The sequence below is a fragment of the Amblyomma americanum genome, chromosome 1, assembly GCF_052857255.1.
Source record: "Amblyomma americanum isolate KBUSLIRL-KWMA chromosome 1, ASM5285725v1, whole genome shotgun sequence".
Lineage (NCBI taxonomy): Eukaryota > Metazoa > Arthropoda > Arachnida > Ixodida > Ixodidae > Amblyomma > Amblyomma americanum.
In genome coordinates, this window is record NC_135497.1 from 560,405,191 (window position 1) to 560,477,279 (window position 72,089).

The following is a 72,089-nucleotide window of genomic DNA, read 5'->3' on the forward strand; positions in this document are numbered from 1 at the left end:
CGTCGATGTTGACCAATGATGCGGCTCCACTCACGGGATGCCCCACCACCCAACAACGCAATAGCTGCGACTCGGAGACAGGGAATCCTAACCCGGGGCAGCTGCCTCGGGCTCCTCCACTACCTTTAGGGGTCCGGTTCGGACTTGCGAATCGCTGCCCAGCTACTAACCGTGAAGTGTTTTTCGCGGTTTTTCAGACTCCGGAAGTATGTGTGGTGGATCCAGCCAATGGAATTAGACTCCCGGGGACCCACCTGTGCTTCCAACCAACCAGCCTTGCACTTATTTCCTCCCCTAGCTTGCTCCACACCTACTGAGGAGGGAGTGTTCGGGGCCGGGCTGACCGGGCCACAAGCCAAGAACCTGGTCGAGGGTGAGATAACCCAGGCCTGCTCCATCGCTACTCCACAACATCGACGGTTTTCGCATCGGTCGTACTAGGGTCCCCCGTACCTCGGCGTCCCGTGCTCTAGCCTCACGGCCCCGCGGTCAGCCATCCCTGGCTGCTTCCCCGAGGACATCGCTTCCAAGGAGCCCTTCTGCTGGAAACCCCCGCGCGGACCTGCCTCTCCGTGACCAGAAACCGACGCGCCAGCCGGTAGCCACGCACGCCCCCGCGTGCAGAGGCCTTTTGATTTTCGAGCACTTTTCGAGCCCAATTCCGTGAGTCCAACCTGATTATGAAACCAGGCCTGCCTCCGCACAGGCATCGGACCTCACGTGCGCGACTGGCCCACTCAGTCGCTTGGGAGTCGCTGCCACTCCCATGGGGTTTTGCATCCCCAGAGGACGGGCCCCGGCAAGCCCATCCCCACCGCTGGCGTTGCACCGGAACAAAGCCTAGTAGCCGAAACTACACCGGCCCGTATCCGGTGGCAGGGGGGGGGGGGGGGGGGGCACGAGCAGGCCGCACAGTCGGATTTCTCCCCCTCACACATACTACAGAGACACTTTCATTGGGATCGGCCATGAGCTGTTCACATTCACTACACTCAAGAGGAGGAGACATGGTAAAACACTTGGCAGCAGCGGAGGCAACAGTAGCAGCGTGGAATTTACAGCGGGTTAACGAGAAAGAATGTATCACCAACCTGTAACGATACTGTAGACGTGATCAAGCAGTGTCCACCATGGCCCCTGCTGCCGCCAAAATGTCGTCTTCGGCCTTGCGCAGCGTTTATATCCAGCGAAGGAAGAGCTGCATTCGTCAAAAACAGCGCTGGGTCCTTTTGCGGTGGCGATCGGCGACTTGCATCCAAAACGTAGCATACGTCGGCAGCATCTCGGTGTGAAGGCTTTCTGGTGATCCCTTGACGCTGGGCTATCGCTGAGACTAGATTCCCTCGATAGTACACGTGGCTAGAAAAAGCGCGAACGAACGCGCAAGCCTTGCAACAGTGCGTCCGCCGCTCGCCACTGCCACTGCCGAACTTAGGAGGGCGTTGCCAATTATCGCTGACGCTCGAAGCAGCGCACGGTTGTTGGAGCAGCTTGACGGCGGCCAATGTGTCCTGTAAAGATACAGTAGACGTTTCATATTTGAACAGCGAAATAAAATAACGGGACACAACGAATAAAAGACACCACAGGAGCTGACTTGCAACTAGATTTTTATTCACGTCAAACCCATCTTAAACACAAGTACACCAAACACAAACGAGAGGGAAAAACAAAAGAAAACAACAAAAAAGCTAATCATCATGCTCACAACGGTGACAATCGGCACGAGCGCAAAGCTACATACCTTGGCCGGATAAGAACATAATCTCTTTATCAGTTAGTGTGACAGAAGGATCACTAATGCAACTATCTGATTCCAAGCGGATGTGAAAAGCCTCCAAAATCTCACACGTTAGGCTGAATCAGTACCAACTCGCCTAGTTCCTTAATGGACAGTAGACCTGATCAAGCAGTGTTCACCACGGCCCCTGCTGCCGCCAAAATTACACGTTCGATCCGCACGCTTTGCGCTGAGAGCGGTGCAGAAAAAAATAAACGTAATATTAACACCCCTCCCCCCCATCCCCATATGGCCCATCGCCTGGATGGTGAGAAAAAGGAAACTAGATTAAGGTTTGCAAACAGAAAGAAATTAAAGTAAGTGCAGTAAAGTCCGGGTGGTTATATGTCGCAGCAAGGCTTCAGCCATACGGCATGAACTACTTAGGCTGTAGACGACGTCGGGATGGTAGACCGTTGCTTTGGGGGAGGACCTCGTAATTGAGAGGGCCGAAGCGGCACACCAGTTTGTAGGATATAAAGTAGCGTCGTAAGAGCTTCCACTGAAAGCCGCCGCGGTGGCTGAGTGGTTATAGTACTTGGATGATGACCCAAAAGACGCGGGCTCGATCCCAGCCGCGGCGGTCGCATATCGATGGAGGCGAAATGCCAGAAACCGGTGTGTTGTGCGATGTCAATTAACTTTAAAGAACCCAAGGTGGTCGACATTATCCGGAGCCCTCACAACGGCGTCCCTCTTAGTCACTTTGGGACGTTAAACCCCATAAACCAACCAAACAGCTTCTAGCTGAGGCCATGCCCTCGCATGGGCGTCCATTCCCAAAACCGATCTCCGAGTTGGTAGCATGCGTCGCGGTATCGCTGATTATAGCGTCGTGAGTTCAACTGTTGCTGCTGGGTGGCTGGAGTTCTTGGGAGCTGGCTGAGTTTCTTTAGCAAGCTGCAGGAATGTATATCTTGACCACAGCGCCAGATCGCGGTCACATCCACTTCCTATTTTTTAGGCGGTGCGTGCTTCAGATCAGCGCTAGGTGAAAATGTGGAATCACGCGTAAATGAAGCAGATCACCGATCACAAGAAACAGCGGCGGGCTTCGAAGAACGTCTTCACCACAGCCCAGATCGCTGTCATTTCCACTTCCTCTTTTAGGGCGGCGCGTGCTTCCATTCAGCGCTAGGCGAAGATTCGGAATTGCGCGTGAATCAGGGAGATCACAGATTACTAGAAACATCCGCAGGCTTCGACGAACGTCTTGACCATAGCCCCAGATCGCTGATATTTTCACTTCCTCTTTCTAGGGCGGCGCGTGCTTCAAATCAGCGCTAGGCGAACATGAGGAATCGCGCGTGAATGAAGGAGATCACAGATCAGAAGAAAAAGCGGTGGGTTTCGACGAACGTCTTGACCACAGCTCAAGCTGGCTGTCATTTCCACTTCCTGTCTTTGAGGCGGCGCGTGCTTCAAATCAGCTCTAGGCAAGGATGCGGAATCACGCATGAATGACGAAGATCACAGATCACCAGAAAAAGCGGTGGGTTTCGAACGTCTTGACCACAGCTCAAGCTGGCTGTCATTTCCACTTCCTGTCTTTGAGGTGGCGCGTGCTTCAAATCAGCTCTAGGCAAAGATGCGGAATCATGCGTGAATGACGGAGATCACAGATCACAAGAAAAAGCGGCGGGCTTCGAGGAACGTCTTGACTACATCTCAAGATCGCTGTCATTTCCACTTCCTCTCTTTGAGGCGGCGTGTGCATCAAATCAGCTCTAGGCAAGGATGCGGAATCACGCGTGAATGAAGGAGATCACAGATCACAAGAAACATCAGCGGGCTTTGAGAAACGTCTTGTCCAAGCTCCAGATCGCTGTCATTTCCACTTCCTCTTTCTAGGGCGACGCATGCTTCTAATGAGCGCAAGGCGAAGATGAAGAATCACGGGTGAATGAAGGAGATCACAGATCACAAGAAACATCGGCGGGCTTCGACGAGCGTCTTGACCACAGATCAAAATCGCTGTGACTTCGACTTACTGTCTTTGAGGCGGCGTGTGCTTAAAAATCAGCGCTAGGAAAAGATACGGAATAACATGTAATTGAGGGAGATCACAGGTCACAAGAAACATCGGTGGGCTTCGACGAACGTCTTGACCACAGCTCCAGATCGCTGTCATTTCCACTTCCTTTTTTTTAAGGCGACGCGCGCTTCAAATCAGCGCTAGGCGAAGATTCGGAATCGTGCGTGAATCAGGGAGATCACAGATCACAAGAAACATCAGCGGGCTTCGACGAACGTCTTGACCACAGCTCCAGATCGCTGTCATTTCAACTTCCTCTTTTTAAGGCGGCGCGTGCTTCAAATCAGCGCTAGGCGAAGATTCGGAATCGTGCGTGAATCAGGGAGATCACAGATCACAAGACACATCAGCGGGCTTCGACGAACGTCTTGACCACAGCTCCAGATCGCTGTCATTTCAACTTCCTCTTTTTAAGGCGGCGCGTGCTTCAAATCAGCGCTAGGCGAAGATTCGGAATCGTGCGTGAATCAGGGAGATCACAGATCACAAGAAACATCACCGGGCTTCGACGAACGTCTTGACCACAGCTCCAGATCGCTGTCATTTCCACTTCCTCTTTTTAAGGCGCCGCGTGCTTAAAATCAGCGCTAGGCGAAGATTCGGAATCGTTCGTGAATCAGGGAGATCACAGATCACTAGAAACATCAGCGGGCTTCGACGAACGTCTTGACCACCGCTCCAGATCGCTGTCATTTCCACTTCCTCTTTTTAAGGCGCCGCGTGCTTCAAATCAGCGCTAGGCGAAGATTCGGAATCGTGCGTGAATCAGGGAGATCACAGATCACTAGAAACATCAGCGGGCTTCGACGAACGTCTTGACCACCACTCCAGATCGCTGTCATTTCCAGTTCCTTTTTTAAGGCGTCGCGCGCTTCAAATCAGCGCTAGGCGAAGATTCGGAATCGTGCACGAATCAGGGAGATCACAGATCACAAGAAACATCACCGGGCTTCGACGAACGTTTTGACCACAGCTCCAGATCGCTGTCATTTCCACTTCCTCTTTTTAAGGCGCCGCGTGCTTCAAATCAGCACTAGGCGAAGATTCGGAATCGCGCGTTGATCACTAGAAACATCAGCGGGCTTCGACGAACGCCTTGACCACAATTCTAGATCGCTGTCATTTCCACTTCCTTTTTTTAGGGCGGCGCGTGCTTCAAATCAGCGCTAGGCGAAGATTCGGGATCGCGCGTGAATCAGGGAGATCACAGATCACAAGAAACATCAGCGAGCTTCGACGAACGTCTTGACCACAGCTCCAGATCGCTGTCATTTCAACTTCCTCTTTTTAAGGCGCCGCGTGCTTCAAATCAGCACTAGGCGAAGATTCGGAATCGTGCACGAATCAGGGAGATCACAGATCACAAGAAACATCAGCGAGCTTCGACGAAAGTCTTGACCACAGCTCCAGATCGCTGTCATTTCAACTTCCTCTTTTTAAGGCGCCGCGTGCTTCAAATCAGCACTAGGCGAAGATTCGGAATCGCGCATGAATCAGGGAGATCACAGATCACAAGAAACATTAGCGAGCTTCGACGAGCGTCTTGAGCACAGCTCCAGATCGCTGTCATTTCAACTTCCTCTTTTTAAGGCGCCGCGTGCTTCAAATCAGCACTAGGCGAAGATTCGGAATCGCGCGTAGATCACTAGAAACATCAGCGGGCTTCGACGAACGCCTTGACCACAATTCCAGATCGCTGTCATTTCGACTTCCCTTTTTTAGGGCGGCGCGTGCTTCAAATCAGCGCTAGGCGAAGATTCGGAATCGCGCGTGAATCAGGGAGATCACAGATCACAAGAAACATCAGCGAGCTTCGACGAACGTCTTGACCACAACTCCAGATCGCTGTCATTTCAACTTCCTCTTTTTAAGGCGCCGCGTGCTTCAAATCAGCACTAGGCGAAGATTCGGAATCGCGCGTAGATCACTAGAAACATCAGCGGGCTTCGACGAACGCCTTGACCACAATTCCAGATCGCTGTCATTTCCACTTCCTTTTTTTAGGGCGGCGCGTGCTTCAAATCCGCGCTAGGCGAAGATTCGGAATCGCGCGTGAATCAGGGAGATCACAGATCACAAGAAACATCAGCGAGCTTCGACGAACGTCTAGACCACAGCTCCAGATCGCTGTCATTTCAACTTCCTCTTTTTAAGGCGCCGCGTGCTTCAAATCAGCACTAGGCGAAGATTCGGAATCGTGCACGAATCAGGGAGATCAAAGATCACAAGAAACATCAGCGAGCTTTGACGAACGTCTTGACCACAGCTCCAGATCGCTGTCATTTCAACTTCCTCTTTTTAAGGCGCCGCGTGCTTCAAATCAGCACTAGGCGAAGATTCGGAATCGCGCATGAATCAGGGAGATCACAGATCACAAGAAACATTAGCGAGCTTCGACGAACGTCTTGACCACAGCTCCAGATCGCTGTCATTTCAACTTCCTCTTTTTAAGGCGCCACGTGCTTCAAATCAGCACTAGGCGAAGATTCGGAATCGCGCGTAGATCACTAGAAACATCAGCGGGCTTCGACGAACGCCTTGACCACAATTCCAGATCGCTGTCATTTCGACTTCCTTTTTTAGGGCGGCGCGTGCTTCAAATCAGCGCTAGGAGAAGATTCGGAATCGCGCGTGAATCAGGGAGATCACAGATCTCAAGAAACATCAGCGAGCTTCGACGAACGTCTTGACCACAACTCCAGATCGCTGTCATTTCAACTTCCTCTTTTTAAGGCGCCGCGTGCTTCAAATCAGCACTAGGCGAAGATTCGGAATCGCGCGTAGATCACTAGAAACATCAGCGGGCTTCGACGAACGCCTTGACCACAATTCCAGATCGCTGTCATTTACACTTCCTTTTTTTAGGGCGGCGCGTGCTTCAAATCAGCGCTAGGCGAAGATTCGGAATCGCGCGTGAATCAGGGAGATTACAGATCACAAGAAACATCAGCGAGCTTCGACGAACGTCTTGACCGCAGCTCCAGATCGCTGTCATTTCAACTTCCTCTTTTTAAGGCGCCGCGTGCTTCAAATCAGTACTAGGCGAAGATTCGGAATCGCGCGTGAATCAGGGAGATCACAGATCACAAGAAACATCTGCGAGCTTCGACGAACGTCTTGACCACAGCTCCAGATCGCTGTCATGTCAACTTCCTCTTTTTAAGGCGCCGCGTGCTTAAAATCAGCAGTAGGCGAAGATTCGGAATCGCGCGTAGATCACTAGAAACATCAGCGGGCTTCGACGAACGCCTTGACCACAATTCCAGATCGCTGTCATTTCCACTTCCTTTTTTTAGGGCGGCGCGAGCTTCAAATCAGCGCTAGGCGAAGATTCGGAATCGCGCGTGAATCAAAAGATCACAGATCACAAGAAACATCAGCGAGCTTCGACGAACGTCTTGACCACAGCTCCAGATCGCTGTCATTTCAACTTCCTCTTTTTAAGGCGCCACGTGCTTCAAATCAGCACTAGGCGAAGATTCGGAATCGCGCGTAGATCACTAGAAACATCAGCGGGCTTCGACGAACGCCTTGACCACAATTCCAGATCGCTGTCATTTCGACTTCCTTTTTTTAGGGCGGCGCGTGCTTCAAATCAGCGCTAGGCGAAGATTCGGAATCGCGCGTGAATCAGGGAGATCACAGATCACAAGAAACATCAGCGAGCTTCGACGAACGTCTTGACCACAGCTCCAGATCGCTGTCATTTCAACTTCCTCTTTTTAAGGCGCCGCGTGCTTCAAATCAGCACTAGGCGAAGATTCGGAATCGCGCATGAATCAGGGAGATCACAGATCACAAGAAACATTAGCGAGCTTCGACGAACGTCTTGACCACAGCTCCAGATCGCTGTCATTTCAACTTCCTCTTTTTAAGGCGCCACGTGCTTCAAATCAGCACTAGGCGAAGATTCGGAATCGCGCGTAGATCACTAGAAACATCAGCGGGCTTCGACGAAAGCCTTGACCACAATTCCAGAGCGCTGTCATTTCGACTTCCTTTTTTAGGGCGGCGCGTGCTTCAAATCAGCGCTAGGCGAAGATTCGGAATCGTGCGTGAATCAGGGAGATCACAGATCACAAGAAACATCAGCGAGCTTCGACGAACGTCTTGACCACAACTCCAGATCGCTGTCATTTCAACTTCCTCTTTTTAAGGCGCCGCGTGCTTCAAATCAGCACTAGGCGAAGATTCGGAATCGCGCGTAGATCACTAGAAACATCAGCGGGCTTCGACGAACGCCTTGACCACAATTCCAGATCGCTGTCATTTACACTTCCTTTTTTTAGGGCGGCGCGTGCTTCAAATCAGCGCTAGGTGAAGATTCGGAATCGCGCGTGAATCAGGGAGATCACAGATCACAAGAAACATCAGCGAGCTTCGACGAACGTCTTGACCGCAGCTCCAGATCGCTGTCATTTCAACTTCCTCTTTTTAAGGCGCCGCGTGCTTCAAATCAGTACTAGGCGAAGATTCGGAATCGCGCGTGAATCAGGGAGATCACAGATCACAAGAAACATCAGCGAGCTTCGACGAACCTCTTGACCACAGCTCCAGATCGCTGTCATGTCAACTTCCTCTTTTTAAGGCGCCGCGTGCTTCAAATCAGCAGCAGGCGAAGATTCGGAATCGCGCGTAGATCACTAGAAACATCAGCGGGCTTCGACGAACGCCTTGACCACAATTCCAGATCGCTGTCATTTCCACTTCCTTTTTTTAGGGCGGCGCGAGCTTCAAATCAGCGCTAGGCGAAGATTCGGAATCGCGCGTGAATCAGGGAGATCACAGATCACAAGAAACATCAGCGAGCTTCGACGAACGTCTTGACCACAGCTCCAGATCGCTGTCATTTCAACTTCCTCTTTTTAAGGCGCCACGTGCTTCAAATCAGCACTAGGCGAAGATTCGGAATCGCGCGTAGATCACTAGAAACATCAGCGGGCTTCGACGAACGCCTTGACCACAATTCCAGATCGCTGTCATTTCGACTTCCTTTTTTTAGGGCGGCGCGTGCTTCAAATCAGCGCTAGGCGAAGATTCGGAATCGCACGTGAATCAGGGAGATCACAGATCACAAGAAACATCAGCGAGCTTCGACGAACGTCTTGACCACAACTCCAGATCGCTGTCATTTCAACTTCCTCTTTTTAAGGCGCCGCGTGCTTCAAATCAGCACTAGGCGAAGATTCGGAATCGCGCGTAGATCACTAGAAACATCAGCGGGCTTCGACGAACGCCTTGACCACAATTCCAGATCGCTGTCATTTACACTTCCTTTTTTTAGGGCGGCGCGTGCTTCAAATCAGCGCTAGGCGACGATTCGGAATCGCGCGTGAATCAGGGAGATCACAGATCACAAGAAACATCAGCGAGCTTCGACGAACGTCTTGACCACAGCTCCAGATCGCTGTCATTTCAACTTCCTCTTTTTAAGGCTCCGCGTGCTTCAAATCAGCACTAGGCGAAGATTCGGAATCGCGCGTGAATCAGGGAGATCACAGATCACAAGAAACATCAGCGAGCTTCGACGAACGTCTTGACCACAGCTCCAGATCGCTGTCATTTCAACTTCCTCTTTTTAAGGCGCCGCGTGCTTCAAATCAGCACTAGGCGAAGATTCGGAATCGCGCGTAGATCACTAGAAACATCAGCGGGCTTCGACGAACGCCTTGACCACAATTGAAGATCGCTGTCATTTCCACTTCCTTTTTTTAGGGCGGCGCGTGCTTCAAATCAGCTCTAGGCGAAGATTCGGAATCGTGCGTGAATCAGGGAGGACATAGATCACTAGAAACACCAGCGAGCTTCGACGAACGTCTTGACCACAGCTCCAGATCGCTGTCATTTCAACTTCCTCTTTTTAAGGCGCCGCGTGCTTCAAATCAGCACTAGGCGAAGATTCGGAATCGTGCACGAATCAGGGAGATCACAGATCACAAGAAACATCACCGGGCTTCGACGAACATCAGCCGCCAAACCACGTGACGTGACGTCACGACAGCCGGAGGAAAAGCTGGGCCCCAACTCGCGCGGTCGCGCGCGGCCGCAGCCACCACCTGACTCCCGCTCCTCCCGCTAGGGGCGCTGCGCCGGCGCGTGAGGCTAGCAGTAAGATAGCATTTGAGGAACGATTGAGAAGGATGGAGGAAAAGCGGTGGGCTAGGAAAGTTTTTAGATACCTGTATATAAAGAATGTTGACACGAAATGGAGAAAGCGAACTAGAAAATTGACAAGCAAATATCTGGACAGCAGTAAGGGGGCAAATCAGCAATTATCGGTTAAGAAAAAGGTTAAAGGAACAGAGAGAGCTTTGTGGAAAACAGGGATGCTGACGAAATCGGCACTAGAAACATACCGGACCTTTAAACAGGAAATTGTCAAAGAAAATATCTATGATAATTGTAGGGGAAGTTCTTTGTTGTTTGAGGCCAGGACTGGAGTTTTGCGGACTAAGAAGTATAGAGTCAGGTACCAGGAAATAGACACTTTGTGCATTGCGTGCGGAGAGGAGGAGGAAACGGCTGAACACTTGATACTTTTCTGTAAAGGGCTTCACCCTACAGTGGAAGGCAGCGGAGCTGACTTACCCAAGGCATTGGGGTTTAGGGATAGTGAAGGGAAAGTGGATTTTAAGAGGTTAGAAGTAACCAAGCGAAGGTTATCTGATTGGTGGCTAAAAGCAAGACAGGAGTAAAATTTCACAAGACATGGCTAGGTGGCTTGAGCCACCGCCCGATGTAAAGGGTTCAGCCGTATCCATCCATCCATCCATCCACTTAAAGGTTAAAGGAACAGAGAGAGCTTTGTGGAAAACAGGGATGCTGAAGAAATCGGCACTAGAAACATACCGGACCTTTAAACAGGAAATTGTCAAAGAAAATATCTATGATAATTGTAGGGGAAGTTCTTTGTTGTTTGAGGCCAGGACTGGAGTTTTGCGGACTAAGAAGTATAGAGTCAGGTACCAGGAGATTGGCACTTTGTGCGTTGCGTGCGGAGAGGAGGAGGAAACGGCTGAACACTTGATACTTTTCTGTAAAGGGCTTCACCCTACAGTGGAAGGCAGCGGGGCTGACTTACCCAAGGCATTGGGGTTTAGGGATAGTGAAGGGAAAGTGGATTTTAAGAGGTTAGAAGTAACCAAGCGAAGGTTATCTGATTGGTGGCTAAAAGCAAGACAGGAGTAAAATTTCACAAGACATGGCTAGGTGGCTTGAGCCACCGCCCGATGTAAAGGGTTCAGCCGTATCCATCCATCCATCCATCCATCCACTTCACGGAGGAAAAGCTGGGCCCCAACTGGCGCGGTCGCGCGCGGCCGCAGCCACCACCTGACTCTCGCTCCTCCCGCTAGGGGCGCTGCGCTATGATTGACGTCACGGCATATGTATAAAAGAGCTGCGCTCCTTCGCAGGGACAGTCTTATACCCCTGTCACACGGGCATTTCGAGGGCCCTCGAACCGATAGTCTATCGACTCAAAAGCGATCGAGCGCTGCTACGCGGGCAGTTTCAATGGCGATCGAGTCAATAGCCTATCGAGTCAACGGAGCAGCACGGAACTCCATCGAGATATGCAACGCATTCTTGGCTTAACCAAGCTAAGCGTGGCCATTTTTTCTGCGCGCTTTCAACCGAACACGAGGTAATTACTTTTTACGACCACCGTAGTATCCGGAATGGCTCTTCGAATGCCCTCTCATGTTCTTTTCCACTTCAGAGGGCGTCAAATGTCTGGTTCCGTTATACTGCGTCTATTAACGGAATGTCAGTTGCTTCCTTACGCTCCAGCATCCCCCTGGTGTTCTCCGTGTCGTCTTTTTTTTCTCCATGCGGGTGTTTCTTTATGGCTGCTTGTTCCAGTCATTTCCTTGTTGAACGAAACGTTAGCAGTCCTCATCACAGCCTTGTGCGTAGGCAGACGCAAAAGAGGTCCTGATGGCCCAACCAGCTGCCAGTCATTATCATACACCGAACACGCCAAAGCTTTGCTGAAGCAGAGCTGCGCGTCACTAAGCGCCTTCATCTGCATGGGAACCCGTGAATGCTTACTTGTGTGTTTATTATTACCGATCCGCGTATGCGGCATCGTTTTCTCGTTGTACAAGAATTTTCAGCTCAGCACAAAGTAATAGTTTTCTCCGTAGCTATTATAACATTATTTGGTCTGTTAGGTGCGTGTGAAGACGAAGTTTATTTGCTTTCGGAACCGGTGTCTCAAAGCTCAGGAGCAGCATAGAAATCTTCGCAGCTGATAAAAACCTAAAAGCGGCCTATACCAGTTCTAGCTCGGTACCACACAGTCTGTTTTGTTTGCAGTTTTAGATAGAAATTAACTAATCATATACGCATTAACTGCAAGTTTGTTCCAACGATGTGTCGCGCCAGATGACCTCCAGTAAAGCATTATTTTGATCGCTGCAAAATAATGCGTTACTGCAGGTCATCTGGTACTGCTATACTTACATATTTGATGCTAGATTGGGGGACTGGGGGGTCGGCTGGCTTCATATTTCATCCGACCGTAACAGTATACAGCCGCGGTTGGCAGCCGCTGCTTTTGTCGCTGCGTTGCTTACTCATTAAAATGCGAATAACGGACTTCTCTGATGTGAAGTTATTTCACTAGAGCCTGCTTTACAGCTGGGGCTGAATATTTAAACTTATGTTACGCGCCGGACTTATGCGCCTTTTTGCTGGTTTAGTAGGTTTATAGGGGTTGAACGTCCCAAGAGCCATTCGACAGGCCTATGGACTTTTCTCTGTTTTCGTCCTTCGACCTCAGCAGCAGCTCTCTGCTGTTGTCCCGAGCTCATCGCCGCTTGAGCCCGTTGAGTCCCGCTTGCCCGTCTCACTGGCGGCTGCACGCTAGAGCATGCGGCAATCCGATTTGGCCGTCTCAATGGCGGCTGCCCAGAACGGCGTCTCGCAGTCCCGTTTGGACATCTCACTGGCGGCTGTCCGGTAGGGCGTGTGGCAATCCGATTCGGCCGTCTCTATGGCGGCTGCCCAGGAGGGCGTCTCGCAGGCCCGTTTGCCCGTCTCACTGGCGGCTGCCCGGTGGGGGGTGTGAAAATCCGATTTGGCCGTCTTAATGGCGGCTGCCCAGAGGGGTGTCTCACAGTCCCGTTTGGACGCCTCACTGAAGGCTGCACGCTAGGGCGTGTGGCAACCCGATTTGGCCGTCTCACTGACGGCTGCCCTATGGGACGTTTCGCAGTCCGATTTGCCCATCTCACTGGAGGCTGCCCGGAGGGGCGTATCGCAGACCCGTTTTGACGCCCCACTGGCGGCTGTCCGGCAGGTTGTTTCGCAGTCCGATTTGGCCCTATCACTGACGGCTGCCCTACAGGACGTTTCGCAGTCCGATTTCGCCGTCTCATTGGCGGATGCCCGGCAGGGCGTTTCGTGGTTCGATTTGGCCCTCTCAATGACGGCTGCCCGGAGGGGCGTCTTGCAGGCCCAAGAACTACTTTGGTTTGGGGTAGTTGGTGCATAGCTTTTTCAAGATGTCAGGACGGCGCGAAAACAACACGGACCAAAGAGGCACACCTTGTTGGTCCCTGTTGTTTTCGCGCCGTCCTGACATCTTCAAAAAGCTTGCAGGCCCATTTGGCCCTCTCACTGGCGGCGGCCCGGCAGGGAGTTTCGCAGTCCCGTTTGGCCGGCTCACTGGCAGCTGCCCAGCAGGGCGTTTCGCAGTTCCGTTTGGCCGGCTCACTGGCGGCTGCCCGGCAGGGCGTTTCGTGGTCCGATTTGGCCCTCTCAATCGCGGCTGCCCGGAGGGGCGTCTCGCAGTGCCGTTTGGACGCCTCACTGGCGGCTGCCGGGCAGGACGTTTCTCAGTCCAATTTTGCGATCTCACTGAAAGCTGCCCGTAAGAGTGTCTCGCAGTCCCGTTTGGCCGGCTCACCGGCATAGCTGCCACCGCCTATGCCTCGCTCCCCGCTTCAATCGACCGACGGCCATATTGCCTCGGCAGTAGCGAGGTGGAGGTACTGTAGGTCTCTTCGATTTGGCTGCACTGGCTGCACTAGTTACGCAATAGTTCCGCCACCGTGCAACGAGCGCGCAAGACCGGTTCGAGCAGTTCACAACACTAGCGCCGATCTGTCGCTGTCAAAACGAATAGGCAAGTTCACAAAATGTGCAGGCCTTGTCGTTTGCAGTGCGTCGCCACCGTCGCTTCGCCGGCTCCCTAGGCCCTAGGCGGATTCTTTGTGCCGGGTGCTTCATTGATTCGTGCTGCTAATTTTCTTTTGCTTGCGTGGTGCATCGGACTTTTCGTGCGTGTGTCTATAAACGTGATCGAGATGACTGCCTGCTTGCAAGCGGCTATGGAGCTGTTAGAGTCTGACAGCGACGAAGAATTCGACGAGATGTGCGTTTTAGTTGCATGTGGTGTCGTCAGAAACGATCGCAATCGTATCCCTGGCTGCTGTGAAACTGTAGTGGGCACGTACTTCGAAACGGAGTTCAAGAGACTCTTCTGGCTGTCTAGAAGGACTTTCGGTGAGCTGAGCGCTCGCTTCATGGCATCCGCCTTCTTCCCCGATGCTGTACAAGGAAGACGGCAGATTTCGGCTGAAAAAAACATCCCTGATAGCTTTAGTCTACATAGGCTCCCAGAGATCATTGTACTCTATTGTCGATAAATTTGACGTGACGGAGTCGTCGGTGCATGTCTGTGTCAACCGAGTCGTCAAGTTTTTGCACGTCATCAGGGACGAAGTAATCTGCTAGCCTGGCAGCGCGGAGATTGTCCGCGTGAAAGCTGGATTCCTCGCGAAGAGCGGTGGCAGGGGGCCCCGTAACACTATAGGGTGCATCGATGGATGTCATGTGGAGATCCTTAGGCCGGATCAATCTGCACATTCTTACTACAACCGGAAGAAGTTTCCGTCCATCATACTGCAGGGGATCTGCGACGATAAAAACAGATTCACGCACGTATTCGTCGGTTTTCCGGGATCAACACACGATGCGCGTGTGCTGAGAGAAAGCTCCTTCTTTCAGAACGCATCCGCAATGTTCTTGGGGACTGCGCTTACCCGCTAATGCCGTGGCTCATGACACCCTTCAGAGACAACCAGAACAGTTTTCCTTCGTGGAAAAGAAACTTCAATGGAAGGCATAGCCAACAAAGGGTGACCATTGAAAACACTTTTGGACTGTTGAAGCAGCGCTTTCGAAGGTTGTACTTCGTCGGCGCCAAAACTGTATAACAGTGCTGCTTCCTTGTAATGGCTGCCTGCGTTTTACACAACTTTTGTAATGAAGAAAGGGATTTTTTGGAAGAGTTGGAGACCTTGCCACCTTACGACGATGCAGGACACCGAGAGCCAACAGGACATGTTGACCCTAATTTGTTAGGCTACAGTGAGGCTCTGGGGGAATACATTGCAAAGCAGCAATGCTAAGGCAGCCTCGTTTTCATGAAGATTGTGCCATGCTACTGCTATGCTGTCTGTGTAGTGCTTGCATGAACTGTAGTGCTGTTCAAGTTGAAGCGAATAAATGTGGAAACATAATTTGAACGTTTCCTTTTCACTTGGGATATATAGCACACAGGTCACGAAACATCAAAGTGCAAGGGTTTATTGCTTGTCCAGTCGCATGACATCAATGAGCATGTCAAACTTGGCCATGCGCTCCTCGTGGCGCTTGGCTCTAGCTGCATCCAATTTCAGCAGCGTTTCCGCAAGGAAACTGTTGGAAGATGTCCTCTGCCTCTTCCTGCGGGGCATGCTGGCCGGCACCTCCTCCATTTCCCTGAAGGAGTCCATGTACTCTGCGGCCACACTTTGCGCACATGAATACAAAGATTACATCACTTTCTGTGGTATGCACCAAGTACTTCACTAGGAAACCAGCTACACAAGAATGGACACATATGACATGCTTCTTTTGCTCTAACTGCTTAGGAAAATAATAAGCATTGCTTACAATGTAAATGTTATTTCAGCTTGTAGTCAGTACTTAGCCTTGTCATGTGTGTTCCTCCTCATGTACCAAATTTAGTCTGCCATTCCAGTTGTAAGCCTGCCTACAACGACAAACGCATTTAATGCAATTAGTATACTTACTCCGAGTTTCCAGCAGAGGCTCCAGTATTTTCGACCTGGATAGCCGAAAGGGTGCCTCCAAACTCATCGTTGAGGAGGTTCTCCAACCTTGTCCAAAACATTTTTTTGTCCTAAAGAAATCAAGCCAGAACTGAAACACGTACTGCAGCAACTATTAATCTCAACTGCAAAAACAGGGGTCACATTTCCAAAAGCATGCTGGGATGAAATATGAAATGCACTTTGGTTTGTATTACAATTAGTGCCAATACATTCAAATACAGTAACCGCTCGGAACAAATTCTCGCACTTTTGTCAAATACATATTTTTTTTGCGTTTCCAAGCATGCTGCATAGAATCGGGGATGGATACATACCTGAATCCCCCTTTCTGACCAACCAGGTCCTCATGGTCAACATATTTATCTATTAAAAAACGCGTTTTTGCGGCGGTCCAAAGTTCTTCGAAATCTGCTTCCGCAGAAGCAGGTATAGGTGCAACTGCCTCTGCTGAGGCAGAGGCAGAGGCGTCTATAGCGATTCCGTCCGAAGCACATGGCTGGCTGGCAGCTGTATTCTCAGCTTGAAAAACAAGCTTGTAGCGTTCGCCGTCTGAAAAAGAAAAAAAAACAATGAGAACGAGATGTAAACGCGCAAACTTAGCGAAGTGACCGAGAAATCGCACAGGGTGCATTTCCCTTGACAGCACCAGTCTGTGGCGTTTGCGTGGTGCGACTTTGCTTGCGAGTACCAAAACAGACGGTCAGTACGAGCGCAGGTACGCGCAATTCGTGCACACGTAAAAGAGAATCCTGAATTTAGAGTTTACTGCTCACTGCTTGAAGCCATAGCAGACAAACGAAACCGCGCACCACGTGAAACGTGCTTACCACGTTTTTTCAGTAAGCCATCGAACAACACTCACCTGCTCCCTCGTACAGGTATCCATTCCCATCAGGAATGTAGGAGCCATCGCTGCTGCGAACAGCCGTCACTGTCTTGATACTGTCGCCGACAGCTATTTCAACCGCCGTCTGCTGCGCGCTGGGAAATACACCGGCCATCGTGAACTGGCTGGCACTTGCTCCGAAGTGAGTGCAGAGCAGTCGTGAACTCGTCGAGAACTAGGCCTGCACTTGTACAAAAAGAAGAGGCAAGTGCAGAGGGCGCGCGCTGCACTGGCAAAGCGTATGCGACAGTGCTGAACTCTCTGAACTCGTGCAGCTAGTGCAGCCAAATCTAAGATACCTAGTGTACTAGTGGAGGGGGCCTGAGACGTCACGTAAGACACAGCCAATAGCCGCAATCCCATCGCCGGCCGGACGCGCGCATCCGCACACAAGTTGAAGTTGACCAACTCTCCCTCCGGTCGCCAGACGGGCCGGACGCCTATATGTTGTCCGGACTATGCGGTCCGTCGTCGACATGCCGTGCGGAACGCGCAAAAAAATGGTCGTAAGACGGCCCTTAACCGCTCGAATATTGCCGAAGTGCGCTTGCAATGTACCCTTCCTTAAGTGGCCAGCCAACTGTCGTGACCTCACCCCATTGTTTGGAGCAGGGTAATATGCAGGAGGGCCGTCTCTTCCCACTCCCTGTGGCAGGCGCGCGCCGTCTCGTGCCTCCTACGCGCTCGCCGCTGGCTCGGGGGACAAGGGGGCACTCTTGGATTCCACAACTTGGAATGTTCGACATAATCTGCTCATTTTGGTTATCAACCTGTTGGGAAAACGCACCTGGAATGCTAACTCCGACCGTAATATTAGCCTTTGCGGTTATTGCAATGCTTCTGCTGCTCATGTCGAAGGTCTGCCAGGACAACTTCGCTCTGCCTTGGGGAACACGGTCGTTTAAAAGCCGTGAGAAAAAAACGCAGAAAAAACAATATTAATTTATTAACTCAGTTACGATGCGAGTAAATTAAAATCGCGCAGCGTGATCAAGGCGGATATATAGGCGTCACCGCTACAAGAACTCGGAAAACTTTCCCACACTGAGAACGCAGCAGCTTTGTCGAAAAAGCCGCGGTTTCCACTTGCACAATGAGCTGCTGCGTTGCTGCCTCTCTTCAAGATCAGGAACATCTTTGAAGTCTGCTCACTGTTTCAAGTATGGAGACTGCACTTTTTGATATTGTTGATGGCTACGCGCGCTGCAAGCTTGGAAAATTTCCCTCCTGCTACTACGTATAATGCTGAGATCAATTTCCTATCGCGTCATCTGCTGTGATTCCAAGTTCCTTGTTAGGTAGCGCTGGCGCAGGCCAGATATGCATTTATATGCCTCGATCTTTCTTCAATAAAGCAGTTGTCAGTAGCGCGCGTGCTCGTCTTGTCTGTATCTCGTCCCGTCCTTTGCGCTAAGAATATGCCTGTAAAATCCGAACACCAACTAGCCCAACAACTCACCCTGTTGACGCATAGGTACCGCTGGGAAAGGCATCTTTACACCAGTAGCAAGAAAGCTTGGAGTTAACCAGCGCACATGCGTGCCCAAAATTCAGGGATGGTTTGGCACTGGCGTGATACGAAAATATACCGTGATAGTAATTCGATAGAATTAAAAAATAAAAACCGGAGTGCTTCGCATGGAGTTGGGTCCGTTTTGGTGGGTAGGTAGCGCTGTGAGCTGTTTAAATTAATGAGCGGAAACCTCCTATCCTAACAGCGGAATCCGAACCAGCGCCTGCGCGAGCACATCACCTCCGCTGGTCGCTGCTTTAGACCACTTGGCCATTGCCGCAGCCTCACGTCGAACGTGCTGAACTGCCAGTCTCTCGCTCTGCGCTAATCAAGCAGTAGTCAGCGCACAAAGGGTGTCACAAATCGTGGCGCCAGCAACTCCAAATGGATGCCAATGGCGAGCTCTGGGTCCGCATCACCGTAGACTGTGCACTACTGTCCACGAGATTGGCTGACCGCATTACGCAGGTGCACAGAGATGAGGACGAACGGTTCAGTCCGCGAAGCGATCACAACCGCCTCCTCCTGTCGTTCTTCCACCTGGCGTCAACGTGGAGGGCCTGCCCAGGTCCTATGAGGGTTCCTGAGAAGGTCCTAAGAAGCTGTGGCAGTGCAGTTTGTGCAGAGCGGGGTGCGTGAGCAGGCACCGACGTATGAGGCATATCTCTATGAACTGAGGCACATCATGCGCCAGTACGAAGTACACACCTGCTCGTGGGGCAGCACCCATTGAAGGCCGTGGTGGGACCAGAAAGCGAATCAAGCTTTGGAAGCGAGGTGAGCAGCAAATCGGCTACACCGCAGAGCGGTCAAGCTCTATCCCATCGAAGACTGTCGCCCAGCATAAGAAGAGTATTTTCGCTGCAAGCACCACGTGCAAAGGAAAACTGCCCAGTGCAGCCATCGGCAGCGACAAGTGATCACGCTTGCTGGCCCTGACGGCAACCGGCGGTTTTGGTTGCACCACTCCGACATAACCTGAGGGACGAGGATACTGAATTAGCGGTCACCGGCCTCTCTCAACGTCCAACGCGGCACCTGCAAGCAGTGTACGGTCAACCGGTATGTGAACCGTCAATGCGAGTAACAGCTCCCTGTGTCATGGCAGGTGACACCACTAGCACTGGAGCGGGCTGTTTCCCATATCGAGGCGCACACATCCCCGCGGGCCTGGTTAAATACCTCTGCAAACAGGCACGAGACCGAACTGCACGTAGGAATCATATCGGATGACACTACACCCGCTGATTGTCTTCAAGCGCGCGCGTGCCAAAGAGTGGAGCTGACCAATGCCTTCTCCGGGACTATAGGCTAAAGAAGGTAAGCAGCGTGCTGTACCGCTTTTTCACCCACATTGGGAAAATATGAATGGTCGGTTGGGCCGAAGCAAACGGACACCACACGAAATTGGAGTCCGGATTGTAACAGGGCCAACGCTTCGAAGATAACCTCTTAGCTTGACCCAATGCATTGAGATAGCACGTCGAGAGTCACGGTGACTTATTGGATGTTTCCCGGGCGCAACTAAGGACTACAATAGCGTTAAGCTTAAGCTACTACCACGCCGCATGAAGTCGATCGACATGCCACAATAGTCGGCAGATTTGCTGGAACAGCTCAGAACCAGTCGCTGTTCCACGAGGCCTGAGGCAAGGACGGCCCTCATCTCCAGCCCTGTGAACAATTTACAGCTCGGAAATGGAACAGCTGCTCACCGATTCCGGTACAGGCTTGAAGCCTACCTTCTCATAGGCAGATCTTCCGGAATCATGGACGCTCACCGTGCTAGCATTTGTGGATGACATTAAGCAGTTGGCCGAGAGTGAGGCGCAGTTTCAAAGGTTAATAACAAAAGGGTTGAAAATTGGGCGAGTTGGTACGAATTCATAGTGATGTGGCACCTCAGGACAAGGACGTAGACGGAGTGACGAATTCTGTTGTCGTCACTCCGTCTACGTCCTTGTACTTGTGGTGAAACATCACTATGAGTTGATAACAACATGTGCAGACCACCTAGCTACATTGGGCTGACCTTCAACCCCGCCAAATCGGCTGTTTTGCGTTTCTCGGGCTCGTCAGACGACACTCCTACGGTGCCCAATGGAGACACCTCTCCTCGAGCCATAGAATACCGGAACCTTGGAGTTCTCCTAACCGCGGAAGGTGCGGTACTGCAATTATGCCCTACAAGTGAGGCCCCGCAATTATGCAACTCGAAAAAAACAACACAAACACAGGCTCGGTGCTCGGCGCGACTGCAGGCCCACGGCGATTTGAAGTGAACTAGCCCTCGTCTAAGCGCTCTGCTGATTCGAACGATCCCTGGTTTCGCATTCTGCCAGCCCGGCCGAACCGATGCTGCGATGCGCAGCGAAACGAGCTGCCATGAGGTTATGGGTTATGGGGTTTTAACGTCCCAAAGCGACTCAGGCTATGTGGGACGCCGGAGTGATGGGCTCCGGAAATTTCGGCCACCTGGGGTTCTTTAACGTGCATGTCAGTATTTAGCGTTGTACATAGCAGAACTCGTTCAAATGTGCGAAAAGACCATCGCGGCGTCGCCGCTTTCTTGTTTTCATTTTTAAGCACAGTATTTAAAGCAGCTGATCTTTTCGATCTCCGGCGGCGCGTTTGAATCGTTGCGAGCGTCAAGCACATCACATGCGTGAGCCTAGAGCCGCTTGCCTTGTGCAATTTCACTTTCACTCTATTCGCTTCTTCTCCCGGTACAAATTAAAAATGCCAGGACAAGAAGAAAAAGCTGTTATGCAAGCAGGTATGCAGACTGTCTTTGTTAGCAGGGTGCATTTCAACACATTACAATGAATTACACACAAAAACTTCTACAGGGTCGGTTAAAAGTTCTCAGTCGAAAGGGTCTGCTTTTCAGCAGTATAATTACGACACCCCCGAAGCTCTAAATATCTGCAGATGATAGAAGAAGAATCGTTCTATCCTCTGAGAACCTTGAAACCTTTAGCGGCATCTTGAATGCCAGGATATGCCGATAAAAGAAGACCCTGTGGCCTGGGAACCTCTGACCAACCCTGTATACTTGCCTACAGTAGCATACATACACCTATAGCAAAACAAGATGCCCGCGTCTGTACTACGATTCCTGACGACGTCCAGCATGTCTGACGTTTGGCGATGTGGAGCGCTGGTGGCGCGGCCCATGCTGCGCCAGTGCTGTCGAATAACCAGCGTCTTCCATGTCAGGGGCCAGCACCTCATTTCATTGCCCTCGATCGACACGGCAATTAAGTGAGGCCGTCGAAGAAGCCGAATCCCAGTGTGAGTTGCAGCTCACCCAGCCTCGTAAGCATCAGGACAGCGAACAGTTTGCACTAAGTTGCACGTTCTGTTTGTGCTCAACGCCTTCACGAGAGGGCGCCCGGAGTCGAGATCGCACCGGAGGCTGCCAGGGCGAGTCCAAGTGCAACTCCAAATCTGCCACCGTGGATGCTTCCTCGATGTATCTGGCCATCGGTACGGGCACTCTTCGCAGGACGAAAACTCTACCCCCACGAGGCAACGTGTTCACACGAGGACGTTAAAGAGCATTCGCTATGGTTGCAGCATTGCACACGATGGTAAACGTCGGCATTCCCGGACACTTAAAGGACGTGGTCTAGAATACAGATTTTTCTCGTGTAGCCAAATTATGTTTACGAGGGTGTTGTTGCGGGCACGATATCTCCTCTAGGTTTTTCTGGCGGGAATGCTGGAAAGACAACGAAAATTAGGTTGCCGTTTTGGGCGAAAGTGCGCACGAAGTTGCGGTAGTCGTGTCGTATGAAGACCCAACAGTTCAACTGCGTTGTTTGTCGAATAGCAGCGAACCAGGGCAGCATTAGCTTGTAGTACGACTCCGGTAGTCTGTGAGCACCATACGTTAAACTGAACGCACCGCAAGGATTTCTCGAGGCGAGGTTCAGACTTAGCTTCGATTTTTTTCTCAACTACGTTGGCAAAGTACCCCGCGTTATCTGCTCGGCACACGTCAGCGTCTACTTCCTACAGGCTCTTCAAGTTGGCGATGATGCTTACTTGAAGGCACAGCCATCGCTGAAGAAACACCCTTTCAGGAGACCATATATTGTCCAAAGACTTCCAATGATCTCTCGCGGCGATCACCCCACAGAGAGCTCACTGATGGTTCTTTTCTTCATAAGCGCAGTGATGAAATTTTCGGCTTCCTTGTGTGGGGGAGACGTCGAGGGCTGTGGGACTGTCCTGTTCGTGGAGCGGGACTGGGACTCGTGCTTTGGGAACAAGTCCCATCGAGCCCTTGGAGTGACTATTGCTCGTAGTCGTAAACAAGTGGCATATGTGCTTGTTAAATTCGGGGAGAAAGAGAGAGAGATTTGGTTTTTGAGGAAAGGAAATGGCGCACTAATCATCTCACATATCTTGGTGAACATCCGAACCGCGCCGTAAGCGAAGGAATATAAAGGAGGGAGTGAAAGAAGAAAGGAAGAAAGAGGTACCGTAGTGGAGGTATCCGGAATAATTTCGACCACCTGTGGATATTTAGCGTGCACTGACATCGCACAGCACACGGGGGCATTTCGCGTTTCGCCTCCATCGAAACGCGGCCGCCGAGTTTGGGTTCGCACCCGGGTACAGGTGCAACTTCGGGGGCCAAGGAGAGTTATGGCGGCCTCGAGACGCTGGAGGAAAGTCAGTTTCCAGTAGACCTCCTCGTACCATACGCTCTTTACTATACAGCATGGGAGGCTGGTAAGGCGTAGATCACACCGAGACCGTCTTGCGTATTGCAGTGATGGAGTAGAGGTAGAGCATATGCCTTGTGTGTTAGAGGACCGCGATTAGAATCCCGATATTGCGGCAATTCTCTGCCGGAAAGAAAAATACGAGTTCTGTTGTAATTCATTTACCAGGTCTGGGGTACGCCCTGGTCCCGCTGGCCATGCAGATAGCCTACTCCCTCCGCCAGTGCATGATTTGGCTACCGTGGTGTATTACTTGGCCACGACCTCCTCTATGAACACACCAATTAACACCCGGTCCGAACTTCTAGCGGCTGCGGAGCAACTAACCAAGGTGTTGGTCAGACCCGTGACGTAGCCGAGGGTCCTAAGAATCTCCGGCTCCAATCAGGCCGCCATTGGTAACTGAACCTGGAAATGTTTGTCGCTAGAACCTTACTCAGTCAGGCTAGCCTATCAATGCTGTTTCAGGAACTAGCAGGTATTAAGTGGCATGCGATAGGGCTTAGTGAAGTCAGGACATATGAAGACTATACAGTGCAAAATGTGGGCACATACTATGCTATCATGGTTTAGCGAACAGACGAGAAATAGTTCTCGGATTCGTGATCAATAAAAAAATAGCTGGCAAAACAGAGGAATTATACAGCATTAATGAGAGGATTGCAGTTATCAGAGTGAAGCTTAGTAAGATGTAGAAATTGAAGGTGGTACAGGCCTACGTGTCTACTTCCAGTCATGTTTACCACATAGTAGAAAGCTTCTATCAATAAGTGGAATCGCCAATGGGTAAAGTAAAAGCTCAGCACACTGTCATAATGGGCGAGTTCAATGCCACGGTCGTCAAGAAGCAACGAGGAGACCATGCAGCAGGGCAATGTTGCATCGGTTCTAGGAAAAGCAGAGGGAAGCTATTGCTATATTTGACAGATCGGAATAATTTACGGATCATGAATACCTGTTTCCCCAAACTGAAGAACCAGAAGTGGTCGTGGAAAGGTCTGAATGGCAAGACAAAAAAAAAAATGGCTCTCGTTTAGCTCTGGTTAAACCTGAAGTGACGCGATAGCTACTGCTGGCCGAATACAACTTGCTGAGTTCAATTGCAAAGTCAGACTTTCGCCCCTCCGTTTCTCTGGGCGTTCCTTCTTCATCTTCGTACCACTTAACACTGCGCATGCGCACAGGTGTTGCAGCTCGGTTTCGCCGGCGCGCTGCGCTGCCGGCAGAAGCAGCTGCTCCGCACCACGGGCCTGGACACGTGAGCAACCACGTGACGAACCGCCGCCGCGGTGGCTCAGTGGTTATGACGCTCGGTTGCTGACCCAAAAGACGCGCGTTCCATCCCCGCCGCCGCGGTTGAATTTCGATGGAGGCGAAATTCTAGAGGCCCGTGTACTGTACGATGTCAGTGCACGTTAAAGAACCCCTGGTGGTCAAAATTTCCGGAGCCCTTAACTACGGCCTTCCCTCATATCCTCAATCGCTTTGGGACGTTAAACCCCATAAACCAAACCACGTGACGAACCACGTGACCAGCCACGCACCGCGCCGTTGGCAGCTGCTCCGCACCACGTGACCAACCACGTGACAGCGTGGCGGCGCAGCCACAGGGTGGCGGCGCGGCCACCGCCACTGCGCCGCCACGCTGAAGGCTCGAAATGCTACCGTAATGTAGCTATAGCTACAAAATTGGACGGACACTTAGGCTCCCGCCTTCAGATTATGAAGCGATAGCGTAGTGCCCATATATGCAGAATTGGCCATTCTCTACTTAACGTTCATGGATCTCTGGGAGTCCTCATACCTCTCCTGGGGCAGTGATGCAGCGGTTAAGCGACGCGCCACTGCAGTGCGTTGGCAGGCGCTGACACGGGTGCTGCTTGTGCGACCCAGGTTGCTCTTGCCGAGCAACCTCTAGCGGCCGGTCATCAATTTAATTCCCACCTACCATGACCCGCAGTTTGCTTGCAATACGGTGGGCAGGTTGTGAAGACGCTACAAGTTTTCGCGACTTAGGTGGAATGTGGCCTGTTGGGCGAGTTGGTTACGCATTTAACACCAGCGCTTGAAGACACGGACAGAAAAGTGAGACACACACAATGCGCTAACTGACAACTGAACGTTATTCGTGAAACAATGCTGAATAAACAGTCGACAATCAGTCCCGTTACATGTTCTTTCATACCCTTAACTTCGCGCTGTTATCGAAGGAAATGGCATTTTTGGGTGCGGGAAGTTAAGAGTACGAAGGAACACGTGACGGGACTGATCGCCGACTCTTTTATCTGCACTGTGTATATTGTGCATTGCTTCATGAATGAAATTCAGTTGTCCGTTCAGCGCTTTGTGCGAGTCTCAACTTTCTGTGCGTGTCTTCAAGCGCTGGTTTTGATAATTGACTTGAGTGGCCCACCTGCCTCCTAAATTTATTCTCTGGGGATTTTTCATGGGTTTTTCGCTCGCGGTCAATGGCGCCCACGGCGTCGCCGAATTTTCTGTGACACGGGTTCCTTAGCGCTGCCGTGTTAACACAATTCATATTGTACTCGCATCCTGGCATCCTGCCGGGTGTGGAGGTGGTGTGCTAAATGAGATGTAGTGACCACAGGATGGTAAGGTCTCGAATTAGCCTAGACTTCAAGAGAAAACGAAGGAATATAGCAAGGAAGAAGCCCTTAAACGAGTTAGCGATATGAGGGAAAGTAGAGGAATTCGGGGTCTCCTTGCAGAAGAGACATTTAATTTTAAACGAGGTCTACAACCTTAGCGTTCAAGCACTGAATGATAATCTAACATATATGATTGGTGTTGCTCATTAGAAGTAGGAGGTAGGGTAGCTGGAGAGGATATATTTAAGCATGGAAGCCTCTAACCCCATATATAGAATAGAACCGGCAAAGCTATCAAACTTCTTCAGTAAGCGTAAGGCATCTGTCATAAGGAAATATAATCCTAATGGCTTGAGCATGCGCTTCGTATGCGGGAGGTGCGGGGCTCGTTCCCCAGTGTCCTCGGATACCCACCGGCGATACAATTGGTACAAGCTGTCCCTTTGCCTAGTGCTCGGCTTTTTTATGGTGAAATGCTTGGAAACCTGCCGCTAGTGTATGCCCATGGACTTCGCTCTGCAACTCAAATAAAAAAGTCGCCATTCACCGCCTCCCCGCACTGCGACAACGTGACTCACAGCCTTAACCCCTCATCTCCTTCCCTGCATACTTAAAGATAGTGTTCCTGTATTTATTTCGTTACTATCAGGGCCGTTTAGGTATTCTAGATAGGAGTGGTAAGTGATTAATCATAATCAAATACAAAATGAGAGTTATTAACATAAATAATGAAGAAGCGCAGATTCTGGTTCTGGGAAGCAGACGATGCAGGTGGGCAGGTGGTTCCAGTCTGAGTTGGTCGTGGGCAGGAAAGAATGAAAGAACTGGTTAGTTCTGCAGCTTGGAACACTAACCTTGAAACGGTGATCAATACGGGATGATACATAACTTGGAGCAGTGAAGAGACTTTGTTTTAACGATTAATTTGTGTAATATATTTTGTGGAAAGTTATAAGTCTAGAAAGATGACGCCGCAGTGAAAAGTCTTGAAGGTCTAGAGTTTGCTTCATGAGTGTGATGCTAGACGAACGAGAGTAGTTAGACAAGATAAAACGGGCTGAACGATGAAACGGGCTGTATATGCTCCCGCAGGGAGCAGAGTTGCGCGAAGGTCCACCATCATGATCCAAGCTGTTCGGGAAAGCCACCGCTCGTGCGTACAAGGACTGCGTTCATGGGCTCGCTGTGTAGAGCGCTCGCGCTTGTTTTTTTTACTTACGTACAAGTTGCACTTGATCGCAATTTTTTAAACGTAACGCCAAAAACTGATCTGTGATTTGTCGAGGGTGTGCATACAGCATGAAAAAAAAAATCGCCAAAGGTTAACAGCAAACTGTAGTCAAAACAAATTGACGAAAAATACAAGAAACGGCCTGCGAGTTTTTTTTTCTGGAACAAGTAATTTCAGATGAACAAGCAATCCCGTTCCGGATGGGACGGAGTCTGTCCCGTCCTGTCTTCCTCTGTGCGCGTCTCTTAAAAAAAAAGTATTGCGATGATTTACTTTTTTCACAACTAGGACCGCCGCGTGTTCTCTGCGAGTTATACACGGAAAATATGGAAACGTATCTCCCTAGAACCACATTAAAATGATTGTGCAGCTTGTTGCAGGCAAGCAGACTAAAGCAACACCAATGCATTGAACAGGCGAGTCTATACTAACGTAAAAATTTCAAACTCCACTGCTTGCGCAAAACATTTGAATTGCTTGCGTAAAACATTTCACAAAATGTAGCCCATAGCTAATTGCAGTGAAATTACGAATGATCTTGAAAGTACTCTTTGTCGTTGATATTATTTCCTCATTTTTATTAAAAACATTATATTTTCATGTCGACTAATGGCGTTCGGAGCGGCAAGGAAAAACAGATGCGCAACTCTGCTCCCTGGGGGAGCATATACAGGAACACTCCTTAAAAACGCTAGCTACTGCCCCCCCCCCCCCCCCACACACACACACACACTCACCCCTGATGAAGGAGCCGAGCCGGCTTCGAAACGTTGGGTATCGAATTAGTTTTTTGGCTTGAGAAGTAGGGTTTATTATGTCTTCAAACCCAACCAGACAGGCAAATCTGTCGAAATGTTTCGTTTTCAATCGAAATGGGTCTTTTACCAAACCTTGTGCACACAGAAGTTGGAGGCACATTTAAGCTCCGCCTTACAGTATGATGCGACAGCGGTTCCTCCAGCCCACGCAGACACGGACACTGTTGCCTCTTTCAGAATAGCCACCCTCGGTGGCTGAGTGGTTATGGCAGTCGGCTGCTGACCCGAAAGACGCAGGTTCGATCCCGGCCGTGGCGGCCGTTTTTCGATGGAGGCAAATTCTACAGGCCCGTGTACTGTGCGATGCCAGCGCGCTAAAGAACCCCAAGTTGTTGAAATTTCCGGAGCCCTCCACTACGGCGCCCCTCATAGCCTGAGTCGCTTTGGGACGTTATACCCATAAAACCAAATCTTTCAGAATCACATTCATTATGTGAAAGACCACACGTACGACATACTGTGGGGTTTTAATTTAAGAGATAAATACGTTCTCCAAATCTAATCGCGGCTGACACACTTCAAAACAGCCCGGACCCCACCACGTGATAGCGTACGCTACCGAGCGCATGCCGACCTCGGCGGGCCTTACTCTGAGGGAACAAAGAATCGACACACTGGCTGACACAAACAGGCATTTATTGCTACAATAAAGCCAGCTTAAAAAAAATGCGCTAAGGAATCGAGATCGTCCGACTCACCAGCAAGGTTCCGAGCGAATGTTCGCCCAAGCTAGGGCAGGGGATACTCCGGAGCCGAACGGGGCGAGATACGGGGGAATGTTCGATGGATGGATGGAAGGTACGAGCTTCCCTTTTGAATCAGAGTTATGGCAGTTGCCACCATGCTCAGCTTTTTTCCCTTTATTTTTGTTAAACTGTGCTGTAAAAAGTCTTCACATCTCCGAAGGCGGTGTGAAGGTCTCCGCTGCAAGGCCTGCTTCATGTGCCTGAAGACAAGGAGAGTCCTCCATGGTATACACTTTCGGCCACGTGGGTATATTTAAGGTTAAGGGTATGTGGGGACTCTCCCTCACGACTTCCTCTTTGGTTAGCTTTCCCGCGGTGCACCCTCCCACGGCTCCGCCTCGAGGAAGGGCGCGCCACGTAACTCTCCCTGGTTAGTTACCTTCACTAACAAGGAAGCGCGCCGGCGTCACAGCGACACGAGCGCCAGGGACGGCGTGATCGCTGCGCGTGCGGGAGAGCACATCCTCTCGGGGGCTGGGACGGCTGGGACGTCGTCGCGAGCGGACGTGTCGCCCGCGGCGCTCCGCTCATCGCCAGCGGGGCGAGGCCTCGTGCGGAGGAACGTTCTCCCGCATCTCGCCCCGTCCGGCCGCGGAGTATCCCTTGTCCTGGCATGGGCGAATATTGGCTCGTAACCTTGCTGGTGAGTCGGACGACCTCTATTCCTTAGCGTGTTCGTTGCTAGTTGGCGTTATTGTTGCTGTAGCAATAAATGGCTGCTTGTGTCAGCCAGAGTGTCATTCCTTTGTTCCCTCAGAGCAAGGCCTGCCTTGGTCGGCGTGCGCTCGGTAACGTACGCGACAACTGGGTGGGGTCCGGGCGGCTTCGAACTATGTCAGCCGCGATTAAATGGGGGAAAACGTATTTATCTCAGAGGCAGCGATGACGTAGAGGTAAAGCGTCCGCCTCGCGCGCAGCAGGACCGGGGCTCAAATCCTGGTGCTGCGTAATTCTCCACCGGGTAAAAAAACGCGGTTCGATGGAATTGCATAGCGAGGCCTGGGGTGCGGCCTGATCTCGGTGACCAGAACCGACAACGCACTCCCTCACCAGAACAGGACTTGGCTACCCTGGTGTAGCACTTGGCCACAACCTTCTATGAAGAAACCTATTAACCCTCGGCCCGCAGTCCCCAGCGGCTGCGGAGCAAGTGACCACGGTGGCGGTCAGACCTGTAACGCAGCGGAGGGTGCTAAGAATTTCTGGCTCCGGACAGGCCGCCATTGGAATCTGAACCTGGCAACGTTTAACGCTAGAACTTTATCTAGTGAGGGTAGCCTAGCAGCGCTGTTCGAGGAACTGGTGGGAATTAAATGGGATGTGATAGGGCTTAGCGAAGTTAGGAGGACAGGTGAGGCGTATACTGTACTAAAGGACGGACACATACTGTGCTATCGCGGATTAGAGGAGAGACGAGAACTAGGTGTGGAGTTTCTCATTAATCAGGATATAGATGGAAACGTAGAGGAGTTCTATAGTGTTAACGAGAGGGTAGCAGCTATTGTAATTAGGCTGAATAGGAGGTACAAGCTGAACGTGGTACAGGCTTACGCGCCTACATCCAGCCATGATGACCACACCGTTGAAAGTCTCTATGAGGACGTAGAATCGGCAATGAATAAAGTAAAATCACAGTACACTGTACTGATGGGCGACTTCAACGCGAAGGTGGGCAAGAAGCAAGCTGACGACCACGCGGAAGGTGGCTATGGAATAGGTGCTAGAAGTACCAGGGGAGAGTTAGTCGAATTCGCAGATGGAAATAATTTACGTATCATGAATACTTTCTTCCGCAAATGAGAAAACAGGAAGTGGACCTGGAAGAGCCCCGGTGGTGAGACTAAAAATGAAATTGACTTCATACTATGCGCTCAACCCGGCATCGTTCAGGATGTGGCCGTCCTCGTAAAGGTGCGCTGTAGCGACCACAGAATGGTAAGGTCTCGAATTAGCTTAGACTTGAAGAGGGAATGGAAGACGCTCGTTAACAGTAAGTCCATTAACGAGTTAGCCGTAAGAGGGAAAGTGCAGGAATTTAGGATAGCGCTGCAAAACAGATATTCAGTTTTAACTGAGGAAGGCGATCTTGATGTTCATACAATGAACGATGATGTGACAGCGATCATTACGGAGTGCGCAGTAGAAGTAGGCGGTAGGACAGTTCGACAGGATACCGGAAAGCTATCTCAGGTGACGAAAGATCTGATTAAGATACGCCAAACCATGAGGGCGTCTAACCCTACCGACAGAATAGAACTGACAGATGAATCCAAGTTCATAAATAAGCCAAGGTAGCCGACATAAGGAAGTGTAATATGGAGAGAATCGGGCATGCTCTGAAGAACGGAGGTAGCATAAAAGCGGTGAATAGGAAACTAGGCATAGGTAAAAACCAGATGTATGCGTTAAGAGACAAGCAGGGCAATTGAATTAGCAGTATGTATGGTTAACGTAGCCGAAGAGTTCTACACAAACCTGTAAAGTAGCCAATGTAATCAGAGCGTTAATGAGAAAGGCAGTAGTGCAAAACAATGCGTCATGCTGCCGGTAACGAAAGAGGAAGTAAAGAAAGCCTTAGGAGCAATGGAAAGGGGATAAGCAGCTGGGGAGGATCACGTAACAGCAGATCTGTTGAAGGATGGAGGGACATCGCGCTGGAAAAACTAGCCACCCTGCATACGCAACGCCTTATGACCTCGACCGTACCAAAAGCTTGGAAGAATTGAAACATTATCTTAATTCATAAGAAGGGAGACGCCAAGGACTTGAAAAATTACAGACCGATGAGCTTGTTATCTATTGCTTAGAAGATATTTACTAAGGTCATCGCTAATAGAGTCAGGGCAACCTTGGACTTTAATCAACCAAATGATCAGGCAGGCTTTCGTAAAGGATATTCCACAATAGATCATATTCGCACTATCAATCAGGTGATAGAGAAATGCGCAGAATATAACCAACCTCTATATATTGCCCAAATTGATTACGAGAAAGCATTCAACTCAGTGGAAACCTCAGCAGTCATACAGGCATTGCGTAATCAAGGGGTAGAAGAGCCTTATTTCAATATACTGGAACATATATATAGCAACTGCACAGCTACTATAGTCCTCCATAAAGTCAACAATAAAATTCCAATAAGGAAGGGCGTCAGGCAAGGAGACACGATCTCGCCAATGCTATTCACCACTTGTTTACAGGAGGTATTCCGAGGCATGAATTGGGAACAGTTGGCATAATAGTAAATGGAGAATACCTAAATAACCTGCGATTCGCTAATGACATTGCCTTGCGAGTCACTAAGGAGGTGAACTGCAAATCATGATCAATGATTTAGGCAGAGCAGAACGCTGGGTCTAAAAATTAAAATGCAGAATACCAAGGTAATGTTCAACAGTGTAGCAAGGCAACAGCAGTTCATAATTGGCAGCGAGAGCCTGGAAATTGTAAACTAGTCTACTTATGGCAGGTAGTGACAGCTGATCCGGATCATAAGAGGGAAATAACTAGAAGGATAATAATGGGGTGGAGCGCATATGGCAGGTTCTCTCGGATCATGAAGGGCATTTTACCAATTTCCCTCAAGAGAAAAGTGTACAACAGCTGTATCTCACCGGTACTCACCTACGGGGCAGAAACGTGGAGGCTGACGACAAGAGTTCAGCTTAAGTTAAGAACAACGCAGCGAGCCATGGAAAGAAAAATGATAGGTGTAACGTTAAGAGACCGGAAGCGGGCAGAGTGGGTGAGGAAACAAACGTGGGTTAATGACATCCTAGTCGAAATCAAGAGGAATAAATGGGCTTGGGCAGGGCATGTAATGCGAAGGCAAGATAACCGCTTGTCCTTAAGGGTAACGGAGTGGATTCCAAGAGAAAGTAAGCGTAGCTGTGGATGGAAGAAGGTTAGGTGGACGGATGAGATTATGAAGTTTGCAGGCAAAGTGTGGATGCAGTTGGGAAAGGACAGGATTAATTGGAGAGACATGGGAGAGTCCTTTGTCCTGCAGTGGGTGTAGTAAGGCTGATGATGATGATGGTGGTATTTATCTTTCCTGTTAAAACCCCACAATACATATAAAGCCCCGCTTTAGCCAAACCGTACGAACGTGCCTGCGTGGCGTAGCGGTAGCGTGTTTGATTCGCGACCCGAGGGCCAGGGGCTCGATTCCTGTAGTCTACGTAGGTGCGGTTACTAGGTAAACAACGATGCGTCTGCTGCGTAGCAGCGTGAGAGGCCAGGCTCGCAACTTGAGTCATCGTTTGCTCTGTGTTTATATAAGGGTGAGAGGCAGACGGTGGCCGACGGCCAGTGCGCTTGGCGCCTTGCTCGCGGTTACTGCGACCACAAGATCCGATGCGCCGCTGGTGTGGCTGGAACTATCTTTGGGAGACCCTTGTAACAGATTATTCTGCAGCGCCAGCGGCAGCGCCGACACCAGCTTTTCTGCAACACGGGGTCTTTACGTTTCCGCGTTAAAGGGGCCACAATGGGTTTTACCGGACAAGGTCCCTCGCTGATAGGTTTTGCAATCTTTTTCCCTTTTTTTATTCTGTGGCGAGCGCTTGTGGTGTCTTCTCTTTCTGAGTCCGTCGTTTTTTTGCGTTGTTTTCGAAGATGTGCCAACTAGCACAAATGTCGGTAAAGTATAATATACAGAGAAGCCATCATTCTCTAAAGAACTGTCTCCAGTAATTCGGAACAAGTGCCGACACATTGTGGAGTTTAACGTTCGAAGTTAGCGCGTTGACATCATCCGCGACGTAGGAATGAAGGAGAATGTCCGAGTAGGTGCACCACAGAACGTGACAGGCCGCTAGACTTGGCAGCACTGGCTGCAGGCGCTAACCCGAAATTTAAGCTCATTGGAAGACTGGAGGCAGAAATTAGACGTACGTGCTAAGACATGGCGCGCAATATTATTACTATTATTATTATTACAGATATATACAGTAGCCGAAATAACGAAACGGTGGCGGCGCAGACGAATCGAACATCCCTCTGGTGGGCGGCCGCTGTCTTCGTCATCTACACGGCAGACACAACAGGGCTTCGCAGGAATGGGTTCTATTCCCACTGACACCTTGGTTCTCTTTTGCGCTAGTTCAGAGCTTCCGTGCAGAAAAGTGAGCCGCGCCTACAACGTCATTATGTGAATTTACAGTTTCATATGATATGCTCCGTACCGTCACTTGTGCGCTCCAAGTAACGATGAGAGACTAGCCTACTGTTAGGCCCACGGCGCTACTTCCAACATACTATACTCTCAGCACCTGTGAGTTTATATTGAGGCTTGCACCGAGCAGCATAGCGTGTGGCAACCTCGTCTAGTGGACAGTTTCACTTTCGTTTTGAGCATCACTTTTTGCTAAGATCCTTGTCAGCGCGTGTATAGGGCTGGTAACTTCCTTCAAGGCAGGGATTACTTTTCGAGGTGCGCAAATCGGAAGCAAGCATCCTCTTCCTATCTGACCTTCCGCTCTTGCTTGTCCTAGGCACGTGCACGCACCAGATCAGTGCGCCGCTCGGGGAAATCAACAGTCCCAACTACCCGGACGCCTACCCGAGTAGAAAGGACTGTGCCTGGCTCTTCACAACCACTCCGGGACACCGGCTCAAACTGGTACGCCACAATCTTGATGCTAGAGCGCAGTGCCGTTCAGTGCTCTCGTTTGCCCCTTTGAGCAGATATTCAACGACTTTGAGCTGGAGCCGCATCAGGAGTGCGCGTACGACCACATCTCCCTGTACGACGGCGACAGCACAGACGCCCCGACGCTGGGTCGCTTCTGCGGGGCCAAGGTGCCCCACCCCATCCTCTCCACCACCAACCGCATGTACATGGTGAGTCTGGATTACACCTGAATGTGACAAGCCGAGCAACCGTTCTTGTCACGTGCGCAGGTGTTCAAAAGCGACGCCTCCGTGCAGCGCAAGGGCTTCAAGGCGTCCCACTCGACGGCCTGCGGAGGGCGGCTGCTGGCGACCGGGCGCACCGTGGAGCACCTCTACTCCCACGCCAAGTACGGCGACCAGAACTACGAGAACCGCGAGGACTGCGACTGGCTCGTGGAGGCCGAGTCGGGTCGTGTGCGACTGCGCTTCCTCACCTTCGAGCTGGAGCACGAGCAGGACTGCGGCTACGACTTTGTCCAGCTTTTCGACGGCTACGACGACTCGGCACCCCAGCTAGGAAGGTTCTGTGGAAACAAGGTACGCCCCTTTTCTCCACGGCGATGCTCGAGTGCTTCTTGCGATGCTCCCTGTGGCCATTTTTCGACATGGTCTGTGAACACTACATGTAAATAAAGGCTTCGCGGAAGTGTAGCAGTTCACTACCGGTGCCCGGAAGGAAAAACTGATTTCAAGAACCGCCTTGCTACGCTTATAGATAAGACCAATATTTTATCTGCTATGCCGTAGCTCAAAAATTCAACCTTTGCATTGTGTGAACACTACTCTGCACGAGTCCGATTAGCCCACCAAAAATTGTGCGCTGTTGGCAAGGGACGTGACAGCAAGTTCAAGATGCGTTTCGACGAACTTATAAACTTATCATCGGCGAAAAGCAATTTATCTACGATGCCGAATCAGATTCTGTTTTAGAGGCCAAGTCGTAGCGCTCAATGCCGACGGCTACGCTCTCATTTCTCCCTCCTCCTCGCCACCAGTCGGGCTGGAAAAGAATACCTGCAGATAAGACCATGCCAGTAACGTACACGAACATCTGCAGTTATTTATAAAAAAAAATAGGCCATTGAAACCCTCCTGCACGATAACAACCCTGACGTTGCTATTTTTACCGAATCGTGGCTAAGCCCTGACGTCGAAAATAGCCAGTTATTTAACGACGAGAGCGTATTCGCTGTTCATAGGCTTGGGTGGGCCAAGTGCTAGGTTTTATAAACGCCAGTGTACCTTCATTTCCAGCCACGAAATAATTTGTGTCGGAATATCTCTTATCATCACTGCTTGCTACCGTGCGCCTGATTCCGATCGCACCTTTGTTGACGAGCTTTCCAGTGCCCTTTCGAACATAATAATAATAATAATTGGTTTTTGGGGGAAAGGAAATGGCGCATTATCTGTCTCATATATCAGATACTGCGCCATTTCCTTTCCCCCCAAAACCAATTATTATTATTATTATTATTATTATTATTATTATTATTATTATTATTATTATTATGTTCGAAAGGGCACTGGAAAGCTCGTCAACAAATGTGCGATCGGAATCAGGCGCACGGTAGCAAGCAGTGATATTCCGACACAAATTATTTTTTGGCTGGAAATGAAGGTACACTAGAGTTTACAAAACCTAGCACTTTTCGAACATGCGTTTTCGCTTTCGAAACGCTGAACACGTTGTTTGTGAGGATTTAAACTTCCCAAGTACTGAGTGGAATAATCTGTACGCTTCTTCTCGTCAGTCCAACTAATTTCTTGACCTTATACTCACATTTGACCTCACAGCCACCCGGGACTAATATTCTTGACCTTATCCTTGTCTCAAATCGAGATTTTAACCAATCATTTTCTTATGTTGATTTCCTCAGTGATCATAAACTCTTATTGTATGATCTTTCTGTTCCAATCCCTATCAAAGAACTGTCACTGAAATGCATCCGTAGTTACATGAGGGTCCATTTCGCTAAGATCAATTCTGAGCGTACATATTTTTCGTACTTCCAAGAATCTCCTACTGGAATAATAGATCAAAACTGGCTGCTTTATAAAAATAAAATTCTATCGCTTATTGACGTTCACGTTCTTCTCATATGTATTCGCGGTGATGCTAGGAAGTCGTGGTATTCCAACGCACTAAAAATAAATTTTTTTCATCAGGAGTTGCCGAACATTACTGGTAGTAACCATAAGAAATTTTGGTGCACGCTAGCACCACGCACTGACCGTTCACGAGGCATTACCTTGCAAGGGTGGTCAAACGGGCTGGTTGGTAGCAATTATTTGGAAAAACAAGGCACATTTTTAGACACGGTCAGAGGCAGATATAACGACACAGCGCTGACTTCAACTAGTTCTTTATTGCAGAGTGACACAGTATATATACGAAAAGTGGGCGGGAATACATGGGAAGCAGCTGCTATGTTTGCGTGCGACAGAAAGATAACTCAGGTGAAAAGACACGAGGTGATAAAGTGCAACTGGGAGTGTATAAAAGGTAAGGGCTGGTAGAGGATGGCACCGAAAGGCAGGAACAGAATCACAAATGACAATGCGATAACAACATGAAAAATAAGAAAAAAATATAGTAAAAGCCAAAAGGGCATTACTAGCAGAATGAAGATAAAATGCATTAAAAGTTCCAAACCAGGCCGTTAAAAACAAAGACAATTAAAATCGACTAAAATAGCAAGAAAAAGCATAAAAAAGGAGGAAATTCGATCAAAAGGTTAAATTCAGAACCCATCCAATAAAAACGCCGAGGATATGATTCAGAACCCACCCAAAAGACATCGAGGTTAGGAAAAGACTGCCTAATTACTCCAAGGAAACCTGGTTCAAATAATCTAATTCCCGTTTGGTTAGAGCTATCGATGGTGTGCTCACACAGTCTTCTCCCAGCTTTAAAATGTGGGCGGCTTCTATGATTTCACGTGTGAGTTGATGTGCATTCTTCGCGATTACAGTGCATTCATGAAAAAAGGGCTCACAAGAACGGGAGGGGCATTTTATGCATTATTAGATTTTAAGCATTTTATATTATTTGAACCAGGTTTCCTTGGAGTAATTAGGCAGTCTTTTCCTAACCTCGATGTTTTTTTTGGGTGGGTTCTGAATCCTGTCCTCGTCGTTTTTATTGGATGGGTTCTGAATTCAACCTTTTGATCGAATTTCCTCCTGTTTTATGCTTTTTTGGCTCTTTTAGTCGATTTTAATTGTCTGTTTTTAACGGCCTGGTTTGGACCTTTTAATGCATTTTATCTTCATTCTGCTAGTAATGCCCTTTTGGCTTTTACTATATTTTTTTCTTATTTTTCATGTTGTTATCGCATTGTCATTTGTGATTCTGTTCCTGCCTTTCGGTGCCATCCTCTACCAGCCCTTACCTTTTATACACTCCCAGTTGCACATTATCACCTCGTGTCTTTTCACCTCAGTTATCTTTCTGTCGCGTGCAAACATAGCAGCTGCTTCCCATGTATTCCCGCCCACTTTTCGTATATATACTGTATCACTCTGCAATAAAGGACTAGTTGAAGTCAGCGCTGTGTCGTTATATCTGCCTCTGTCTGTGTCTAAAAATGTGCGCTGTTTTTCCAAATATGAGCATTACCTTGGTTGGTAAACATATTGTGTCTGTTCCCAAAGGACACCGTTCAGGCAATATGAATTCAATTTTTCATCAGCATGGATGGATGGATGGATGGATGGATGGATGGATGGATGGATGGATGGATGGACGGACGGACGGACGGACGGACGGACGGACGGATGGATTTTTTTTATCTGCATGAACAATCTTCCTACTGGTATTTCATCCACTATAAGAGTTTCGCGGATGGTTGGACCCTTTATCGTCCCATTGTTACTAACAGGGATCATGTAACGCTTCAGAATGACGTACACATAATAGAACAGTGGTGTTCCGATTGGCTTATGCAGCTGAACGTCACAAAGTGCCAGTTCATTCAAGTATCCCGAAAAAGGTCTAACTTCAGATCCTCATATTAACTCCTGACAAACACAGTAACACAAGTCCAGTCATATCGGTACCTTGGAATCACTATCTCCAGCACATTAACCTGGTCGGAACACATCTAGCATCTAGGGCATCAAAATCACTCGGCCTCATCCAAAGATTCCTCTACCTAGCCCCTCCTTCTGTTCGAAAATTAGCTCATGAAACATTCACCCGTACCAGATTTCATTATGCAGCTGCTATATGGAACCCTCACCAAGTATACGGAACACTTTAGAAGCCACTAAAATCCGAGCAGCCCGTCTCATATCCTCAAATTACAATAAGCATGACAGTATAACCAGGCACAACTTCAATAGCGAAAGCACGAGACACCAGGAGAACACAGGACAACCAGCGTTGTCCTGCGTTCTTTTACTCCTGGTGTCTCGTGCTTTCGCTGGTGAAGTTATGTCTGAAGTACACCAACTAGCCCACATGGTTACCTTGTTCCACTATAACCAGGATTAAATCTACGCTTAACATACAGTCTCTAGAGAACCGACGGAAAATCGCACGACTTTCATAAATTATATTAAAATTTACCTGACCTTCGTGACACATTAATGCTATCTCCCATCAAAACATCGCTCTGCCTGTCTAACTCCCTCAGCATTCAACGTGTACACGCAGCAACATTGGCATTTAATAAATCTTTGCTGCCAACTGCAATAAAAAACTGGAACCAGCATTGTAAACATTGTAAGCATTGTACATTGTAAACGAGCGCGACCCTACTAAATTTCGACAGGCATTAATTAATCGTTGTACCGAATAAAAGATATTGCACATTTGTCTGAAACTTCAACTGTTACACATTCTTTTTCTTGTTGTTGTTACCGCCTAATACAGCCTTTTTGCCAATCAGCATTCACCAGCTTCGTATTGTGACTGTATCGCTTTCGATTCTATTCTATTACATTGTTTTATTGTATGAACCTTGTATTCTACCTAGCTATTTCAATTGTGCCGCCGCGGTGGCTGAGTGGTTATGGTGCTCGGCTGCTGGCCCGAAAGACGCGGGTTCGATCCCGGCCGCGGCGGCTGAATTTCGATGGAGGCGAAATTCTAGAGGCCCGTGTACTGTGCGATGTCAGTGCACGTTAAAGAACCCCAAGGGGTCGAAATTCCTGGAGCCCTTCACTACGGCGTCTCTCATAGCATGATTAAAGAATTAAGTTGGGCTAATTGGTGGTTTTGATCCAGGGACTGCGACCTATTACTAGCGTTAAAATACAAAGGACAAAGAGCAGAAACACACATGACAGACGCTAGAGTTGAAGTCTAGCGTCTGTCCTGTGTGTTTCTACTTTGTCCTGTGTATTTTAACGCTAGTAATATGTCGCAGTCTATGGCCCCTCATAGCCTGAGTAGCTTTGGGACTCTAAACACCCATACACCAAACATATTTCAATTAACTTGAAAGAAGCCAGTCACAAAAGACAAGGGACAAGAGAAGGAGTGTACACGCCACAACGACTGGACTGTCAACTGAGATTTATTAGACAAAACAAAGTCCCAGCAAGGCCAGCAGAGCATGCGCAACAGCCGTATCAAAACTCACAGCTCATAGGGCACACAAGATACACCTCTACTGTGACCGGCCTAAAAAAGCAAATTCCTTCTCGAGTAAGCGCACCGAAGTTGTGCTAATGCAATCTTGGCCTGACAAACTGATATGGTATGCCTCTAAGATTTCTAGCTCTTGCTTACACTTGCCTCTACCAAGAATCATTACGTTGCTGAACAGTGGATAACACGCACATTCATTGCAATGGCGAGGCAAGTTGGCACCTTCAAAACAACCCAGGGAGGAGTGGTCCTCACGCAGCCGGTCATTAATGCACCGACCTGTTTGGCCTATGTATACTCTTTCGCATGTGAGGGGGAACTTGTACACGACCTGAGCGACACACGCCGTGAAGCGGTTCTCCTGCTGCGTTGTACAAACGTGGTTTCTTTCCCTGCCTCGAGAAATGCGCGAGCACAGACCCGAAAGCTTGCAAGGGGCTGAAAACACCACACTAACTCCCTGCTTGGCCGCAACTTTTTTGATGCTGTGGCTCACTTTATGCACGTACGGCATGACCTCAAATTTCTTGCGTTCAGTTGCTCCACCATCAGCCGGCTTCGTCCGTTCTTTCTTGAGCTTCTGAAGCACCGATTCAGCCACTGCTTTCAAAAGATGCTTCCAAACGTTGGAATTGATTATCAAGGCTCTTTTTGATAGCGTGGTGACAGCTTTTTCTAGTGCATTGCTGAAACAATTAATCACAATGCCTCTCTTTACAATCTTAGAGTGCGCAGAACCGAACGGTAACAGAGCGTTCTTGTTTCTAGGTAAAAACATCCAGCATAAATGACCATTGTCAAAGAAGGTTATTTGCAGTTCTAGGAACCTAATGGAATGATTGTTAGGGAGTTCATGAGTGAAATTAAGGGCGCGTGAAGAAGCTTTAAAAGCACTCAAAACATCGTCTACTGCTGCAGGCAGAGTGTCATTAGGTAAAAGCTCCAAAAGTACTAAAAAATCGTTCAGGTACCAAAAAACTTTGCACACACGCTTGTCCTGAAGAAGTTCCTGAACTGTTCTGTCAAATTTTGCTAAAAATATCTGAGAAAGCACTGGAGCGACGCTAGAGCCAATACATATTCCACTTTTCTGAAGGAACAAGGAGCCTTTGAATTCAACAACGGTTGATGGCAGGTAATAAGATAACTCCAAAAATGTATCAACCGACATGCCACATGCGGTCTGAAAGTTCACAGTACTGCAATGATCAATAAGTTCACGCACTGCAACAAAGAGTTCATCGTGGGGAATGCTGTAGAAAAGGTCCTCAATGTTAACCGAAAAAGGCTTGTTGGCACCAGGAATGCCGCTATTAAGAGCGTCAGCAACCGCTGCCGAGCTGGCCACGCTGAAAGAGTCCCGCACATTGATGGCCGTCAACTGTTGCTGAAGGAATTGGCTCACTACCTTCTGCCATGAACCAGTCTCCGTGATGATAGCTTTTAGAGGGCAACCCACCTTATGTGTTTTTGCTGAAAAAAAAAAACACTCGCAGGCGGTCTTCCTTGCATTTCTTGACACTATTCGAAAGTTTCTCCACGTTGCTTTCCTTCAGGAGCTTCATGGCTTCAGTCTTTAACCTTGAGGGCTTCCGAATGGCAGGCACAAAGTTCTTCGCTACTGCAGCCATTGCCCTCTCTCAAAAAGAACTTGTCGGAAGGACCACGAAGCCACCTTCTTTGTCCGCTTGGAGTAGGGTCAGGTCATTTTCGATGAAGTGGTCGACAACACGGTTAAGTGCGCGATGGCTTCATAATGACTGCTTGCTGTCAACCTTCAAAAGAACGACGACCCCTTCACACAAACAGCGCTGTTTTTCATCCTTGTGTGCTTTATCAGCCAGCTGGTGTACGGTGGCGAGCAGCTCGTGGCCCCTAAGCTTGGTGTAAGGCTGTACTTAGGGCCATTTTTCAGCAGGTCATCAACAACCTTTGGAACTGTCGCACCTTCCAAGTATGCCACTGTGCCTTTGTTCACCTTAGCCCTTTTTTTGGCAGATGGGCTCTTAGCTGATTACAGAATATTTCTGTTGCCTGGCCTGCCAAACGTCGGTGCTCATGGAGGCAGCGAGCTCCTGACATCTCGTCATGTCCCACGAGGCACAACACTCGCAACCAATCGTGCAGAAGGCGCACTTGCCTCCAGCACTCCGATTTCCAGATCTTAACCATCCTCTTCCAATGGCCGGTCGAAGGCTCCAGCAGCCCGAAGAACCCACCAGCTCGGGCGGAGCAACGTTGACCTTGAGGCAGTGGGAAAGGGTGCGTGCCCGGCTTGTGATGGAAGCAATTGCGCTAACGCAGAGCGTTGCTTGACAGTGGCAGTGGGAAAGGGTGCCGGGCACGCACCCTTTCCCACTGCATCAAGGTCAACGTTGCTCCGCCAGATTGTAAAGAGAGGCATTGTGATTAATTGTTTCCGCAATGCACTAGAAGAAAGCTGTCACCACGCTATCAAAAAGAGCCTTGATAATCAATTCCAACGTTTGGAAGCCACACGGTTCCCTAAGTATCTTTTGAAAGCAGTGGCTAAATCGCTGCTTCAGAAGCTCAAGAAACAACGGACGAAGCCGGCTGATGGTGGAGCAACTGAACGCAAGAAATTTGAGGTCATGCCATACGTGCATAAAGTGAGCCACAGCATCAAAAAAGTTGCGGCCAAGCAGGGAGTTAGTGTGGTGTTTTCAGCCCCTTGCAAGCTTTCGGGTCTGGGCTCGCGCATTTCTCGAGGCAGGGAAAGAAACCACGTTTGTACAACGCAGCACGAGAACCGCTTCACGGCGTGTGTCGCTCAGGTCGTGTACAAGTTCCCCCTCACATGTGAAAGAGTATACATAGGCCAAACAGGTCGATATATTAATGACCGGCTGCGTGAGCACCACTCCTCCCTGAGGTCTGATGACGGTGCCAACTTTCCTCGCCATTGCAATGTTCAGCAACATAATGATTCTTGGTAGAAGCAAGTGTAAGCAAGAGCGAGAAATCTTGGAGGCATACCATATCAGTTTCTCAGGCCAAGATTGCACTAGCACAACTTCGGTGCGCTTACTCGAGAAGGAATTTGCTTTTTTAGGCCGGTCACGGTAGAGGTGTATCTTGTGTGCCCTATGCGCTGTGAGTTTTTATACGGCTGTTGCGCATGCTCTGCTGGCCTTGCTGGGACTTTGGTTTGTCTAATAAATCTCAGTTGACAGTCCAGTCGTTGTGGCACGTACACTCCTTCTCTTGTCCCTTGTCTTTTGTGGCTGGTTTGTTTCAAATTACTATGAACCAACTGGCCTGCATTTCAACCCTTCTTCATACTATTTCAATTGTATTTACTTTGTTTGCCCCCCCCCCCCTATTATGTAGTGCCTCAATAGAGGCCTTTAAGGGTAAAATAAATGATGATGATCTTAAAATAAGCAAATATTTATCAATATGCCGCACTGCATTACACATAGAGGAGACATTGGCAAACTTGGTCCCTTCTTCAGGGGCAGGCAGCAAAACGCGCTTCTGCTCAGTGGTCACGTGACAGAGACGGAAGAGATCTCGGGTTCACGTTCCTTTTTGTGTCCTGGATGTGCCGCCACGATTCGAGATGAAGCCTATGAACGCTGGCTCGCTCGACGACGGTTCTGGGTCAAAACGCTTGCATTTCGAGTTCCCCTTACACAGAACGGTCTCCAATGTTCCATAATTCCAATATTTCTGGCAAAAAAATTTCCCGTTGCCCTCGTTTTTCTTATCTGACATTCTGGAACGTACTTAATCTGCGCACTCGGACCGCGAAGGACACGTGAGTTGAATGATCCCAATGAAAAGTGTTGCCCACAAGGCATCGGTGGGGCCTAAACAAGGGCGCCGTACTGAGAGACAGCTTTCTGTGGCTATGCAGTGGAAGCCACTTGGGCGAGGCGCAAGGCTTTCGCAAGCACGCTCTTATCACGCGCTCACTTAGGGAGAGAGATAGGTGTTTAAGCTGGCGGCGCGCGCTCGTAGCTTCCACTGCATAACCACAGAAGGCTGTCCCTGAGTATAATGAAAAAACTTGACGCGAGGCTGAGGACAGTGCAGACAGAGATGGGAACGGAAATCTATCGTGGAACAGAACAAATTAAAGCAGCATCAGTTACAGAAATAACCGGAATAGATCGCACATCCTAGACTTAAGAGTCCTGCTAAAGGGAATAATGGCGCAGCATCAAGTAACGAGGACAGCAGGAGAGCACACACACGCACAAGCGCCAAGGTTGGCGTAATGTATGTGCTTTCCTGCTGTCCTTGTTACTTGGTGCTGCGCCATTATTCCCTTTAGCAGGTCTGACCAACTTGCCCAATCATTTTCGCCTCTAAAGAGTCAATTGTGCTGGAAACCGCTCCAGACTTCTAGAGGACGAAGGCATTCACAGAGGAACTGCTAGAAATGCCAAGTGCGTGCTGTCAACTATCCGGGAAAGAATCTAGTACCGCATATTCTGGTAAACAGTGCGCGGATTGTCCATGTATCTGTGCAGTTTAGAATGCGTGCTTCGTCAGTGTGGTCATTGATTTGCGTCTTTTACTGCCCAGTCTGCTGGCCCGGCCTCCCGCACAGTGAACACCCAACTCGCCCCTGTCCTTGACGTTGCACGTGAAATATGCTCATTTTCAGCAGTTTGTTTTCAGAACCACACCAGGCCTCACGTGTTCCTAAAGTGCAGTGTTGAAACTCGTCACTACTGTCGAACCTCACTTTTGATATTCATTTTTGACGTCTAGTGCACAGCTGCCATTAACGACGCTATTTAGTTTCCCGTTACGTGCCAAACAGTGCTACCGACATGAGGTGAATACTTGATCAAAGTAATCGCTGTACCCAGCATTTCAGTCGCAGCATTTTTGACAGGCCGTTTCTCCTTCCAGACTGCATTTGTGCGTTGAAATGTGTGCATATTTCTTTGGCGAGTGCATGGGGCGAAGGTAGCTGGTGTCCCCACTGCCAACGGGGTGCTCTTCTCGCTGTGAATACACATCTTTCTCTTTACAAATGCACTTCAACATTCTCGAAATACAGATGTTCGTAGGCTAACAGATGTTAGTAGAAGAAAAAGATTGCGACAGAAAATGTTTAACTCAACAGCAAGTGAAGTCAGTTTTCTGAGTAAGCTTTGTTTATAGGTCACAGCCACTGGGAAAAAAATGTGTAATTGTGACGTGTGGTCTTGTAGCTGTAGAATAAACGCTGCCACTAATCACTGCCTAGAAGCCGCCGCGGTGTCGCAGTGGTTATGGCACTCGTCTGCTGACCCCAATGACCTGGGTGCGATCCCGGCCGCGGCGGTCGAATTTCTGTGCAGGCGATGATTTACAGGCCCGCGTACTGTGCGATGTCAGTGCACGTTAAAGAACCCCAAGTAGTCAGAATTTCCGGAGCCCTTCACTACGGCGTCCCTCATAGCCTCAGTCGCTTTGGGACTTTAAACCTATCTAAATCAAATCAAATCACTGCCTAGTTTTGGCGTTTGTACTTTGGGCTCTATTTTATGTGTCATACTGTGCGTGATTAGGGCAAATGCAGAGCATGTAAAATTCGTATAGGACAAATGTGACGTGTTTTGCGCGTCTTTAAATCAAATCATATCACTGCATAGTTTTGGCGTCTGTAGTTTGGGCTCTATTTTATGTGTCGTGCGGTGCGTGATTAAGGCAAGTGCAGAGCATGTCAAATTCGTCTAGGACAAGTATGAATGGAAGGTAGGAGCATCCCTTTTGAAACGGGGCAGTGGTTGTTGCCACTATGCTCAGTTTTTTTCCTTTATTTTTCTTTACTCTGCTGTAAGTTCTTTATACAATTCGCCATTTCCTTTAAAAAAAAAACTTCCTACACATTAAAACTTATGTCACCTCTCTGCTTTTGTACCGCCAATCCTCCAATCGCTTTTTGCTAATTTCCACCGCAGATTCATTCACTTGACTATTGTTATCTCTAAACCCTAAGGCCTCAGGAAGAGTGACTGTGCCTGCATCGACATCGGTATGGATACCATCGCATTTTAGGATGAGGTGTTCTATTGTTTCTACAGATTTAGCACACACAGCACATGTCATCTTCGTTAAATTTTTTTCTGTAGCAGCGCGTTCTAAGACACCCTGACCTAGCTTCAAAGAGGAGGGCACTGCCTCTTGAGTTTTCTTAAAGCGTTTCCTTCCTCATCTGCGTTTTCCAGCATCGATATAGTTTTACACTATGCTTCTTTTCCATTGAATCTATCCAATTTTTACCTTCGACGTTTTTAACCTGTCGTTCAATTGCTCTTTCTTTCTCCTTCCTCGTCTCTGGCAAACTTACTGGCCAGCTTTCAAGTTCGTTTCCGCCACTGTGTGTCAACGCTCTTTCTGTACAGGTATTTAAATACCTTAGCTGCCCACCAGTTATCATCCAATTTCCTCAGGCGTTCTTCGTATAGTACTTTACTCTGAGCTTCTCGTGCTTAGAACGTTGCCCAGCCCATATCCCCCTGTACTGCCTCGTTTGTGGTTTTCCCGTGGGCACCTAGTGCTAATCTTGCGACAGTTTTCTGATTTACTTCTAATCGCGACTGAACTTCAGCCCTTAAGCATAGAAACGCATTCCCGAAAGTAAGCCCCGGCACCATTATTCCTTTCCAAATATTTCTGAGGACTTCATACCTGTTGTACCCCCACAATGCCCTATGTTTCATTATCCCGGCATCTCTTCGCCCTTTTGCTATGAGAGACTGTTCGTGCTTTTCCGTGTGCATATGCCCGTTGTTTACCCATACCCCAAGATATTTGTATTCGGGGACTCGGGGTATTTCATGGCCTTGTATTGTAAGCTCCTGATCAGTTGTGCCGTTGAAAACCATCACACCTGACTTAGTTGCGCTAAAACTGAAACCTAGACTGTCTCCTTCGTCTCCACAGCAATTCACCAGTTTGCAAATCTTCCTGGCTATCTGCTAACAGTACAATATCGTCCGCATACATTAAACCCAGTAGTCGTTGCTGAACAACCTTTCCGCCTAATGTGTATTGCCTAATGTGTTTTGCGCGTCTTTGACGCCCTCTACCGGTTAATCCCACGTCTCCACCTGTCTTTAGAGTTACACAAATCACATTGGTTCCACACTAAGCAGATCGTGCCATATTTCGCCTAGTATACATTTAGCGCTGCACGCGCCCCTTTAGCAAAAAGAAACTTCTATAAGAACTGTTGAAACTTCTATAAGAACTGTTTTTTTCCTACAGCAGTGAAGTAGTGGAACGAATTGCCCTCGATTTTTTAAAAATCGAACGGCTTTCTAAAGAGACTTCAATCTCTATTTTTTTTTTTCAAAGTAAAGTCGCCTTGAGTTGCATTGTGTTATCGATTGTGTCTTCTTCACGATGCCAATACGGGCGAGTTGGTGACACATACTTAAACGAAAACAGCTCAAAAGACGAGGTCAACAAGGAAAGAAAACAACAGGACCAGCGCTAACTCACAACTGAAGGTTTATTCACAGGAAGCAAGGAATATAAAGAGGGAAAGCAAACAAGGGAGCAAAGCAAACAGACGTGTAGCTACGTGGATCGAGGAAACGAACCTCACTGTCATGCAGGCATACCGACGGGCTGCTAACGCACAATATAGTTTTTTTCTTCATGTATATTCCTTGCTTCCTGTGAATAAACTTCAGTTGTGAGTTAGCGCTTGGCTTGTTGTTTTCTTTCCTTGTTGTCCTCGTCTTTTGCGCTATTTTCGCTTAAAAATGTGTCTTCTTGCTAAGCTGCCTAGAGTTAACTTTGTGGTCTTGGTTTGACTTTTCTTGTCATGCTCCTCGTACTAAGGTCGAAGCATTGGCCTGCAGTGTGGTTAAATAGATAAATAATAGTAAACAAACATGGCGCCCTTTGTACCCCGTTTCATGCTGTCCGCTACTGTCTGAGCATGTGACGCGCCATGACTCGCGTTACACGACCCTTACGAGAAGTGTGTACGTGCCACACGATGCACACATTAGACGGCACCGCTGCCGGTAGAGGTTGGACTGAACATGTTTGCATGACGCTCGCAGATGCCGGGGGAGTTCACATCGAGCTCGGGCTCCCTGCTGCTGCGTTTTCGCTCGGACGACAACATCAACGCCAAGGGCTTCTCGGCCGCCTACTCGGCCGTGGACGCGGCCGGGGGCGACTTGTCGCAACAGCACGCCCCAACGCCGCCGGCGGCTTCATTTGCTGAGACGCATCACCGGGATCGAAGGTTGAGACTGCACCGCCGTCACTGAGTCGACACCACAGTCCTTGCACCAGCCATAGTCACCTGCCGTTGCCATAGTTACTACCCAGAACTGCATCTCGAGCGGCTGGCGCCTCTCTCCAGTAGCTGTGCTCGAAGACTCTTTCTGTGATGCTGTTTTTTCTTTCCGCTTTCGGAGGCTCGTCTTTATTTACGGCACGTATGCTTTCGATTGCGAGCCTCCAAAAGTGTGTTCTGCTAAGCGTGCTCAGAGAGATGGCATTGACCGTGGTTGGTAACGCCGTTTTGTTCCAAGCATTGGGGCCCGACTCTGCTAGTCCCCCTGCCGCACTAGAGACGAACACAAAATGCATCTTGCTTTTCTTTGCCGCACTTTGTGAATGCGGTAGGTTTCTTCCTTTGCCCTGCTTCACTACGGTGTCTGTCGTGAAGGGTCTTGTGGCGTCAGATAGAAAACGGCAATATTGAGCGTTTGCGTCTTTTAGTGTGGACCAGTTTTTGGTCACATATATCATAATTGGTACACGCTCCAAAAACACCTCCACTTCGTTGCGCTGCTTATGTAGACTTTGTTTTCACGCTGCCATCAGTGTCAGTGGACGCAGCTCCTTCTAGGTGAATGAAAGTAGCCTCGAGATGGCACGATAGAATGAAATAAGCAGCGATGCTTAACACCTCTTGAGGCGCTCTGCCGGCAACCACTCGTTGCCAGCAGGGCCCCACAATAGTAACCTTCACGAAACAATCGTTCGCATCTGGAATAAAACAGCTCACTATTGAATGAACGGAACGTCAGTAGTGCGAATGCTGCCCATCCGTCATGTATATGTTAACTAAGAAAAAGACGCTCAAAGTCTTAGTTGAAAGCAGCCCACAAGAAAAAATGTGCGAAGCTAACGTGCTGCATGATGACCTCGTACTTTTACCGAACAGGTAGCACTATAAATTTCTGAACACACGTCCGGAATATTTTACTTGTACCTGTGTATTCATTATTTAACTCGATTTTTCCGCCCTTCATTTTGGCACCAAATGTAATCGGACAACACTGGTTCTTTCAAGGAGCAAATAAGCCATTTGTGAGCACTGCAAGTTTTGTGCCCGAGCAGCCAACGAACTTCGCGCGGAGTATTTCGAGACCACCTTGTAATCTCCTGCAATCATTCAGCGCAGGAGTTGGCGGACAAGGTGCTCGAGCCCTACCGCGGTGAAATGCCTCCTGTGCACAAGACTTTGGCATGGCCACCGATTTCGCCTTTTTTCTTTCCTTACACACCTTCCTCGGGTAGGCCCCAGTGAGAAAGGCTTCTGCTGCGCCCCTCTGCGCTCGTTGGGAGCCTGCAAAAATGTCAAAATCAAAGCCATCGGTAGACGCTTCAATCCCTTCTGCACGTCGCGGGCCCCCGATGACGCGCATTCCCTTAGACAGCAGTGCGCAACGCCAGGCAATCAGTGGTTGCTGTTCACACATATGAGTAGCCCTCGCGCAATCAGGCTGGTGCTTCACCCGGCCTAGTGTTCGTCTGTTTCGTATTCAGCAGAAACCTTTGAGCGTCGACGAAAACGAGGGTATAGCTTGCTCTCTTTGGTCACGCCGAGTCGCGGACGGAGAGAGAGAGAGAAAGAGAGAGTGTGTGTGCGCGCGCGCGCGCGCGTGTGTGTGCGTGTGCGTGTGTGTGCGCGTGTGTGTGTGTGTGCGTGTGTGTGCGCGTGTGTGTGCGCGTGTGTGTGCGCGTGCGTGTGCGTGCGTGTGTGCGTGTGTGTGCGTGCGTGCGTGCGTGCGTGCGCGTGCGCGTGCGCGTGCGTGCGTGCGTGCGTGCGTGTGCGTGCGTGTGTGTGTGTCAGTGCGGAGGCACGACTCACTAACCTTTTGCGATATCCCCGCATTGTGAGGCCAACGGAGGAAAAAGAAATCATGTTCCCGAATTGTAAATACGTAAAGCTTCATAAACTTGACTCTCTCCACTTACCCTTTTTTTCTCGGTGTGTATCGAGCACAAACTGCTGGCGATTTGCTGGGACTAGCGCATACTTTATTTAAAGTGTTCTCAATTTTTGTTTCTAATCAGTCTCAACGGCATGTCGGACTATAACCCTTAGGAGGACTTTCAGCATGAAACTGTGTTTACCCGCGTATTTTTGAATTGCACTTGCCTGCTCTTTCCGCATGTTAGTCTAATTTTTTTTTCGCTCTCGACCTACCAGGCTGTGGCGCTGTATGTGCAAAACTCTCGGCCACTTCATTTTTGTAGCATAAAAGCAAGCAGTTTTCGGTTCGCGCAAACACAAACAAAGCTGTAAATATGAGTAACTCATACACCGTGGTGACAGAGATGCTTTTAATCGTGCATGAAACAGCAGATGCATTTACGACGCCACGTGCAACGCGTTGGTGTTCTGATCTGTTCCCCGGTGCTTTTGGAGGCCGGCGGTGATCTGTTATGGGTAGATGCGGCCGCTGGCCAAAGCGGAGCTGAGGCGAAAGAACGAGCTGTGAAAAGAGTGGCTTAGAGTGGCCTTTGGTCCTTGGACACGCCCGCGTCATCAGCAAGCTATTCCGCCCTCCAGCAGCACGTAGCTCGCCGAGTGCGACCCTGGCAGCTGCTTTGTAGTACACGACGGCGCAAAACATACGCTAGACTTGCCGAGTAACTTCGCTTTTTGTTTTTGGTGTGGTCACGCAGCAAGCTTACAAGTTCATGTATTATGTACACAAACGCAGCCGTGGTGCTATTCATGATATGTTGTTTAAGGCTTCTTTCGTGTTCTTGAGAGCTAGAAAGGGAAGAAACGCTAAACATGCATTTCAGATGTGCCCCGTTTGTCTTTATGCGGACACTTTCATTACACGCTTCTATTTGTGTTTTCCTGCTGTCGGCGGTTGCAGCTGGTGCAGTTCATGGTTATGCACAGGCTTCCATTAGTGATACCGCTGCATAAAAAACAACAATTGCCGTGTATTGTGACACGCTGTACTTTTTCACCTAATTAGACTAATTAAAGCGTTTGGTCTTACTGCTCATTATGCCCCCTGTGCACCAACCACCGAGAGGCATTATACCCCCTGTGCACCTGATCTCTGAGCTATTTTGGCACCTTTGTGTGTGCGTGTGTGTGACTGCGAGTGTATTGCTGCTGTTTCGAGTGTTTCTAATATCTACCCTTTCTGCGCTCACCTTTCTTGCTCCTTATGCCGATCAACAGGGGCCAGCGGAATGCTGACCTAAGAAGAATATATTTAGCACTATGATGGCTGCACAGTTAGCGCCTACTGGAAGCGTACGATGAGATTTTTCGCTGCTTGGGTGTCCCCACAAGGACCCGCAGTTGGGCTTTCTTATATTTTTGTGTTTGGCAGCTCACGCCCCCATATTTTTTTCTGTTATTATGCATTGCCAATTACAGTGTCAACCATTCGTGGCTGTCATGTGCCGGTGATAATTTATTTCTTCCTGATGGACGCGTGCTTCGCCGTTCACAATGCGTGCACAGTTGAGCAGCTTTCGTCCCATTCGCTGGCTGTTAAAAAACGACACTTTTGCTTTCGCAGATTTTCGCACGGCAGCTTTCAAGGGCATTAAACTTAAGTCACAGGGCTGCTGCGTCTGCAACTTGTGTTTTATATAGGCTGACTCCTAACGTTAAGGTGCTTTTCGCGATTCGTGAGGAGGTAAAACGACAGCGGTCCCGTTCGGTGAATGACGCACACTTCCCCAAATCGGGGAGGCAGCGTGGAAGCCAGCCAAAACGGTGGTGCACGTTGCATGCGCCAGGGGGCGCGTGGGACACACAACGGCACGTGCGTGCACCACGTCAGCGACGCCCGCTTTTGGCATGGCACGGCTAATGCACACTAATCGCGTCGTATCAAAGAGGGCGTCATTTCGCGGGGTCCTGGCCATTGATTTCAGTTGGGTGCAGACGCTACTCAAAGGAACCATGGCTTATTATATTCACACTGATCACTGCTTCATATCAATTGTGCCGAGCGTTGTAACTTCAGTTCCTAGTTTAAAGAAGGATGCAATGTATTTCCTTTATATTGTGGCCTACCAGAAAACCAGACAGCGCGTTAACGAACCCTAATACTTAATGGGATTGCAGTCCCCTTTGCAGAATTCTTGCACCAACAGAACTATGGTGCCGGTATATGGCTGTTAGCATACATCAGTGTGTGACATTTCGAGCGAGCTTCTGGTGCTTGCGTCAGATTCGCATGCTTTTACGCTTTCAGTGCGCTGCGTTTGAGCTGCATGGCAAGTGACGTAGATTTACAATGTGTGTGCGTTTTCTATGTGCTGTGACACTATTGCTAAGATGCGGCGGGAGTGCAGCAGTAAGTTCTCAAGAGTTTAAAAAGGTAAGGCCTTAGTGAAACTTAATTCAGAACTTCTGGTGTAATTTCCAGGGTTGTAATACCGTATTTACGCGCATAATTTGCGCCCTCGCATAATTCGCGCACCCTTAACTTTTCATCCGGGGGAACAAAAAATTTTTTTTATTCGCATATTTTACTCACCGCGCTGCGCTAGACCACCATCATACTCGCGGGCTCTACCCTATGGCTCTACCCAGTAGCATTCGGCTATTCCGCGTGTTTCTTCGGAAGGCTTTTTTGAATCTTTTGTGCACTGGGCGTTCATGGTGGTGTCAGGGGCCGCTGTTACAATCGCGGTGGCACCAGCGGCATCGCCACTCGGAACGGCCAGCAGCGCTTCCAGGGAGGATCGGCAGCTGATTGAAGAGCCAACACCGCTGTTTGTTTGGCTGATGCATGTGACTCGACTGCCGGCTACGCTTTTCTCTGTCGCTCTGACGGCTTGTGTTTGGTTGTTCGGTCGTGTCTTGCGATGGGATATCACAACGATACGGCAAGTTCCAAATTGCTTGTCAGCGCCTTACCACGGCGCGGAGCTGCGAGGCCAGCGAGAATAACCGCGTGCGCACAAGTTTGTACATAGACGACAATCGTTGTGTCGGAAAACTTGTGCGCACGTGGCTATTCTCGCTGGCTTCTCAGCTCCGCGCCGTGGTAAGGCGCCGACAAGCAGTTTGGTCGACGCTCGTGCGGTACTGTTAAAGAATTGTGTAGTGTAATAGTTGATTTATTCATTCGCAGTTGCTTTCCCGGACGAAGTTGCTAAAGCAAACTTACGGAATCCGGAACTACCGAACAATTGGCTGGGCCGCAAGCGATGACGCTGTTTTAGCGTCTTATTCAGCTTCATGCATGCACCTTCATGCTATCCCACAAGGGGGGGGGGGGGGGGGGGGGTGCGCGGCATTTCATTTAGAGTGAACTTTTTTTCGGGGGCCGGCCAGCGTAGGGTGCGGGTCCGGGTGCTGACGTATACGTAGCAACATACACTATACCTATGTTGCACTTTATGACCTTTGCGGAGTTTTTTATGTCGCGCTCGCGAAATCCCCGCGTAATTTGCGCACCCCCTTTTTAGAGCCTTAATTTCTGAATAAAAAGGGCGCAAATTATGCCCGTAAATACGGTATGTGTAGTTTGGTTGATTGTCAAGTCTCCTGCCAAAATATTTCTGACCACCGTGGCGATGCTGCGAACAATACAAGTGCGCTGCGTTTGTTCGTAATGTGCACAAAGACAACCGGCATCAAAGTCGCTCAGTGCAACAAGGAAGCTTTTATTCAAACACCTCCTGTAATTTAGGATGGTCTCACCTCCGGTGGAAATGCGGCCGAAACTTGGTTGGTGCTGCGCTGGTGACTAATTGTCTTCAAGGCACCGTAACAGCGGTGCAGTCACAGCGGCGCCACCGTCATTGATTTCCCCCTTGCAATCATACACACAGCTGCCAATGCGGGCGTGGCTGCGCAGTCATTATGCCTTTTTCGCACCGTCGATCACTGCTTTGATGCGGTTGCTTGACATGATCCTGGTGAAGACATCCAGCCGCAAAAAATGAACAAAAATGAAATTCGAGTACTACCCTATTCCTGATGTATGTGTCATTTATTAAAAAAAGATATTGTGGATAAAGGATCCCTTCTTTCTGTGTCCTATCGAGTTTGCGCTAAAAAGGTGAATACTTTGTCAGAACCCCAACTATAGCCCAGCATGTAACTCCTTTAGCAAAAAATTCAGTGGGGGGGGGGGGGCACTTTGTTGACCTAAAGTGCGGCGAGGCGAAAGCCTTTAGCGCGCTATTGCCGCTTGTGTCGCTGATGTGTCGTGAAGGTGTTGAGTTAAGACTACACAATTGTTCGCTTCACATACTTTCGCTGGTGTTCATTAGCGCGCGCACGCTTGTTTGCTGGAGACACAGGAGAGCGTTTAGGCGACATCCTTCCGGATCAGCGTTCAAGAGGCGTCTGGCAAGATTGCCCGGGGAGCGCTCCTCTCGAACGATGGTGGCCACTCATTGACGTAATACGCATGCGCAGTACGCTGAACCGCAGGTGCATTGTCTGCTGGCGCGGTGCATAATCGTATGCTGAGTTCCCAGTTACGCCATACGAGACCAACCACCAGCAATACTAGTTTCCTAATTAACCAATTACCAATTAACTAGTTACTAATTACTATTCAAATGTATCCGCCGCGGTGGCTCAGTGTAACGTTATGGGGCTCGGCTGCTGACCCGAAACACACGGGTTCGATCCTGGCCGCGGCGGCTGAATTTCGATGGAGGCGAAATTCTAGAGGCCCGTGTGCTGTGCGATGTCATTGCACGTTAAAGAACCCCAGGTGGTCTAAATTTCCGGACCCCTTCACTACGGGGTCCACCATAGCCTGAGTCGCTTTGGAACGTTAAACCCCTATAATCCTAATCCTATTTAACTGTGACCAAACTTGTCTGCTTACGCGGAGGAATGCGAAAGTATGTGTTTTGAGGAAAGGTTTTTGAGGAAAGGCAGTAGCTCTGAGATCTCGAAATCTCGGTCGGCACCTCAACCACGTTTAATTGACAGCTATAGAGTGACACTTTTCTGCGAACACCGCCGCTGGCAATCGAGTCATGAGTCTCTAGAGGCTTTCGCCTTAAAACCGAGAACTACTGCGGGCCGTAGCTTGTACCCATTTGAAGAGCCCAACGGATAGCTGGGCCACTGGAGCGTCGAAGCGGTGGCCAGAGATCGCCTATGCCACCGGACGCCTACCGGTTTTCCAATGGCTACAAGGTTCGAGGCGCGCTACCATGGAAGGAGGAGGGTGTGGCGAGAGCGTGGGAAGGGCGGTGATCGCCAGGAATGTGGTTAAGGTGTGCCGAGGGCGGAGAAATCTCCAACTTGCTATGAAGAAGGACGGTGTCGCGAGAGAGTGAGAAGGCGCAACCGTTATGTGCTTGGCATATTTGAACATACGGGAGGGTAGTCACCCTGTAGAAGGAACGGTAACCATCCGGAGGGTGGTTGCCGTGGCTGGACGGTGCGACGAGAGCCAACGAATGGACCATCTGCGGCAGCTGCTGCGAGGCGAGGCTCATCAGCTGTTCTGCGCGGTACCGCGTAGGAAGGAGACCTAGACGTAAAGTCCCCTTTTGTCCATGTTTGTATTATTTTGCGCAGTACCTTTACTCAACGATGTACGACCGACTCGCCAAACAACATGCACTCCTGAAAAAGTATAAATGCCTTAACAGATGTCGCTGAACCTCGCGTTAACTTCCTTTAAATTTTTCTTCTTTCTTTCGTTCTATTCCTATCCTAAAGGAGTTTGTTCCCGTTTTATGCACGGGTTCCATCTCATTATCTTGCTTTGTTCCCCTTTTAGTGCGCTAGCACTCGAGCCCACATTAACAGAAAATCCCTTTTGTCGTTCTAGTCTTCCGGTGAGCAGGTTGGTGGTGACGTCACAAGGTCACGTGCCCTGGGTGGAAGGCTGGCCCGCTTTTCCGGTCACAACGATGGCGACAACGCCGGATTTTCGGCAGAACGGGGGCCGTTACTGATTAGCGTACACAGAACGACTGTAATAAACATTGCGTCATGCATCCACTATAGTTCATCCCTGCCATGCAAACACACAGAATGCACTTATGTACCACTGTAATCACATAGCAATTTTTGTCACGGGGAGTAGACAGGCCGTCGGAGAAACAAGGAACGCAACACGCTTATTTTTGTGAGCACGTGAGCTCGTGCTCACAAAAAAATTAAAAAAAAACATTGGAGCACGCTTCAGGTTCGCCTTTAATAGTGCTACGCGGCAGCATGTTGCAGCGCTGCCAGGTAACGCCATCACCCGTTCGGCGCGACGCCTTGCCCGTTTGACAATTCGCGTACTCATAATTACGCATGCACGCATCATTACACAAGACACTTCACGAAGTCAAAGACCACTACGCATTCACTGGGTCCACATTTTATTCAGTTTGAACCAATGAGATTTCATAGCGTGTTCTGCGCTTGCTCGCCTCGCAGTCTGAAAGAGGTGTGTTCGATTCCCCGCACCTTCGCAAGGTTTCTTTATTTGAAGATTCTGGTGTTACAACGCCTACACCGGCTTTTCTGCGACACGAGCTCCCTCAATAGGACAAGTTGTCGTGCTAGTTGGTGGTTACCCATTTTTTCCCTTCAGGAAGGGCCTCAAATTATTAGTCTTTTAGGGTGCCCTAGCTACACTCGAGCCAACACACGAAATTCCTGACAATTATTCCATGCGCTTCCTGGAGCTAAGGATTTTCTTCACGCCCAATCACGTGCGCTGGGAATTTGAACCAAGGGGGCAAAAAGGCCAGCCTACCTTACGACTCCACTCAATCGAAGTTGGTGAAAAGAAGTATCATTCAGTCTACCTTTATTAATGCCTTGAACAAGTCATGCGAGCACAATTTGCAAGAAAGCTTCACAAACCACATATGCAGGCTCACGCGATCAGAGTACCCGTCACAACTGCTTAGCTCTGTTGCAGAAAAAGTGCTGAAAAGTATCAAGCGCGAAAAAAGTGGGCCACCGGCTGAAGCGCGCAAGCTATATAAAAAGGTTGCTGTTATCCCTTACGTGCACCAAATTTCACACAACCTTAGGAAAATTGGAAGGAGAGCAGGAGTAGACGTTGTCTTTTCCGCCCCCCAGAGCCTAACGCAGCTCTGTCGGATTGTAAATGAAAAAGAAAAAAGAAACAGATGATCCACCACTCGGAATAGAAATCCCTCAAAGGCATGCGCGGAAGGCGTCGTCTACTCAATTCCTTTGTCTTGTCGCAAGGTATACATCGGTCAAACTGGCCGATGCATCAATGAAAGGCGAAGGGAGCACAAGAATTATTTATCAGGTACAATACGATAGCAAGGCGGGCGAGTTGGTGATACATATTTGAAAAATTACAGCGCGGAAAACGTGTCCAGTGTTTTCTACCCTTGAAGTCCCCGTTTTCCGCGCTGTAATTTTTCAAATATTATCAGGCACATCACTCAGGAATCTGCCAGTCCACTGCACAAACTGCGACCAAAAAAGCCATGCCACCCAATGTTCGAAAAAGCCACTGCGTTAAAAAGCACCGCAACAAGCTGACACGTGAAATAGTGGAAGCCACCGAGATTTTGAGGCACGAGGGTGAATGTGTAAGCGCACCCTCGTTTCACTGTCGGAAAAAGAGTTAGCCTTTCTTTCTGGATCGGTTTGACTTAATCTTGGTTTTGCAAGGGAACTAGATTCTCTGCTTTTTTGTCCAATCTCCCTTTTATCGATTTTACTATCATTTTCTTGTTTTTAGACTTACTTTTTGTTTAATTTCATTTTTGATATTTTATCCATCTCGGTTTTACTGCATCTCATCTTATACCTTTAGCCTTGTTTTTTGTTGGCTTCACCTGTCTTGCTCATCCCCGATTTTTTTTATCCTTTTATTCATCTAGCGCACTTCATCTTCTGTGTTTAGCTGCGTTAATTGTTGGCTTCACCTGTTTTGTTAAATTGTCGTTTGCGTGCCCGATCACTAATGTGTTTTCATTGCGTGTTTTTTGCCACTAAGCCTTTCTCATTTTTCACCATGTTTGATCTTTGTTGGCGTCTATGTTTTGTTCCATGTTATCGGACCCCTTCTTGCAATTTTTTTAGTCAAACCGCACCACTATTTCACGTGTCGGAGGTTTTTCTTCTTTAAATGACTTGGTAAAAGATATTTTTTGTCTCATCTTGTTCTGGTTTTATCCTGCCCTGTTCAATTATTCGGTTTTTTGCCCTTGTCATTTTACCGCTACGTGTCATATCAGTTCTGTTGCCGCTAGTACATAAAATTTTCGCCGCTTGTCGGCGCCTGCGTTTTGGTTCAGCGCCTGTGACGTTGTCTTCTATGTCATCTGTCTGTGTTTTTTAAGCGCTGTTAAAAAAAGAATGAGCTCCTTAACGCGAATGCGTTAATAACACGTCGGCGGCGACGATGCGGCGAACGCTACAGCATCGTCGAAACTGACTCAGCGGCGCGCCAGTGTGAGCTATTTATATCGAGTGTGGCTGCGCTTTGGATGGACGAGGCTGCACCTGCTGGTCCCGGGTTCTTCTAATAATAATAATAATAATAATAATAATAATAATAATAATAATAATAATAATAATAATAATAATAATAATAATAATAATGATAATACTTTATTCGACCATCATGCGGTACATGATGACAGGGAGCTGGGAGTAAAAGCTGCCCATTGACAGCTCGAAAGAGCCCTGGAGCCCCTACATTTTGGCAAGAGGAAGACAAGGTAACATAAGCTATCACGAAACAGCACTTCAAGGTGAAAAAATAAACGATCACAAGAAATAAAGAGATACACCAACAAAACATTAGCACAGCCCACCATGGACACTTTTGATATTACAGAGAGGTGGGTAAACATGCAAAACCAATAGCACTATCACAAAATACGTGTTCATGAAGAAAGAAAAAGACATGAAAAAAAGCCATAAAAGTAATGTGTGAGAGAGGAATAGTTCCGCTAAACGTTTGTGTGAGATATCCGGAAATTTATGTTCTGTTCTAGAAGTTCATTAAATATTCGTGGCAGCCTATTTTCTAGCATATGTAGACCGAAGCTAGTTCGATACGTTTTTATTTCCCATTGGGACCTGATTCTTGTTTCACACGTCGGAGTGTGATTGCCTAATTGTGCTAGCGTTTGAAGGAAGCGTGTGTGATTAGATAATTCTTGTTTGAGAGCTCGACACAGACGATAAGGAAACATGTTCGGTATGGGAATTATTTTATGCTTCGGGAAAAGTCCGGCGGTGCGATAAGACCGCGGCACGTTTTAAAGAAGGTGCAGAAAACCTTTTTTTGCAGTACGTGTATCTTTTGAAGGTTTTTCTGAGTTGTAGAACCCTAGACCAAGCCACAATAATCAAGGCGAGAATTAAAAAGGCAGTGATAAATTAAGAGCATCGCAGATTTTGGGCGTACCTGATGATTACGGTAGAGAAGACCCAGAATTTGAGATAATTTTGTGGTTATGTGTAATATGTCAGTGTTCCAAAACATGTTTTCATTAAATATAGGGACTAATGTTCTGAACGTTGTTACTATACTTCTAAAGGACAGGACCTTACAGATATAGTTCTGCTCAAATGGACTAGCTTGTTTTTAGAGCGGAAGATTACAACTTTCGTCTATGTGATATTAATTATTAACGCGTTTCTCAGGGCCCATTGATCGAGTTGCTCTAACACGAGGTTTGCTCTATCTACCAACTCATCTATGTTGTCCCCAGATAGGAATACACTAGTATTGTCATCGGCATAAACAACGAATTTTACGAGCGGTACAGCACAAACAATGTCATTAATGTAGGTATTTAAAACAAATGGACCAACTATACTTCCTTGGGGAACGCCAGAGCAGACGGGCGGCATTTCAGATGTGAAACCTTGTAATGTTTGAGAAATTCTAAATATGATTTGATTAGTGAGACTGCGTGCCTGCGAAAACAGCATAGTTCTAACTTACGGAGTAGCAAATTGTTATTAATAAGATCAAAAGCTTTCGTGAAAACAATAAAGTTTCCAATTACTATTCTGTTTTGTTCAAGCTCCTTCAAAATGTTTTCTTTCTGGTCTAGTAAAGCAGGTTCTGTGGATAAATATTTTATAAAACCATATTGAGAGCTCGCAAATATATATATATATATATATATATATATATATATATATATATATATATATATATATATATATATATATATATATATATATATATATATATATATATATATATATATATATATATATATATATCAGATTCAAAAGAAAACATTGTGATAGATAATTTTTTCAAGTAATTTAGAACATATAGGAATATTGATATTGGCCTGTAGTTGTTCACTTCGTTTCTATCACCTTTTTTGCAGAGGAGAGAGACACGTGCACACGGCATACCACTAGGAAAGAGCATTTGAAATGCATATATTCCTAATATGCGTAAAACACGGCAAAATATCGTCAAAATGAACCGGATCGGCTTCATTTGCATCGCGTTTACGTCACAATCCGTAGAGCAGTTTATTGCATGAAAAAATGTAAATACTTCAGCTCCATGAACAGGTTTAAGAAATATAAAATTTCACAGCCCTTAGGTCATTTTCAACAAGAACAGTACTAGAGACACTAACAAAGTGTTTATTAAATGTTTCTGCTAAATCATGCCCGGAAATTTCGATATAATTTATTTTAATTGAAGAAATAGCATTTTGATTAATGTTCCGCGCTAATAAATTATTCATTTTTTTCCACATCAGATCTCAGCGGCCATTAGTTGAAGCAAATTCAGTAGCATAATATTCATTTCCCGCCTTTTTGAGTTCTTGTTAAGGCGGTTCCGGTATGTCTTAAATGCATTGAAGTCACTGGTTTCTCTTGTTTCAATGAAGTTATGATCAAGCCTATTTTTGAAGCGTATCTTCGTATTAAGTTTGAGGGCTAGGTACGGCTTGCGAAAGAGTCGATTCCGTTTCGCAGTTTTCATAGGGAAACTTGGTTTGTATAATGATTTTAAAATGTGCAGAAATTCGTCATAAGCTTTGTATGGGTCAAGCCTGGACTCCACGTACGCGAAAACTCACGCGAAAGCGAAAGCGACGGCGGCAAGCGACGCCGTCGCGCGAAGCAAAATGCATGTGTCGCTTGCCGTGCCGCTCGGATCTGCACCCACAGAAAATTTCGCTCGTCGCCCGGAAGTCCCCCACGCGACTGGCCAACCAGAGCCCCCCAAAGCAGTTTCCGGTTTGTCTACGGTTTCTCACGGGTACATCTCACGAAACCCGCCCGTCGTCTTGGTCATCGCCACCGTCGATAAAATATTTGGTTTTGTAGCTGAGAGGCAGATCCGCATGATTTAAATAATTAAAACAATCCACTTGTTGGGCGCGGAGGGCTAACAGCATTTGGAGCGGGCTACGCGAGCGGGTGTACTGCAGGGAGAGATGCGTGTCGAGCCGCGGGTACCGGCGCTCAATCCACCGTGCCGCTGCGCTCCAACTGTGCAGAAACAATCGCGGCGCGCATTCTCACTGGTAAATTATAGTTTGCTCACTTACAATCAAACTGCGGTGACAGTTTATGGGGGTGTTTTTACTAAGCCGGAGTGCACAGGCACCGAACGAAAGCACACCTCCCCCGTGAACCCGTGATGTGACTTCGCCTCCGCAAGCACGCCTTTGGCTATCTCCACTGCCGCTACACTGCTGCCGTAGAGGAAATATTCCTTTGGCCCTGACTATGAGGCACATTCACAAAATTTTAAGAGAGAGAACAGGTTACGGGCGTGTTTCTAAGCTTGAGTGCGCAAAGCACGGAGTCCGCTGCGCACGTCGCGGGTTCGCGTCGCCTGCCGCCTTCGCTTGCATGGAGGTTGCCCACAAGCGACGGAGCGAACTCCAGCCGTCGCCGCCGCCATCGCCTTCGCGTGAGTTTTCGCGTACATGGAGTCCAGGTGTCACTCAGTGAAAAGATGGATTCAAAATGGGTGTTTTCAATTTTATGCCTAAACATAGAAAAGTTATTGTCAGTTATTGCTTGGAAAAAGTATGTTTGGTTGTTGCGCTTGACATATTGTTTTCTAAAGCAAAAGAATACACTTATGTCATGTACAATGACACCGTATTTAGCCATATTACGGTCAATGTTTGTGACAAACAGGTCAATCAAGGACGTTGATCTAGGCGTAATACGCACTGGTAGCTGGATTACATTAGAAAAACCACTTGAACTCATTGCCGATTCTAGATTTGTCAGCCTCTTCGATACTTATCATATTAATATTTAGATCTCCTCGAAGTACAAGTGTCAGACGTTCATCACAAGCAAAGGAAAACAAAGATTGCAAGAAATTAAAAAACGTTTCAACTTTTGACAGTGGAGGCCGGTAGCAGACCACAAAAAGAGTCGAGTCCAATAACACGGACAACACTTCGTTGTCAAGAGCACACTCTGTAAACAGCGGTAGTAGGTCAGGCTGCCATTCCTTCCGGACAAACATGCAAACACTACCACCACGTTCAGTATCACGGTTTAAATAGAATGTCTGATACTCTGGAAGGCGGAAAACATCAAATTCCCTCGTACACCATGTTTCTGTAATCATGATGATGTCAAATGACGTACCAATGCCATCGAAGAAGGCATTTAAATTTGCATCTTTACTTCTAACGGATTGGGCATTAAGATGTATGCACTTAAACGCTTTTCGGAACTCTGCACCTAGACAGCTTACAAACTGGCTTGGACTTGTGAACTATGCATTGGTAACGTTATCCGTTAGGAAGCACGAAAAACAAGAGAAGCAAAGCTGCCGTTTGCAAACCTAAGACAGCTCGTTAAGCTTGCTTACCTGAGACAACAATCGCCGGCGCGCCGTCGATTTTCCGAGTAAGGATTTGGCCATTAGAGTGCCGGATATACTTGTAGCCCTAGTTTTTGCCCATTCTTTCACCACCGCAAGGAGCGAGCGGCTTCGCTTAGTCAGATTTTCGAGCACGTGTTGGTATCAGAAATATTCCGTCTGGTTGACCACCACTGATCTCTGACGGTGTGCTTCCTGAAACGTCAGATAATGCCTGGAATTCTATCGCGGCTTGCTGGCAAGCGGTGGATTGCCGTCACGTCAGCATCAGTAAGCAGTGGTAGGCTACTTTGTCAGCTGTAGCATTCAGCTTATCCAGAAGATTTTCGTTATCTTATGAATTTCCTGATTTGCTCGGCGGCTGCGCCACTCAAGGCGGTCAAGTTCATGCGCGATGTACTCAGCGTTGCTCTCAACGGATTCAAGTTTTTCTGCTTTGACCCTGAGTTCCTTAATGTCCAGTTCATTTTTCTCGGTTCGGTTCAGCAACTCTGTCATTTGATCCTGTGTTTTTTAAGCGCTGTCAACAAAAGAACCACCCCCCTGCTGCCGCCAAAATTACACGTTCGATCCGCACGCTTTGCGCTGAGAGCGGTGCAGAAACAGAACAGACAGCTCAATTCCATCAACTTTTTCTTTGAGTGGCATCAGAACATCGAACTTCTCATTCATTGCTAGAAGCATCGCCCATGCATTTTGAAGGTTAGGCTCATTTTCAGGCTTATCAAGTTATTGGGAACGAGATTTCACCCCCTTGCACTTTGAACACTTCCAATGTTTTCTATATGATTCGCCTTTCGATTTCAGAGTTGATTCGGATACGCCAGGACATTTAACTTTATGGTACTAATATTCACACATACTACAAAAGTAAGGTGGGGCAACCAGAAAAGGAATGTAAACCAATAGGTCCCTGCCTGTGCCACTTAAGTATAACAGGCTTAATAACCCAATCGTAATATAGATGAAAAGGCCCGACGGCAATGTTGTGCTTTTGCCACCCGTAGGTGGGAAAATAAAAAAAAATGAGGGGGGGGGTAATGCTACTAAGCGACCCACAGCCGGGGGAACGGGCCCGGGGAGACTCCCCTGATCTCCCCTGAGACGTAGCGGAGGGGGTGGAACGTAGGTTGTGGGAATGGGACTGAGGGAAGGGTTATGGGTAATGTGATGGGAATGGGGACAGCGAGACATTGGCCCTCATTTTATCATTGTTCGACTCCTGTCTGGCCAGGACAGGGAGGGCGTCGATGTTGACCAATGATGCGGCTCCACTCACGGGATGCCCCACCACCCAACAACGCAATAGCTGCGACTCGGAGACAGGGAATCCTAACCCGGGGCAGCTGCCTCGGGCTCCTCCACTACCTTTAGGGGTCCGGTTCGGACTTGCGAATCGCTGCCCAGCTACTAACCGTGAAGTGTTTTTCGCGGTTTTTCAGACTCCGGAAGTATGTGTGGTGGATCCAGCCAATGGAATTAGACTCCCGGGGACCCACCTGTGCTTCCAACCAACCAGCCTTGCACTTATTTCCTCCCCTAGCTTGCTCCACACCTACTGAGGAGGGAGTGTTCGGGGCCGGGCTGACCGGGCCACAAGCCAAGAACCTGGTCGAGGGTGAGATAACCCAGGCCTGCTCCATCGCTACTCCACAACATCGACGGTTTTCGCATCGGTCGTACTAGGGTCCCCCGTACCTCGGCGTCCCGTGCTCTAGCCTCACGGCCCCGCGGTCAGCCATCCCTGGCTGCTTCCCCGAGGACATCGCTTCCAAGGAGCCCTTCTGCTGGAAACCCCCGCGCGGACCTGCCTCTCCGTGACCAGAAACCGACGCGCCAGCCGGTAGCCACGCACGCCCCCGCGTGCAGAGGCCTTTTGATTTTCGAGCACTTTTCGAGCCCAATTCCGTGAGTCCAACCTGATTATGAAACCAGGCCTGCCTCCGCACAGGCATCGGACCTCACGTGCGCGACTGGCCCACTCAGTCGCTTGGGAGTCGCTGCCACTCCCATGGGGTTTTGCATCCCCAGAGGACGGGCCCCGGCAAGCCCATCCCCACCGCTGGCGTTGCACCGGAACAAAGCCTAGTAGCCGAAACTACACCGGCCCGTATCCGGTGGCAGGGGGGGGGGGGGGGGGCACGAGCAGGCCGCACAGTCGGATTTCTCCCCCTCACACATACTACAGAGACACTTTCATTGGGATCGGCCATGAGCTGTTCACATTCACTACACTCAAGAGGAGGAGACATGGTAAAACACTAGGCAGCAGCGGAGGCAACAGTAGCAGCGTGGAATTTACAGCGGGTTAACGAGAAAGAATGTATCACCAACCTGTAACGATACTGTAGACGTGATCAAGCAGTGTCCACCATGGCCCCTGCTGCCGCCAAAATGTCGTCTTCGGCCTTGCGCAGCGTTTATATCCAGCGAAGGAAGAGCTGCATTCGTCAAAAACAGCGCTGGGTCCTTTTGCGGTGGCGATCGGCGACTTGCATCCAAAACGTAGCATACGTCGGCAGCATCTCGGTGTGAAGGCTTTCTGGTGATCCCTTGACGCTGGGCTATCGCTGAGACTAGATTCCCTCGATAGTACACGTGGCTAGAAAAAGCGCGAACGAACGCGCAAGCCTTGCAACAGTGCGTCCGCCGCTCGCCACTGCCACTGCCGAACTTAGGAGGGCGTTGCCAATTATCGCTGACGCTCGAAGCAGCGCACGGTTGTTGGAGCAGCTTGACGGCGGCCAATGTGTCCTGTAAAGATACAGTAGACGTTTCATATTTGAACAGCGAAATAAAATAACGGGACACAACGAATAAAAGACACCACAGGAGCTGACTTGCAACTAGATTTTTATTCACGTCAAACCCATCTTAAACACAAGTACACCAAACACAAACGAGAGGGAAAAACAAAAGAAAACAACAAAAAAGCTAATCATCATGCTCACAACGGTGACAATCGGCACGAGCGCAAAGCTACATACCTTGGCCGGATAAGAACATAATCTCTTTATCAGTTAGTGTGACAGAAGGATCACTAATGCAACTATCTGATTCCAAGCGGATGTGAAAAGCCTCCAAAATCTCACACGTTAGGCTGAATCAGTACCAACTCGCCTAGTTCCTTAATGGACAGTAGACCTGATCAAGCAGTGTTCACCACGGCCCCTGCTGCCGCCAAAATTACACGTTCGATCCGCACGCTTTGCGCTGAGAGCGGTGCAGAAAAAAATAAACGTAGTATTAACACCCCTCCCCCCCATCCCCATATGGCCCATCGCCTGGATGGTGAGAAAAAGGAAACTAGATTAAGGTTTGCAAACAGAAAGAAATTAAAGTAAGTGCAGTAAAGTCCGGGTGGTTATATGTCGCAGCAAGGCTTCAGCCATACGGCATGAACTACTTAGGCTGTAGACGACGTCGGGATGGTAGACCGTTGCTTTGGGGGAGGACCTCGTAATTGAGAGGGCCGAAGCGGCACACCAGTTTGTAGGATATAAAGTAGCGTCGTAAGAGCTTCCACTGAAAGCCGCCGCGGTGGCTGAGTGGTTATAGTACTTGGATGATGACCCAAAAGACGCGGGCTCGATCCCAGCCGCGGCGGTCGCATATCGATGGAGGCGAAATGCCAGAAACCGGTGTGTTGTGCGATGTCAATTAACTTTAAAGAACCCAAGGTGGTCGACATTATCCGGAGCCCTCACAACGGCGTCCCTCTTAGTCACTTTGGGACGTTAAACCCCATAAACCAACCAAACAGCTTCTAGCTGAGGCCATGCCCTCGCATGGGCGTCCATTCCCAAAACCGATCTCCGAGTTGGTAGCATGCGTCGCGGTATCGCTGATTATAGCGTCGTGAGTTCAACTGTTGCTGCTGGGTGGCTGGAGTTCTTGGGAGCTGGCTGAGTTTCTTTAGCAAGCTGCAGGAATGTATATCTTGACCACAGCGCCAGATCGCGGTCACATCCACTTCCTATTTTTTAGGCGGTGCGTGCTTCAGATCAGCGCTAGGTGAAAATGTGGAATCACGCGTAAATGAAGCAGATCACCGATCACAAGAAACAGCGGCGGGCTTCGAAGAACGTCTTCACCACAGCCCAGATCGCTGTCATTTCCACTTCCTCTTTTAGGGCGGCGCGTGCTTCCATTCAGCGCTAGGCGAAGATTCGGAATTGCGCGTGAATCAGGGAGATCACAGATTACTAGAAACATCCGCAGGCTTCGACGAACGTCTTGACCATAGCCCCAGATCGCTGATATTTTCACTTCCTCTTTCTAGGGCGGCGCGTGCTTCAAATCAGCGCTAGGCGAACATGAGGAATCGCGCGTGAATGAAGGAGATCACAGATCAGAAGAAAAAGCGGTGGGTTTCGACGAACGTCTTGACCACAGCTCAAGCTGGCTGTCATTTCCACTTCCTGTCTTTGAGGCGGCGCGTGCTTCAAATCAGCTCTAGGCAAGGATGCGGAATCACGCATGAATGACGAAGATCACAGATCACCAGAAAAAGCGGTGGGTTTCGAACGTCTTGACCACAGCTCAAGCTGGCTGTCATTTCCACTTCCTGTCTTTGAGGTGGCGCGTGCTTCAAATCAGCTCTAGGCAAAGATGCGGAATCATGCGTGAATGACGGAGATCACAGATCACAAGAAAAAGCGGCGGGCTTCGAGGAACGTCTTGACTACATCTCAAGATCGCTGTCATTTCCACTTCCTCTCTTTGAGGCGGCGTGTGCATCAAATCAGCTCTAGGCAAGGATGCGGAATCACGCGTGAATGAAGGAGATCACAGATCACAAGAAACATCAGCGGGCTTTGAGAAACGTCTTGTCCAAGCTCCAGATCGCTGTCATTTCCACTTCCTCTTTCTAGGGCGACGCATGCTTCTAATGAGCGCAAGGCGAAGATGAAGAATCACGGGTGAATGAAGGAGATCACAGATCACAAGAAACATCGGCGGGCTTCGACGAGCGTCTTGACCACAGATCAAAATCGCTGTGACTTCGACTTACTGTCTTTGAGGCGGCGTGTGCTTAAAAATCAGCGCTAGGAAAAGATACGGAATAACATGTAATTGAGGGAGATCACAGGTCACAAGAAACATCGGTGGGCTTCGACGAACGTCTTGACCACAGCTCCAGATCGCTGTCATTTCCACTTCCTTTTTTTTAAGGCGACGCGCGCTTCAAATCAGCGCTAGGCGAAGATTCGGAATCGTGCGTGAATCAGGGAGATCACAGATCACAAGAAACATCAGCGGGCTTCGACGAACGTCTTGACCACAGCTCCAGATCGCTGTCATTTCAACTTCCTCTTTTTAAGGCGGCGCGTGCTTCAAATCAGCGCTAGGCGAAGATTCGGAATCGTGCGTGAATCAGGGAGATCACAGATCACAAGACACATCAGCGGGCTTCGACGAACGTCTTGACCACAGCTCCAGATCGCTGTCATTTCAACTTCCTCTTTTTAAGGCGGCGCGTGCTTCAAATCAGCGCTAGGCGAAGATTCGGAATCGTGCGTGAATCAGGGAGATCACAGATCACAAGAAACATCACCGGGCTTCGACGAACGTCTTGACCACAGCTCCAGATCGCTGTCATTTCCACTTCCTCTTTTTAAGGCGCCGCGTGCTTAAAATCAGCGCTAGGCGAAGATTCGGAATCGTTCGTGAATCAGGGAGATCACAGATCACTAGAAACATCAGCGGGCTTTGACGAACGTCTTGACCACCGCTCCAGATCGCTGTCATTTCCACTTCCTCTTTTTAAGGCGCCGCGTGCTTCAAATCAGCGCTAGGCGAAGATTCGGAATCGTGCGTGAATCAGGGAGATCACAGATCACTAGAAACATCAGCGGGCTTCGACGAACGTCTTGACCACCACTCCAGATCGCTGTCATTTCCGGTTCCTTTTTTAAGGCGTCGCGCGCTTCAAATCAGCGCTAGGCGAAGATTCGGAATCGTGCACGAATCAGGGAGATCACAGATCACAAGAAACATCACCGGGCTTCGACGAACGTTTTGACCACAGCTCCAGATCGCTGTCATTTCCACTTCCTCTTTTTAAGGCGCCGCTTGCTTCAAATCAGCACTAGGCGAAGATTCGGAATCGCGCGTTGATCACTAGAAACATCAGCGGGCTTCGACGAACGCCTTGACCACAATTCTAGATCGCTGTCATTTCCACTTCCTTTTTTTAGGGCGGCGCGTGCTTCAAATCAGCGCTAGGCGAAGATTCGGAATCGCGCGTGAATCAGGGAGATCACAGATCACAAGAAACATCAGCGAGCTTCGACGAACGTCTTGACCACAGCTCCAGATCGCTGTCATTTCAACTTCCTCTTTTTAAGGCGCCGCGTGCTTCAAATCAGCACTAGGCGAAGATTCGGAATCGTGCACGAATCAGGGAGATCACAGATCACAAGAAACATCAGCGAGCTTCGACGAAAGTCTTGACCACAGCTCCAGATCGCTGTCATTTCAACTTCCTCTTTTTAAGGCGCCGCGTGCTTCAAATCAGCACTAGGCGAAGATTCGGAATCGCGCATGAATCAGGGAGATCACAGATCACAAGAAACATTAGCGAGCTTCGACGAGCGTCTTGAGCACAGCTCCAGATCGCTGTCATTTCAACTTCCTCTTTTTAAGGCGCCGCGTGCTTCAAATCAGCACTAGGCGAAGATTCGGAATCGCGCGTAGATCACTAGAAACATCAGCGGGCTTCGACGAACGCCTTGACCACAATTCCAGATCGCTGTCATTTCGACTTCCCTTTTTTAGGGCGGCGCGTGCTTCAAATCAGCGCTAGGCGAAGATTCGGAATCGCGCGTGAATCAGGGAGATCACAGATCACAAGAAACATCAGCGAGCTTCGACGAACGTCTTGACCACAACTCCAGATCGCTGTCATTTCAACTTCCTCTTTTTAAGGCGCCGCGTGCTTCAAATCAGCACTAGGCGAAGATTCGGAATCGCGCGTAGATCACTAGAAACATCAGCGGGCTTCGACGAACGCCTTGACCACAATTCCAGATCGCTGTCATTTCCACTTCCTTTTTTTAGGGCGGCGCGTGCTTCAAATCCGCGCTAGGCGAAGATTCGGAATCGCGCGTGAATCAGGGAGATCACAGATCACAAGAAACATCAGCGAGCTTCGACGAACGTCTAGACCACAGCTCCAGATCGCTGTCATTTCAACTTCCTCTTTTTAAGGCGCCGCGTGCTTCAAATCAGCACTAGGCGAAGATTCGGAATCGTGCACGAATCAGGGAGATCAAAGATCACAAGAAACATCAGCGAGCTTTGACGAACGTCTTGACCACAGCTCCAGATCGCTGTCATTTCAACTTCCTCTTTTTAAGGCGCCGCGTGCTTCAAATCAGCACTAGGCGAAGATTCGGAATCGCGCATGAATCAGGGAGATCACAGATCACAAGAAACATTAGCGAGCTTCGACGAACGTCTTGACCACAGCTCCAGATCGCTGTCATTTCAACTTCCTCTTTTTAAGGCGCCACGTGCTTCAAATCAGCACTAGGCGAAGATTCGGAATCGCGCGTAGATCACTAGAAACATCAGCGGGCTTCGACGAACGCCTTGACCACAATTCCAGATCGCTGTCATTTCGACTTCCTTTTTTAGGGCGGCGCGTGCTTCAAATCAGCGCTAGGCGAAGATTCGGAATCGCGCGTGAATCAGGGAGATCACAGATCTCAAGAAACATCAGCGAGCTTCGACGAACGTCTTGACCACAACTCCAGATCGCTGTCATTTCAACTTCCTCTTTTTAAGGCGCCGCGTGCTTCAAATCAGCACTAGGCGAAGATTCGGAATCGCGCGTAGATCACTAGAAACATCAGCGGGCTTCGACGAACGCCTTGACCACAATTCCAGATCGCTGTCATTTACACTTCCTTTTTTTAGGGCGGCGCGTGCTTCAAATCAGCGCTAGGCGAAGATTCGGAATCGCGCGTGAATCAGGGAGATTACAGATCACAAGAAACATCAGCGAGCTTCGACGAACGTCTTGACCGCAGCTCCAGATCGCTGTCATTTCAACTTCCTCTTTTTAAGGCGCCGCGTGCTTCAAATCAGTACTAGGCGAAGATTCGGAATCGCGCGTGAATCAGGGAGATCACAGATCACAAGAAACATCTGCGAGCTTCGACGAACGTCTTGACCACAGCTCCAGATCGCTGTCATGTCAACTTCCTCTTTTTAAGGCGCCGCGTGCTTAAAATCAGCAGTAGGCGAAGATTCGGAATCGCGCGTAGATCACTAGAAACATCAGCGGGCTTCGACGAACGCCTTGACCACAATTCCAGATCGCTGTCATTTCCACTTCCTTTTTTTAGGGCGGCGCGAGCTTCAAATCAGCGCTAGGCGAAGATTCGGAATCGCGCGTGAATCAAAAGATCACAGATCACAAGAAACATCAGCGAGCTTCGACGAACGTCTTGACCACAGCTCCAGATCGCTGTCATTTCAACTTCCTCTTTTTAAGGCGCCACGTGCTTCAAATCAGCACTAGGCGAAGATTCGGAATCGCGCGTAGATCACTTGAAACATCAGCGGGCTTCGACGAACGCCTTGACCACAATTCCAGATCGCTGTCATTTCGACTTCCTTTTTTTAGGGCGGCGCGTGCTTCAAATCAGCGCTAGGCGAAGATTCGGAATCGCGCGTGAATCAGGGAGATCACAGATCACAAGAAACATCAGCGAGCTTCGACGAACGTCTTGACCACAGCTCCAGATCGCTGTCATTTCAACTTCCTCTTTTTAAGGCGCCGCGTGCTTCAAATCAGCACTAGGCGAAGATTCGGAATCGCGCATGAATCAGGGAGATCACAGATCACAAGAAACATTAGCGAGCTTCGACGAACGTCTTGACCACAGCTCCAGATCGCTGTCATTTCAACTTCCTCTTTTTAAGGCGCCACGTGCTTCAAATCAGCACTAGGCGAAGATTCGGAATCGCGCGTAGATCACTAGAAACATCAGCGGGCTTCGACGAAAGCCTTGACCACAATTCCAGAGCGCTGTCATTTCGACTTCCTTTTTTAGGGCGGCGCGTGCTTCAAATAAGCGCTAGGCGAAGATTCGGAATCGTGCGTGAATCAGGGAGATCACAGATCACAAGAAACATCAGCGAGCTTCGACGAACGTCTTGACCACAACTCCAGATCGCTGTCATTTCAACTTCCTCTTTTTAAGGCGCCGCGTGCTTCAAATCAGCACTAGGCGAAGATTCGGAATCGCGCGTAGATCACTAGAAACATCAGCGGGCTTCGACGAACGCCTTGA

The 72,089-nt window shown here is 48.9% G+C and overlaps 1 protein-coding gene across 1 annotated transcript; it reads left to right on the forward strand.

Moving 5' to 3' along the window:
* Nucleotides 1–18,726: 18,726 nt before the first annotated feature.
* Nucleotides 18,727–51,006, forward strand: LOC144130049 (dorsal-ventral patterning tolloid-like protein 1). The gene is made up of 5 exons (XM_077664081.1): nucleotides 18,727–18,973; nucleotides 33,978–34,105; nucleotides 34,171–34,326; nucleotides 34,387–34,695; nucleotides 47,800–51,006. Exons 1-5 carry the CDS (start codon nucleotides 18,727–18,729, stop codon nucleotides 48,010–48,012), a joined length of 1,053 nt encoding a protein of 350 aa, XP_077520207.1. The 3' UTR covers nucleotides 48,013–51,006.
* Nucleotides 51,007–72,089: the final 21,083 nt, after the last annotated feature.

Excerpts from the sequence above, each read along its gene's own strand:
- LOC144130049 (XM_077664081.1), top strand. The coding sequence starts at position 18,727 with ATGGATGCCAATGGCGAGCTCTGGGTCCGCATCACCGTAGACTGTGCA. Across the intron at positions 18,974-33,977 it reads TGCAGTTTGTGCAGAGCGGG|GCACGTGCACGCACCAGATC; the intron begins GTGCGTGAGCAG and ends TGCTTGTCCTAG. Across the intron at positions 34,327-34,386 it reads CCACCAACCGCATGTACATG|GTGTTCAAAAGCGACGCCTC; the intron begins GTGAGTCTGGAT and ends TCACGTGCGCAG.